Source organism: Erythrolamprus reginae, chromosome 5 (assembly GCF_031021105.1).
Source record: "Erythrolamprus reginae isolate rEryReg1 chromosome 5, rEryReg1.hap1, whole genome shotgun sequence".
Lineage (NCBI taxonomy): Eukaryota > Metazoa > Chordata > Lepidosauria > Squamata > Dipsadidae > Erythrolamprus > Erythrolamprus reginae.
In genome coordinates this window covers 96,182,154-96,254,242 of record NC_091954.1, presented here as the reverse complement: position 1 = coordinate 96,254,242, position 72,089 = coordinate 96,182,154, and positions in this window count along the sequence as shown.

Below are 72,089 nucleotides of genomic sequence, written 5' to 3'. Positions count from 1 at the left end.
TCTCCAGGTTCCTAAGAAGCCAGTAAGGGGCGTACATAAGTGCACTGGTGTGCCTTTCGTCCCCTGTCCAATTGTCTTTCCTTTCTCTCACTTATCATAAGTTCACTTATCATAAGTTCTCCTCTAAGTTCACTTTTACCCTTATACATGTCTATTTTTCTTACTATGTGTTTGTGTATTGGACAAATGAATAAATAAATAAATAAATAAATAAACATTGAATTGTCTTTTTTAAAAAAATAAAACCCCATCCATTGAGTTATTTGGCTTAATATTTCTTACTCTTTTCCTTGCTTTGCATACTACCCAGGGGTGGGCTACTACCTGGAAGGGGGAGAGGGGAACGCAGTGGGTTAGCAAATATGGAGCTCCACCCCAGAGCACCCAATTTGCACTGAAAGATGTTGAAAGAAAATGCAGGGCATCCTGCATAAGCCACGCCCACAGTGTGGTGGTAAAAAATTTGGTAGCCCTTCACTGATACTACCTCACCAGTAAAACATATATTTTAAAGTTAATACAGTCTGATAGGTTTCACTGACTATTCTTCTGACAACAGGTGATTCCAGCTGTGGGATTAGGCTAGTAGGTATTGATCACTTTAGACTGACGTGGGCATGCCACCTTTCATCTGATTTAAAGAGGATCCATTTCTTCAGAGCTAGTCTGGATTGGACAGTGTAAAAATCCAGTACTCTCAAACCAAGCTCTTTCCTTTTACTTATTTATGAAGCATCCAAACTGCGAGATCATCTCACCTACAAAAAGATATTCACAAAATTGAACAGGTCCAAAGACGGGCTACTAGAATGGTGGAAGGTCTTAAGCATAAAACGTATCAGGAAAGACTTAATGAACTCAATCTGTATAGTCTGGAGGACAGAAGGAAAAGGGGGGACATGATCGAAACATTTAAATGTGTGAAAGGGTTAAATAAGGTCCAGGAGGGAAGTGTTTTTAATAGGAAAGTGAACACAAGAACAAGGGGACACAATCTGAAGTTAGTTGGGGGAAAGATCAAAAGCAACGTGAGAAAATATTATTTCACTGAAAGAGTAGTAGATCCTTGGAACAAACTTCCAGCAGACGTGGTTGGTAAATCCACAGTAATTGAATTTAAATATGCCTGGGATAAACATATATCCATTGTAAGATAAAATACAGGAAATAGTATAAGGGCAGACTAGATGGACCATGAGGTCTTTTTCTGCCGTCAGTCTTCTATGTTTCTATGTTTCTATCATACGAATCCCAGACACCTGGCTTTGAAAAATGGGATCAACTTGTCTTTTGTTGGGAATTGTCTGGTTCTTTTGAAAGCTAGAACTATTTCTCAAAAAGCTTCCAAAGATCCTTCATAGCTGTTAAGTGGGATTGGTTGGATAGTTGTTTAAAACAACCCTGCCATTTGGTCAGTTGGATGAGAAGATATACAGGGAAGCATGGGCGTGAAGAGGTTCTCTTGATTTACCATGCACTCCTATCCATCACTATTCCAACAGTAATGCCAGTCAGCTATTAACTAGGCTTGTTTTGAAATATCCTCCCAGAGCCAAAAACATGTTTTGACAGATGGGTAAAATTGCCAGCCAAACTATCTATCAAAACTCACCTCCTCCCCAAGTGCCAATCCCATTTCAAATTTAAAGAGAGAGATTAGAGGATGTTTTCCTACTGGTTAGTCATAAGAAAAGTAAGAAGCAAAACTGGATGATTCTACAGATCCATTTCTTTAATATGCTTCGCACATGGTAAATAAACACATCCCCCTTTGGCATAAATCTAGAACGGTCTCTAAAAAGACAATACATTTTATTCCACTATCGTTTCCTGCTATATCGAGGATTTAATTTGGCAGCTTGAAATAAAGCTTTTTGCAGCTAAACAAAGTCCTTCACTACATCCTTCAAAATAATATGCATACATAACAGAACAATTAGTGAGATAGAGAAGCTTCCTATAAAGAAATATTGCAGCACCTGAGACTTTTTACTGCAAAAAGAAGATGGCTAAAAGAAGGACATGCCTGAGATACCTGCAATAATATATGACATGGAAAATTGTGCAGATAAGCATCAAGATTTATTTCAATAAAACAATTGTCCATAGCATTTAAGTGAAGCAAGATTAAGAATTGATAAAAGGAAAGGGATTTTATACAATTAATACTTAAGAAATGACCTCAACTGCTGTCAGTGAAGATGATAATGATAATTATGATTTCTCCATCTATTTCTTCACAATATGTTCTTCCCTTCCATTTACTGATGTCGATATGTGTGTGGTTTCTCTTACCATATTTGTTTCCATCTCACCATATTTATTTATTTATTTATTTATTTATTTATTTAAATTATTAATTATTAAATGTATGTACCTCTTATTATAAGCAGAGGCAGCTACTTCTGCCACAAAAACTGAGAAAACTTATTGCCTCGAATATAAGTCCAGGGTGAAAAATACAGTGGCTACTGGTAACTTATAAAAAATGGAATATTCTTCTATTGTAGCTTCTTAAAATTGTTTTTGTAGGAGAATTAAAAAAAACATATGAAGAACGGTTGCTCATGACACAATGAAAGGAATTGTAATAATGATGTGAAAACAGAAATGGTATTAGATCTATAAGAATAATGATTTGACTTTTTGTTTTAAATAATAAAAGCTTAAATAAACTTTAAAAAGAAAAAGAAAGTGCCCGAATGTTTGGCGTTTTAAGAGGTAATGTCTCAAAAGTAGTGACTGCTTTTGAAAGGGAAGGGAAAACGTCCTCAGCCAAGCACAGGTCTGGTCGAAAGTCAAAGTTGTTTGAGAGAGACCGTTGGACTCTAAAATAAATTGTTAGAGTGGATCGCAAGTCCACAGCTCCTAAAATCACCGCAGAGCTCAATTGACATGTACAGAACCCAGTTTCCACAAAAACTGTTCGAAGGGAGCTTCACAAATCTGGACTCCACGGAAGAGCTGCAATTAGAAAACCTCTGCTCTCAAAGACAAATGTTTCAAAGCATTTAGAGTGGTGTAGAAACCAGCAGAAATGGTCCCTCGAGCAGTGGCAAAATGTGATTTTCTCTGACAAATCATCGTTTGCCATTCATTTGGAGACAACCAAAAGAATCATTTCATCCAGACTGCCTTCTCCCAACCGTCAAACATGGTGGGGTTCAGTGATGATCTGTGGTGCTATTTCTTGGAAATCCACCGGGCCAATGATTTCCCTTCATGGAAGAATTAACAGAATTAACCAAATTCATCCCATGGTTCAAGAACTGTTTCCAGACTGTGATGCCATCTTTCAAGATGATAATGCACAATCCATAGAGCAAGAATTGTTAAAGAATGGCACAAGGAACATTCTAATGCAGTTCAGCATCTCATCTGGCCACCACAATCACTAGACTTCAACATTATTGAGCATTTATGATCGATTTTAGAGATTCAAATAAGAAGTCGATTTCCACCACCACCGTCTCTAAAAGAACTGGAGGGTGCTTTAACTGAAGAATGGGCTAAAATTCCTTTGGAAACAATTCACAATTTGCATGAATCAATATCTTGGAGAATTGATGCTGTATTTGCTGCAAACGTTGGACCAACACCATATTAAAAGATATTTTGATGATTTTTTCAATGTGTTTCCATTTTTGTGTCCACCCACAGTATCTATCAATGGTTATTCAATGACGATATTCTATCTTTTTAAAAATTTAAAGTTAAAAGGTTACAAGTCATTTGGTGAAAATAAACCTTGGAACTCTGTTTCTGAGCTTCCTAAAGAGAGATTCAGAATATTGAAATATGTTGGATTTAGCCTGTGGCTCACAATCCTCAGCTGTGTGGACCACTCACCTGATCCAGGAGGTTTTTTCTTATCTTCCTGTGAATATCATGAGCAAATTTTAATGCAATACAGTCTGAAGCTTAACACCAAACCTGCCGTATGCATGGCTACTTTAATTTCAGCCCAGTGAAGCACAAGATACCATATCTAATTTTCATCTTCTTTATACTGCAATTTTGATCTGCCAGCCATACCTATTACCGATTTATCCAGTAATACAATAGTTCATTTTTCCCCACTTCCAGGCATCCTGCATACATATCCAGGCATACATATCTTTGCTGTTCATTGCATTCCAACTAAACCAGGTATTGGACAGGTGCATTTTAGATATTTTAAGGCATGTGGTACTAATCAGTTAGGGAAGATGGATTATTAGCGGTGCAACTTAATCGACAGAGGTAGAGGAGTTCAAGATTGCATGTTTTATTTCTTTAACTCTTGATATTTGGATTTGCAGACTGAGAAAATATACTGAGGATTTAACGATCCTTAATAATGTAAAGCAGTGATGGCAAACCTATGGCACTGGTGCCAAAGGTGGCATGCAGAGCCATATTTGCTGACTCATGTGCCATTGCCCTAGCTCAGTTCCAAAGTGCATGTGTGTGCTGGCCAGCTGATTTTTGGCTTGTACAGAGGCTGTGGGAGGGTGTTTTAGGCTTCCAGAGAGCCTCTGGGCGGATGGGGAGGATGGTTTTACCCTCTCCTGGCTCCAGGGAAGTTTTTGGAGCCTGGAGAGGGCAAAACATGAGCTAATTGGGCCCACCAGAAATTGGGAAACAGGCCATTTCTGGCCTCCAGACGGCCTTTGGGGGGCAAGAGAAGCTGCTTTTGCTCTCCCCAGGCATTGAATTATGGGTGTGGGCACTCACGTGTGTGATATCGTGCACGCCCACGATCTTTCAGCACCCAAGGGAAAAAAGGTTCGCCATCACTGGTGTAAAGGATCCTTCATTCTTTTTTTTCTTTAAATTATTTAAGAACAGAGGAATCTGAATCTTCATCTGCACCTCTATTGGTTTGGTCTGGTTTGATTCTGCAACCCAACAAGCAGACAACAAACTCCAGAGGATAATCAGAAATGCAAATTACTATTACTATTAGTTTTTATCATCCATCATCCATATCCTCCCACTCATGACTGTATGACTGTAACTTGTTGCTAGTATCCTTAGGATTTATATTAATATTAATAGTTTCCTAATTGCTTATTTGAACCTATGACAATCATTAAGTGTTATACTTCATGATTCTTGACAAATGTATCATTTCTTTTATGTAGACTGAGAGCATATGCACCAGACAAAGTCCTTGTGTTTCCAATCACACATGGCCAATAAAGAATTCTATTCTATTCTACTACATTACAGCCATCATTCAATCCTGCAGAGTGGAATTAAAGTACTTGCTTTGTAACACCAATACTTGCTATTTATTTACAAGGATGAGGCCCATCACTTTTCAATAGAATAGAATAGAATAGAATAGAATAGAATAGAATAGAATAGAATAGAATTTTATTGGCCAAGTGTGATTGGACAAACAAGGGATTTGTGTAGAAGCTCTCAGTGTACATAAAAGAAAAAGATACATTTGTAAAGAATCATATGGTACAACACTTAATGATTGTCATAGGGGTCAAATAATCAATGAAGAAACAATCAATATTAATAAAAAATCTTAGGATATTAGCAACAAGTTACAGTCATACAGTCCTAAGTGGGAGGAAAAGAATGATAGGAATGATGAAAAAAGTAGTAGAATAGAAGTGCAGATTTAGTAAAAAGTCTGACAGTGTTGAGGGAATTATTTCTTTAGTAGAGTGATGATGTTAGGGAAAAAACTGTTCTTGTGTCTAGTTGTCTTGGTGTGCAGTGCTCTGTAGCGACGTTTTGAGGGTAGGAGTTGAAACAGTTTGTGTCCAGGATGTAATGGGTCAGTAAATATTTTCCTTGCCCTGTTTTTGACTCGTGCAGTATACAGGTCCTCAATGGAAGGCAGGTTGGCTGCAATTGTTTTTTCTGCAATTGTGCAGCAAGATGCAACATATGGCTAATGTGTAATATTTTGCTAGTTCCCTACAAATCTGACTATGAATATATAAATTTGTCTCTTTTCCCACCTAAGCTAGAAGCTACATTGGACTGTAACTCAAAAGAACTATGATTTATTTCAGTTGGCAGCTCAGACAAATTCTAAGCTGTTTGCTTGATGGATGATGCCCCAGTCTGAGTAGATAGGAAAGGTGCAGAGGTGATAACAGCATGCCCTTAACTCATGTTTGTTTGATGAACCAGAAGAGCCTCAACTGTCTAGAGTGAATAAGGCTGAGTGTTGAGTAGCAATCCAGCTTGAATCTCTCCTCACTGCCAGAAATGGTCAAAAATACTGACATTTCTTCCATCTGGAAAAAGGAAATACTGTTGGAGTAAGGCCAAAAAGCATGACAACATTTTATTATACAGAACATAATTCCAAGTTTTCATTAACATTAAATATAATATAAATTTAATAAAATATATTTTAATTTCTGTATTAAGCTGGTGAAGTTTCATTCGAGCAGGAAAGAGGATTTTCACTGAAATAGCATAATTTGAATTAGATATGTTCTTACATATGGTTGCTAACCACTACTTATATCACAACATGTTCTGCAGGAAACACAAGAATAGTTGTGCTGAATGACATTAAAAATATATTCGAGAATTTAGTTCCCAGCAAGGCCTAATAAGGCCATTTTATTCGATGCTACATTTTAGAAAATGCTATATAACCTTGGTCTTTCACAGAGGCATTTGGAAATGACTGAAGTTGCAATCCCCTTGAATGGATGGGTCAGATGTTTATCTCAAGGTTGACTGAGCCTTCCATCCTCCAAGGTCAATAAAATGAGGACCCAGATCGTTGAGGGCAATATGCTAACATTGTAAACCACTTAGAGCAGGCTGTAAATGGGTAGGGCACTATGAACGGATATATGTCTAAGTGCTATTGCTATGCACTATTTTATTTTTATTCTCCAGAGTCTCTAGAAATGAAGCAAAGTTTAAGTAATAAATGAACAATAAATAATGAAGGATCCATGACATACAATAGCTATCTCCTCCCTGCTTCACCTCAGCTACTTATTGAGGAGTTGCCACCATTGGAAGTCATATTATATAGTTTTCTTCATAGCTAGCAGTTAATGGTAGATTATTTTCTCATTTGTCTAATCTTCTATTACTTAATTCTTTTATTACAGCTATCTGAGCTCAGAGCTATCGCTTCCATTTTATGAAGAAAATTCCACATGAAGCTGATTGAAAGGAAATTGAAAGGTTAAAATAGGCAAGTTAACCATTTTTTCAGACACTGAACAGGTAATTATGCAATTTATTATTACTAGATGTGGTGATGGACACTAACTAGGATAGATTTAAAATGAGGTTGGTTGACTTTATGGAAGATAGAACTTCCAAAAACTATTAATATTGAAATTAAATGTTACCTCAGGTCAGCTAAAAGCTCATGTTCCATTCAACCTTTACATTTCCCTGTAGGTACATATTCAGTTTCGACCCAGGCTACATGAAGCTTGCTCCCTTGGTATCCATCCCGTACTTCAAAGCTTCCCTTCTATTTGTTTATTTATAAAATATTTAAGTGGCAGATGTTTCTACTTTGTTTTATGAATCTCAACTATCACTTCTTCATTGTTGCAGATGGGAACTTTGCATGCTGAACTGCAGAGACTGTAGGAATCAATAAATAGTCTGTTTCCCTGTTGGTTCAATTATTGTAACTATGGAGAAGGGGAAAGGATTAAAGAAAAATGTAGGAAAGGGAATAAAGGCATTCATGGTGCATATGTCTGGAAAACGAAGAAAGGAATGGGGCTCAAGATGGAATGAAAAGGCAGGGACTAGTTTATCAGCCCAGACAGAAACCAGAAAAGCAAGATTTGCTTTTCCTACGCAGATAGGAAAGACAAATAGCAGGATGATCAATCAGATCTTATGGTGGTTATAGTCTAAACTGTACCCCAGACCAGCCGTATTACTTATCCACCACAATCTAGACTGTAATTTCTGAATTTGACTTAAGAAACCATTGGGAATAGAATGGGACAGAAGCAATTTAGGCTGCAATACAGCACATCTATTCTGTGGAAGGAAACATTTTAAAAAAAGCCAATATTCTATTCTCCAATGTCATTAGATTGCTTTTATCACATTTGATATATATATATATATAAAAGCCTAATAGTTGTTGGGTTCAAATATGTACTTTAAACCAAATAATTCTTAAGATAAATGTGCAGTTGAAACTTTTTCATAAAACCTTTTTGGGGGTTTAGGAGTTGGAGAGGGTAAAAACCATGGCACTTTATTTTTATACAGTGATACCTCGTCTTACGAATCCCTCTTCATACGAACTTTTAGTGATACGAACCCGGTGTTTAAGATTTTTTTGCCTCTTCTTCCGAACTATTTTTCCTTATGAACCTGAACTGCCACCGCTGGGATGGCCCACCTCTGGACTTCCGTTGCCAGCCGAAGTGCCATTCTTGCATTGCTGGGATTTCCCTGACCCTCCCCTCGCTGGGATTCCCTTCATTTTTGCCAGCGCTGCTCTGAATCCCAGTGAGGGGAGGCTCAGGGAAATCCCAGCAATATAAGAACAGGTGCTTCAGCTGGGGGGTTTCCCAGCAAGGGGAGGCTAAAGGGAATCCCAGCGCTTTGGCTGGCAACGGAAGTCCGGAGATGGGGTTTCCAAATGAGAGGAGGCTCAGGGGAATCCCAGCGCTTCAGCTGGCAACGGAAGTCTGGAGACGGGGATTCCCAGCGGTGCAAGGCAAAAGTTACTTTTGGGATGGGGTTGCATGCATTATTTGCTTTTACATTGATTCCTATGGGGAAAATTGCTTCGTCTTACTAACTTTTCAACTTACGATATTGTTTTTTTTTTAAATGATCTGTTTCATTATTCTTGGGAGATTTAGTAATCAACTATCCTAGTCCAGTATATATTTTAAAAATGATTATTTTCTCTTGAGCTTTGCTGCAATGTCAGTTTTAGGGTGGTATCAAATTTGGGATCATCCATTTTAAATAAATGTGCAAGAGAGCAGATCTTTATTTAGCCCATTGAGGTCTTTGTATCAATCATTTCCCTCTATTTCAATAATTGGAATTTCTTGAAAATAGCAGCAAATGGAGGACATATGCTCACCTCAAGAAATGTATAAGTCATTTCACACCTTCTGCACTCTAATTATTTCTACAGCTTGGTTGTAAATGACATAAGGTAGAGAGTATCCAAAAATAAGACTATCCAAAAGTAAGATTACTTTCACCCATTTTTTAAATGATTTATGGTAATCCTAATTGGGTTTTATCCTATTTCTTAATAATTACACTTTGAATCCCAATCACATGGAGAGTAACTATTTTCCTTGTTATTGTTTGGAAAAATGGTACTCCTAGCCATGTGTGTTCTATATCATTCCTACCTTGTATCTAGTTATTCTTAAATAATTATATATTATTTTGTGTTCCTTATTTCAAATGTTATGACAGGTGAATTAACACGGAACAGAAAAATACTCTTTCAATATTTGTCTTTTAAAAATCCTAAATAATAGCCATAGTTATTTTCAAAAGTGTTGTGAGTTTACTATTTTATCTGATAATCTGAGCAATAATCTGAATCAAAAAGTATTATCTTGCTCTCTGGGTTCTCTGAGACAATATGATTCATTCAATATTTTGCCCCTCTCAGAGAGGGTCCGCAATTTGGAATACCATCTCTCAGCTGTGGTGAGAGTGACGTTTGCCCAGGTGCACTTGGTGCACCAGTTGCGGCCCTACTTTGATTGGGAGTTTCTTCTCACAGTCAATCACACCCTTATCACCTTGAGATTTAACTGCTGCAATGCTCTCCACATGGAGCTACCACTGAAGAGCGTTGCCAAAATATGTCCATGTTTCTCAAACACTCTGCAAGCTGCATTGGTTGCCCATAGGTCTCCGAATGCAATTCAAAGTGTTGGTTATGACCTGCAAAATCCTACATGACATGGGACCAGATTACCTGGGGTGGCGCAGCAGATAGAGTGCTGTACTGCAGGCCACTGAATCTGACTGTAGATCTGTAGGTTAGCGGTTCAAATCTCATCACCAGCTCAAGGTTTATTCAGCCTTCCATCCTTCCAAGGTGGGTAAAATGAGGACCCAGATTGTGGGGACAATATGCTGGCTCTGTTAAAAAGTGCTATTGCTAACATGTTGTAAGCCGCCCTGAGTCTAAGGAGAAGGGCAGCATAAAAATAGAATAAATAAAATAAATAAAATAAATAAAATAAATAAAATAAATAAAATAAATAAAATAAATAAAATAAATAAAATAAATAAAATAAATAAAATAAATAAAATAAATAAAATAAATAAAATAAATAAAATAAATAAAATAAATAAATGTAAATTAATGTAAATTAATGTAAATTAATGTAAATTAATGTAAATTAATGTAAATTAATGTAAATTAATGTAAAATAAAAAATAAAATAAAATAAATAAAATAAAAAATAAAATAAAAAAATAAAATAAAAAATAAAATAAATAAATAAATAAATAAAATAATAATAAAATAAATAAAATAAAATAATAAAATAAAATAAATAAATAAAATAAATAAAATAAATAAAATAAATAAAATAAATAAAATAAATAAAATAAATAAAATAAATAAAATAAATAAAATAAATAAAATAAATAAAATAAATAAAATAAATAAAATAAATAAAATAAATAAAATAAATAAAATAAATAAAATAAATAAAATAAAATAAAATAAAATAAAATAAAATAAAATAAAATAAAATAAAATAAAATAAAATAAAATAAAATAAAATAAAATAAAATAAAAATAAACAAAATAAATAATAAAATAAATAAATAAATAAATAAATAAATAAATACATACATACATACATACATACATACATACATACATACATACATACATAAATACCTACGGGACTGTCTTCTGCCTTATGTATCCCAGCGACTGATTTGGTCCCATAGAGTCAGCCTTCTTCAGGTCCCATCAGCCAGGCAATGCCACCTGGTGGGGCGTAGGGGAAGAGCCTTCTCTATGGCCCCAGTCCTCTGAAATCAACTCATCCTGGAGATTACACCGCCCCTACCCTCCCAGTCTTTTGCAAAACTTTGAAAACATATCTCTGGTGACAAGCTTGGGTACACTAAGAACTTTGATATCCCTGGCCCATGAACGAAGAATAATGAAGATGAATGTGGATGTCTGTTTCTTAAATGTGTGTGGTTTTTTAGAATTAACGTAAATTATTTTTTTATGTTTTTAGTAACGAGTTTTTAGTACTTTTAAATATTTAATATTAGATTTCTTCATGTATTGAATTCTTTGTTGTGAGCCGCCCTGAGTCCCAGGAGAAGGGTGGCATAGAAATCTGATAAACAAACAAACAAAACAAATAAATATTACTCTAAAATTGATCTTAAAAAATAAGAATAGAATAATAGTGATTAAGCTCAAGTTGAAAGTGTTTAGACAAATAGTGTTATTTGTGAGAAGCACACACATTTCTAATTCCTCTGAAATCTGAGAAGAGTTTTCTATTTTGTTATATACTTTTAACTGAAGTTTTAATTGCAACACGTTTGCCAAAGTAGTGTCTGATTCAACTGAGATACTAATGTGAGGGAAGCATGTTTTAAAGATTTGTTCTGTATGATAGCTTCAACACATATGATTCCCCTTTCCCATTCCTCTTTTCAAAAAGGGGCTGCCAAGCACCAGGGAAATCAGGAGATCCAAGCAGTTCAAATGGGTATAAAGATTTATTGCAAACTTAAGCTCTCTGTAAGAATCTGAACTACTAACAGGTAAAGCAATTTGGCAGTAAATTAGGAATTCACAGTGGGATGAACTTAGATCTCTTGTGGGCATGAAGGGTCTTATGACTGATGACATGTTTGATCAGCCCGGTCATTTCCTATAGGGATCTGGTTGCTCATAACAATTTTGTCAGCAGTGAAAAAAGAAATATCAGGAATATAGGTCTAGAGATGCTGTGACATTCTTCCAAGAGATTAAAAACTGCCACATTTTAGATACAGCATGATACATTAAATATTATCCTTCCTTCCTTCCTTCCTTCCTTCCTTCCTTCCGCCATCCCCCCCTTTCTCCTTTTCTCTCTCCCTTCCTCCCCAATTTGACCTAAGTTCTATTATTGAGAATAAGTACCACTGAACTCAACCTTTAATAGACATTTACACACTTATACTGTCCAAAAGTCAAACTTAAAAGAAAAAAGTAGTAAACTATTTCTGTATTATTGCAAGAAAACCACATGAACAAATCTCAAAAGCATTTATTTTCCCAGTAGTTATGTTTGGCTATGAAAGCTGGAACCTGGAAAAAATGCTTTTGAATGTTGGATGTGGAAACAATTGCTATTTCGGGAAGAAGATCTTGCATCAGTGCAAGAAGACTCAAGTAATAAGTACTAAGTGACAGACTGACTATTCTTCTGAATGATCACAGAGCAGAAGTTGATCTATTGAGTATGTAACAGCAATTGACAGTTTATTAGAAACAGCAACTTGATAAGATTGAAGTATTTACAAAAGACAGATAATGGATCAGATGAATGGATGATGAGTGGATCTCCAAGTCCTCGGAGAGAGGCAGCATACAAATCTAAGAAAGAAAGAAAGAAAGAAAGAAAGAAAGAAAGAAAGAAAGAAAGAAAGAAAGAAAGTCCATAAGAATGTCCATAGATGATTGCCAGGATAGAATTGGTGGGCATTTGTCCATATAGTAACCAAGCCCGATTTGCCTAGATACTACCAAAATAACACAGATAATTAAGGCACAGATAATTGAGTTGACAATTAAGTACTTCATTATCTAAGGTACAAGCTTCCAACAAGGAAGGAAGGAAGGAAGGAAGGAAGGAAGGAAGGAAGGAAGGAAGGAAGGAAGGAATCTTAGATAAATATATAAATGAACTGTCAAAAGAACTGTAATAAGTGATTGGGAAAACATTCCCAGAAGAATAATGCCAATTGAAAAACACTCAAAAATGAGTCCAAAATGAAGCAACATGAGTAGTTAAGGTCATCACCTGCTTTGCTGGAGTAATACCACTATTTCAAGAGCTGTCTTGATTGCCAATTGATGTCAGAGTAAGATAGTAATTGTCATCTTTAAAGCTGCCTGTATTTAGGGATCTAGTTACCTTTGGGAATGTCTGCCCATCCAGTAAAATCAAGATATAAGCATCCTTCAATCTTATTGTATTATATTAGCTGACTGTTCACTTGGTCGCAGCAGCTCATCCTACTCCTCAACATTACTTTCCTAACCCTTTACAGTTACCCTTAGTGGATTGCTATCATAAAGAACCAGTAGGAAAATGGCTTTTGTCCTCTCATTTGGAGTGATGTCCACCAATATTTATGGTATTTAGGAAATCCAGAAAAATCTGGCTATTCTGGAAAAGTTTGATGGATACTGTAGATAGTGATTACTTTTTGTTGTTTTTTAATTATATTTTACTTTTTCATTTACTGCAATTTACTGTGAATTTACTGCAATTCACTTTTGAACTGAATATATAAAATTTAGAAATACATAAAATAAATAAAAATATTTTAAAACTAAGAAAAATAATTTAATTTATATTCATATTTATTTTACAAACCTGATGGAGAAACAGTTAGGATGCAGTCTTGCAAAAAAAAATTCTGCCTGCAATTTGAAGTTCAATTCTGACCAGGGCTCAAGGTTGACTCAGCCTCCATCCATCTAAGGTCAATAAAATGAAGACACAAATTGTTGGGAATAATATGCTGACTCTGTAAAGTACTGTGGGGTGTTATATAAGTCTAAATGCTATTGGTATTGCTATTTATTTGTTCAGAACACAGCTGTTCTTCATGGCAAGCTCAGTGGAATATATCAACGTCATATTTGTCCTTCAGATGAAAAAAAAATGTATGCCTGACTCTATCCCAGAAAAGTACAAGTTGACTAGCTTCTGGCAGACACCTTTCCACATGCTTTTTGAGGTAAATGGTCATACTGGTTTCCCCCCCCCCAATCACTGTGAAAAATAAGTAAAGTTTTGTCAGATGGACAGATTTTCCCCTCCTTTATTTCTAGAGGGTCTGAATATGAAAGAACAGATTTAATACTGACTGAAAGATTTCTATGTTTTATGTTTTTGATCAGTCTGTTAGGGCCAGAAGGCACTACTCTATTTTAAAGGCCAAACAATGGCCTTTAAAATATGTATATAACTGAGACTGCCAATCAATGAATACTTTCCTGACAGAAAATGACACTGAACTCTACTTTTTTTTCAGAGTAAATATAATTGTAATCAGGAAGAGTATGGGGAAATTAAACATATATAGGGAAATTAAACATATGATGTATATATGGGGAAATTAAACATATAAATAAATACCGGTAGATAAAGCTACTGCAGAATATTGTATTGGCAGTTCTGTGCTAGCAAAAACCTCTGAAGAGAAGGATTTATGGGTAGTGATTTCTGACAGTCTCAAAATGGGTGAACAGTGCACTCAAGGGGTAGGGAAAGCAAGTACAATGCTTGGCTGCATAGCTAGAGGTATAACAAGGGGGAGATTTTGATCCCGCTGTATAGAGCGCTGGTGAGACCACATTTGGAATACTGTGTTCAGTTCTGGAGACCTCCTCTACAAAAAAATATTGATAAAATTGGGTCCAAAGATGGGCTACAAAAATGGTGAAAGGTCTTAAGCGTAAAACTTATTAGGAAAGACTTAATGAACTCAATCTGTATAGTCTGGAGGACAGAAGGAAAAGTGGGGACATGATCGAAACATTTAAATATGTTAAAGGGTTAAATAAGGTTCAGGAGAGAAGTGTTTTTAATAGAAAAGTGAACACAAGAATAAGGGGACACAATCTGAGGTTAGTTGGGAGAAAGATTAGAAATAACATGAGAAAATATTATTTTACTGAAAGAGTAGTAGATGCTTGGAACAAACTGAATTTAAACATGCCTGGGATAAACATATATCCATCCAAAGATAAAATACAAGAAATGGTATAAGGGTAAATTACATGGACCCTGATGTCTTTTTCTGCCATCAATCTTCTATGTTTCTATGTTTCTAATAAATGAGATAGAAATAGCAGATGGATGCTTTTTACTGTATTTATTAAGCATATTTGAGTATGGACCAAAGTGGTATTTGGTCATATTACTTCTTTTGTTGTTTTCTAAACATTATTTTTATAATGTAGTTTCTACATTCATGCATAAATTTAAATATAATATAGGATGAGGAGGGAGGATGAAGTTTCAAGTTCATGTTTCAAGTTTTATTGAATTTATATGCCGCCCCTCTCCGAAAACTCGGGGCGGCTAACAGCAATCATAAACAATATACAATAATAATCCAATACTAAAAGCAAATTAAAAACCCCTTAATATACAAAACCAAACATACATAGAAACATACCATGCATACAATTGTAACAGCCTAGGGGGAAAAGAAATCTTAATTCCCCCATGCCTGGCGGAAACAATAAAAAGTGCAAAAGAGAGATAGATAGAATACAGTTATTTCTAGAGTAGTGTTTTTCAATGTTAGAATCTTTAAGAACTTCCAGAATTTTCCAATCAGCATGAATAGAGAACACCACAGAGTGAAAAAGGCTGATAAATTCACACTGTGGGGTAGCTTCTTATTTTGCCTTCAAAAGAAATACAGTGAAATCGAGATATCACATTATATGGAAGAGCAATTATTTATTTATTTATTCATTCATTTATTTTGTCCAATACAAATTGAAAGTTAAAGAGAATAAAAACATGTAGTAGTAAATATCAGGGAAAGAAAAGAAGAAAAGATATGAGAATAGAATATGTCAATGAAGAATAGAGGAAAGGATATATGAATGGAAGAAAAGATATATAAAATATAGGAGAGACAATGGGGACGGAAGGCACACTAGTGCACTTATGCTCACCCCTTACTGACCTCTAAGGAACCTGGTGAGGTCAATCATGGATAGTCTAAGGGAGAAATGTTGGGGGTTGAGGGTTGACACCACGGAGTCTGGTAATGAGTTCCACACTTCGACAACTCGATTGCTAAAGTCATATTTTTTACAGTCAAGTGTGGAGCGGTTGGTATTCTTATAAAGAAAAGAAGGGCTCAGAAGGAACCGAAGCAGGAATTATCTAGGAAGTAAAGACGATTCCAGAATAATAGACTAAATATTCTGATCAATGTATATTGCAGCTTTTGTAAATGAGCTTAGTAATGCTGCTAACGGACCATCTCAGGTCACTTTATAAAAAGAGTAAATAGTGTCAATGGATCCACCCCTGGACCCTATCCTAGAGCACAGGATCTTCTATGGTTGAAAGATTATTTCCATTGGCCTTAAAACAATATGGTTTCTGCCGCACGAATCCCAGTGACCGACTGGGTCCCACAGAGTGGGCCTTCTCCGGGTCCCGTCAACTAAACAATGTCGGTTGGCGGGCCCCAGGGGAAGAGCCTTCTCTGTGGCGGCCCTGACTCTCTGGAACCAGCTCCCCCCAGAGATTAGAACTGCCCCTACCCTCCTCGCCTTTCGCAAACTCCTTAAAACCCACCTTTGTCGTCAGGCATGGGGGAACTGAGATATCTCCCCCAGGTCTATACAATTTATGTATGGTATGCTTGTGTGTATGTCTGTTTAATAATGGGTTTTTTTAATATTTTATATTGTAAATTATTAGATTTGTTATAAACTGTTTTTATTGTGTTGTGAGCTGCCCCGAGTCTACGGAAAGGGGCAGCATACAAATCTAATAAATAATAATAATAATAATAATAATAATTATTATTATTATTATTATTATTATTATTATTATTATTGGTCAGTACTCATCTACCTCAAGGCACTTTATGATTTATAGGCCGTCCTTCCCCTCACGGACTCAGAGCGGCCTACAGAAATAAAATATAGGCAGAGATAAAAATAGTACAATATGGTTAAAATTAAGAGAAATAAAAATAAAACCCAGCATAAAAACAATAAATAATCCTTTATTCATACTACTGGCCAGAGCAGAACTATCACGCACAGCCCTAGGCCTTCTGGCATAAATGTGTTTTTAATGCCTTTTGGAAGGCGATGAGAATGGGGGCGGTACAAATCTCTGGGGAGAGTTTGTTTGTTTGTTTGTTTGTTTGTGTTCTGCCGGCATGTCACAACTGCCCGTAATTACAGGGTAATTAGTCCAAAAAGACACACACCACATGATAGAAAGAAAACCAAAAGTCTTTATCAACAGAAAAGCAGAAAAAAATCCCTTTTTAAATGTCAAAGGGATTTTCTGGTACACACAAGGCACAGGTTAAATGCAATCCAATTTCTCACCCAGTAACTGGGAAACTGAGTCCAATTTCCAAAGTCCAGAAAGTCCACACACAGTCTTGAACAGGGAAACAGCAAAACCACGATATTGACGAAACTATGAATCAGATAAACTTCCACGAGGCTAAACCAACACACTGCTCTTTTTATCTGTAGCACTAATTACAGCAGCCCCACCCAACCACAGGTGGCCTCACTTATCTCCTGTAATAATCCTTAAATTGTTCTCTCCTATGCATCACTCTACGCATAAGTTCTTGTTCAGAATCCAGGGATGATAAGGATGATTGATCTCCTTCTGGGCTGTCTGCCGAACTCGCCTCTTCCCTGCCACTCACGCTTCCTTCGTCAGAGAAGACTTCGTTGGGAGATTTATCAGGAGCAAAACAGGCCTGTAGCATGTGGATGTTTCCCCCACATCCACCTCCACATTCCTTGGGGCAGGAGCTGGGCCAGAGCCAACCACAACAGTTTGTTTGTTTGTTTGTTATTTAATTAATTCAATTTTTATGCCGCCCTTCTCCTTAGACTCAAGGTGGCTTACAACATGTTAGCAATAGCACTTAAAAAAAACCAGGATTGAACATTTAAAATAATACATTGTAGAGCTTTTTTTTTGTCTGACTGGTCCGTATACTTCCAGCAGTGTGAATTCTGAGATTGTCTGCCCAGCAAAGAGAAGACTTTGCATTTGTTAACCATGCCTTTTATGTCTTTCCTTCCTCCCTTTGCACTGTAATTTTTCCTTCAGAAGGATATAAGTGATTTCCATAATGAACAAAAGATGTTCTTTGCATCTGTCAGGGTATCTGTTTTTGTCAGTTTTTGAAGCCAAATGTGCACTCCTGACATCTCTAAAAGCTGTCCTAGAAACACTGACACAGGCAAAACTGACAATAGTTACTAAAATTAGTGATTTATCCTGTTTTGTTTAAAAATAAAAGCCATCATTGCCTTGAAAGCTAGTGCTAACAGAGTCCCAGGAATTTAACTAATTGTATTGGCATGCTTATGAAACAGTAATTACAGCAAACAAAAGATGCACACACCAAAGTGTAAAGCCTTCAAAAGCTAATTCGAAGCATGCAACCCCCAGGTGTACTTTTTCCAAATCCTGAAATGTAAATATAAATCCAGATCCTATTTAACAAACAATAGGATTTAGTTGTACAAAGTACTGAAAATATACCAATTTGCTACCTAGCATGTTTGGCTTACTTTAAACTGGGTCACACGTGGTGTTTGCAATCCACAAAATATTAATTCCCCTTTGACAGCCTTGCTTAAAATAGGAGGGGGAGAAATCAATTAGCATAAGCATCTTTCCCAAAACTACATATGCAGAAAAATCATCTGGAAATTATTCTTATTTTAATTTTGCCAGTTCTCTTTCACTTTGCCAAAAGAGATTTTGCTTTGAATTGCACTTTCAATATATTCCTTCCTTCCTTCCCACCTACCTACCTTTATAAATAAATAAATAAATAAATAAATAAATAAATAAATAAATAAATAAATAAATAAATAAATAAATAAATAAATAAATAAATAAATAAATAAATAAATAAATAAATAAATAAATAAATAAATAAATAAATAAATAAATAAATAAATAAATAAATAAAATAGGGAGGAAATATTCTCATGGACAGCATATACAGATTATTTATTTATTTATTTGATTTTTATGCCACCCTTCTCCTTAGACTCAGGGCGGCTTACAACATGTTAGCAATAGCACTTTTTAACAGAGCTAGGCTATTGCCCCCACAATCCAGGTCCTCATTTTACCCACCTTGGAAGGATGGAAGGCTGAGTCAACCTTGAGCCGGTGATGAGATTTGAACCGCTGACCTTCAGATCTATAGTCAGCTTCAGTGGCTTCAGCACTCTACCTGCTGCACCACCCCGGCTCATATTCAGATCTGACCATGACCAGAACCTTTAAAGGAAGTAAAGGTTGAAATTAAAGAGGAAAAGATTCCTAGTACAAGTAATGTTTTGCCTAGAGTAGATACTAGAGAAAGGGGAGAACCTGATAGATTTCAGGACAGCATTATTTGCCAAGTAGAGCCTTCTACCTTTAATGAATAGAAATTATATCCTGAAAAGGATCAAAAGGCTTGGCAGGCAGCAATGGATAAGGAGTTAAAGTCTCTTAAAGATTTGGATGTATATGAAAGTGTAAAGTTGCCACCAAGTGAACGTGCAATAGGTTGCTGATGGATATATGGGTTGAAGTCTGGTGTGGATGGCACTGTTACCCATAGGGCCAGATTAATAGATAAAAATAAATATTGTAAGAGCTATAATCTGACAATGTGAAGAATTATATATTGGCCACCCAAACGGGAGAATGTTAGTACAGTGGTACAGTGATCCCTTGATTTTCGCGGCTTCAAACTTTGCGAAACACTATACCACGGTTTTTAAAAAAATATTAATTAAAAAATACTCCATGGTTTTTTTTCTATACCACGGTTATTTTGACCGCCCTCTTTTGCAATATATAAAGTCCTCAATGGAAGGCAGACTGGCAGCAATTGTTTTTTCTGCAGTTCTGGCTCAGAAAATAATTTTAACCACCGTCGCGACCACTCCTACCTTCGGGCAAGGCGAGAGCAGCCTGGGCTCCGGGACGTCGTGAGGGTGGCGCAGTGACCATTCCCTTTTGGCAAGAAGCGCGAGGGAGGGCGCGCGCGAGGGAGCGAAGGAGAAAGGCAGGCGGCAGGCTGGGCGTGAGGGTCCGGCTGGCTGGAAGGGAGCCTCCCCCTGACCCTCCTCCTTCTTCTTCTCCACTACCACCACAGCAGCAGCAGCCTGGGCCTGGGCCGGGCCAAGAGGCAGAGGCTCTCGGGAGAGCCCCCCCAAAGTTTTGCAGAGCGGCTGTTGCACTGGCGGCAATGTGGCTGCTCCTGGGCTCGGTGGGTGAGTGGGAGCTGGACGAAGGGAAGCAGAGGTGGACGAGGACAGCTGCCCGCTCCAGCGGAGAACAGGCGTGAGCTTGAGGGGCGAGCCAAGGGGAAGATACTGGGGGAAGGGAAGCCTTAGGGCAGCGGGACGCGGGACTGCCTCCCGCCGCCTCTTCTCCTTCCCGCCCCCTCTTCTCCTTCCCGCCCCCTTCTCGCTTTGTGTGCGTGTGTGTGTGCGTGCGGGGAAAAGTTGCTTAGCTGTCCTTAACAGCAGGTTGGACAGAAGGGAGTGGGCAGCGGGCGGACGAGCGGCAAACGGCGGGCGGGCGGGTGCCTACGGGGAACGGGGTGGATCGGGCGGGCGGGTGGTAGCGGCGAGGGCGCCGGAGGCACTGGGTGGGTGGGGGCAGCCAAAAATGGTGTTTTTATTTCCGCGCCGCTATATCGCGGAAAATCGATTTTCGCAGGAGGTCTTGAAACGTAAACCCCGCGAAAATCAAGGGATCTCTACTTAAGAACTTAATTCGTTTTGTGACCAGGTTCTTAAGTAGAAATGTTCTTAAGTAGAAGCAATTTTTCTCATAGGAATCAATGTAAAAGCAAATAATGCATGCAAAACCATTAAGAAAGAAATAAAATCTTGGAATTTGGGTGGGAGGAGGGAGGTGGGAGAGTAAGAAGAGGAGGAGGACAGTCACTGCCAAAGGAAGAGGATGTGGTGAGGGGAATCAAAAAAATCCAAAACTTTAAGACTTTAAAAAAAAGAGGGACTCTGAGGCGGCGAGGAGGAGCATGCACCTCCCTCCGTTTGCTCTGGGCTGCCAAAGCCTCCTTAAGTGCCACCGAAAGGCTCCTCTGGCAGCCTAGAAAAGCCTGAGATGGCCAGGATTAAAGGGGGAATGGCAGGAAACTGGCTGGGCCTTCGTGCTGTTCTCAAATTTCCTGGGAAATTTTTCCGGGCTCGGGTTCTTAAGTAGAAAATGGTTCTTAAGTAGAGGCAAAAAAATCTTGAACACCCGATTCTTATCTAGAAAAGTTCTTAAGTAGAGGCGTTCTTAAGTAAAGGTACCACTGTACTATGTTTTGAGGAGTCCTTAGTGTTCTCTGAGCTTGGTTGCTTTCTTGCAGATATTTCGTTACTCAAAGTAGGTAACCTTCCAATCCTATTTGCAACAATGAAAATGGTTTGTGAAGATGATAGAGCATAGAGGGATTGTTAATTCAAACATCTTTGATTAGAGAAAAAAACAATATCTACATTTATGATGAACCCCCATAAAGACTTTCTGCATAAAACAGAGAAAAAAATGCATGTAGGATTTGTAATTTTTGCCCTAGGGCAAAACTTGCATAAAATATATGCAAGTTTTATATATATAAAATATATGCAAGACTATACTTATTCAGGGCTGCAAATTACAGTTCAGAAGATTGTGTGCGTCATTGCAAGCCATAAAATAGCAACCCGTGGCTTGTGTCCTGTCAGGAAAATTACTTTATTTTAATCTGATAAGTGGACCACAATAATTTCACACAATAATCTCTATGATGGTGATGATACAAAAAGACCATACTCAGAAAGTGCCTTGGATAAATATGCCCAGGCCTTGAGAAATGAGAGATAAGTAGATAGACCCATATTTTATCCTCTCTGGAGCACCATAATTCTAAGAAGGTAGGTCCAATTAGTCTCAGAAGTGATTATTTGTTTCTTGTGACTTTGATTGCAAGTCAAGAGAATCATCAATCATCACTAAAGTGCCTCAGACTACTATTTCCTACCTAGATTTCCTTCGCATACAAGTTGTGATGAGAGATTAAAATGAACTCTCAATTCAGAAAACATTAATAACACTAACAGGTCCAAAATCAAGACAAAAACCTGGGCTACCTGGAATTATATTTCTGCATTTTATGTATCCAAATAGAACACATTTTATTTCATTTCATTTCATTTCATTTCATTTCATTTCATTTCATTTCATTTCATTTCATTTCATTTTATTTTATTTTATTTTATTTTATTTATTTTTTGATTTGATTTGATTTGATTTGATTTGATTTGTATGCCATCCCTCTCCGTAGACTCGGGGCGGCTCACAGCAATAATAAACAATATATAACAAATCTAATAATTAAAAAAAACCCACTAAAAACACCATTATTAAAAGCAAACATACATACAAGCATACCATACATAACTGTATAGGCCCGGGGGAGATGTTTCAGTTCCCCCATGCCTGACAGCAAAGGTGGGTTTTAAGGAGTTTACAAAAGGCGAGGAGGGTGAGGGCAGTTCTAATCTCTGGGGGGAGCTGGTTCCAGAGGGTCGGGGCCGCCACAGAGAAGGCTCTTCCTCTAGGTCCCGCCAAATGGCATTGTTTAGTTGACGGGACCCAGGGAAGGCCAACTCTGTGGGACCTAATTGATCGCTGGGATTCATGCGGCAGAAGGCAAAGTCATCTGGGATTTGTGTGGCAGAAGGCAAAGGCAAAGTCATCTTATTCATGAAACTAGAATTATAGGAATTATCCCTCAATTCAAATGTTCCTACAGCCATATATTAATTGAAAGAACCAAGATAAATGCTATAGTGGAATGAATCACTATTTCTGGATCAGGGCAGTTTTATTCCCCATGCTGTGATATTTGTAATGTGATTTTTTAAAAACCTACCAAAACATAGTACATATTAATAATGGTAATAATAATTTATTAGATTTGTATGCCGCCCCTCTCCGTAGACTCAGAGACATATGTATAACTATAACTTATTGCTTGTATCCTTATGATTTATATTGATTGTTTCTTAGATGGTTTTATTGCTTATTTTACTCTATACATTCTTGACAAATGTATCTTTTCTTTTTATGTACACTGAGAGCATATGCACCAAAGACAAAATCCTTGTGTTTCCATTTTGTCAATAAAGAATTGTAATCTAATCTAGTCTAGTCTAGTCTAGTCTAGTCTAGTCTAGTCTAGTCTAGTCTAGTCTAGTCTAATCTAATCTCTTTATATCATTGATGAACTATTGAGTTGTAAGACTTGGTAGGTAACTTTGTGCCAGTCTATACCTTTATTAAATCCTTGACAAATGTATCTTTTCTTTTTATGTACACTGAGAGCATATGCACCAAAGACAAAATCCTTGCGTTTCCATTTTGCCAATAAAGAATTGTAATCTAATCTAGTCTAGTCTAGTCTAGTCTTGTCTAATCTAATCTCTTTATATCATTGATGAACTATTAAGTGAGTTGCAAGACTTGGTAGGTAACTTTGTGCCAGTCTATATCTTTATTAAGTCCTGACAGCTTTCTTGCAGTTGCTGAACTGAAACAAATTTCTGTATACCTCTACATAGGATACCATATCCTTCCCTTCACCTCTGCCTGAGGGAAATAAGATTAGGAAGTTGAGAGGCAGAACAGATAAGAGACTTGATAACTGCGTCATTTTAGTACTTTGGAACATTTAGATGAGAACATAAATCCCAAGCACAAACAGTTTTTGGTTGGTTTCTTCCCGGAGGCCAAGATGATATAAACAACACTTTCTACTTCAAGTGTTGTTTTATTTTCCCTCAGCCTTCAAAGAACCTGTGAGGTCTGGGCTGAGAAAAAGTACCTGCTACCAAATTAGCCAGAGAGCCGTCATAGCTGAGCATGGATGTCAAACTGAATTTCCAAAGCAATATTCTAATGCCTGAACCACCAATTCATATTAACTTTCTTTAGCAAATACTTCAGAAGAAAAGGATTTAGGGGTAGTGATTTCTGACAGTCTCAAAATGGGTGAACAGTGCAGTCAGGCGGTAGAAAAAGCCCAGTAGGATGCTTGGCTGCATAGCTAGAGGTATAACAAGCAGGAAGAGGGAGATTGTGATCCCCTTATATAGAGCGCTGGTGAGACCACATTTGGAATACTGTGTTCAGTTCTGGAGACCTCACCTACAAAAAGATATTGACAAAATTGAACGGGTCCAAAGACGGGCTACAAGAATGGTGGAAGGTCTTAAGCATAAAACGTATCAGGAAAGACTTAATGAACTCAATCTGTATAGTCTGGAGGACAGAAGGAAAAGGGGGGACATGATCGAAACATTTAAATATATTAAAGGGTTAAATAAGGTCCAGGAGGGAAGTGTTTTTAATAGGAAAGTGAACACAAGAACAAGGGGACACAATCTGAAGTTAGTTGGGGGAAAGATCAAAAGCAACATGAGAAAATATTATTTTACTGAAAGAGTATAGTAGATCCTTGGAACAAACTTCCAGCAGACGTGGTAGATAAATCCACAGTAACTGAATTTAAACATGCCTGGGATAAACATATATCCATCCTAAGATAAAATACAGAAAATAGTATAAGGGCAGACTAGATGGACCAGGAGGTCTTTTTCTGCCGTCAGACTTCTATGTTTCTATGTTTCTATGTTTAATAGACATAGTTGAGGATTTTTAAACTGTAACATATACTACCCACAGCATGCTAACGATATGTAATATATATTATCCATATATGAATAAAAATAATGCAATTGGCTCTAAGAGGCTCCTCCAAAGTTAATAGAAAATAATGGAATATTTTTTTCAGACAGCCCCAACATTACTCCAACAGGGAGGAAAGAAATCAGTAGAGGGCTGTCCTATTTTCAATTGGTAAATGATATTTTAATTTGGGCTTATTCAAATAGAAGAGATAGAATATGCATATTAGTACTAATGCAGGTGTCATGAATATTGAAAAATGACATGGAGAAGCTTTATGCCATAGAAACAGGAGAGCTTGTTTTTGATTAATGTTTGTAAATTTGGGTGTCCATCTTGGAGGTGCCTATCAGAGATAGGAGGCTAATAGTAATGCAGAAATGGAGAAAGGCATATACAGTATGTACCTTTGTGTCAAGGTTTATGATTTGGAAAAAAATGCATTTAGAAGTAAATTTAATCCACAGTGTGAAAACTATCTGTGGGCACAAAGCTGAGAGCAGTTCTTCTTGTTTGTCAGGTATAATTAGCATGGTTTTACAAATGGCTGTTCGCTCTCTCTGGTACCTCAAGTAATTTTAGGTGAATATGTTGCTTCTCCAGTGACCAGAGCAGTAGTTTTGTTATAAATCTTCACTAGAAACTATTACAAAAATGTAATCTGGAACAAGTCCAGATTCTGTGCTGGATATTTTCTTATTTCCAGACTGCTAGAAAAGCAGAGTTCTAAGTCAGTTAAAATATATGAGTTGAAATGAAGTAATTACAAAAAATATTAGTGCTATGGGTAGATAGCAAAGAGCTATTATGAGCACAGCACATCAAATTGTAATACAGCGAGCTGCAAAATTGTATTGCTTGGGTCTTCAACAATTTTGTTCTTGTAAAAAGTTCCCTTCTGATAGAGTTATCCTGCTACCTCTGAGGTCTTGCACGCAGGAAATGGAATATTCTTTCTGCATCATTTTTAGTCTGAAATTAACAGTTTATGTCCCCAATCCAAAATTAATATCCAGAGCAATAAGTATTGATACATAGGTAATTCATGAATTTATCCAATACCTTTTTAAAATTAGTCAAGTTACAGTACTGGCTGTCACCTAATCTTAGAATAATAATTCCAGAGGTAGTTCAGTTAAATTAATTTCATTTAAAAAAAAGCTTCCTATAAGCTTCACTGTATGGTCTCTGATTGCAATATTATGAAAGACGGGGGAAAAAACCCTGATCCCTGTATATTTTTTTCATGCTATGCCTGATTGAATATACTGATCGTATATCCCTCACTCATCCCCCCCCAAAAAACAAATCATCATCATCATCATCATCCAAAAATTCTAGCTTCTTCCCTTACGAAATATATTCAAATTCCTTCATCATTTTGGTTGATGCCTTCCACACTTGTTCACCTCTATTATATCCTTTGAGTCTAGTGATCAGAATTTTACAAAGTATTCCAGAGAGAAACACCCCATAGAGTTTATGAATGCCTTAAAATATTAGCATTTGTTACCGAGAACTTTCCTAATGATCCCTAATGAAATTTCCCCTTTGGATAGCTATCACATGTTGAGTTTCCAGCTTTTCTTAAAAAAATAGTCAAATAGTGATTGTTGGTAATTGTGTTTTTTTAAATCTAAAAGACAATCCCTTGTAGAGAGTATGACGTTCTGGTTTTATCACTCACTATCTAAACTTACCTTGATACTTTGTCTCTGCAGGAGGGTAGTCTTCTATCCATAAGGTGAGCTTTTTAGATAATAATTTAATAGAAAACTAATGAGACCTTACAAACAATGAGACCTACTCTTATAAATGAGGACTATCTAGGGAATAACCTGCTCCAATTATTATAGATAAACCATGAGGCTTAGAGTGATGGAAAACCTTTTGAAACTTGGAGTCCACATATTTTATTTTATTTTTTTCTGACCCTCCTCTTCTACAAGAAACACATCTTCAGAAATTTGCATGCTGATGGAAAGGCAGCAGGGGTACAGGTTGTTTCCATCTGGCATAAATATATAAGTTGGACAAAGTAGGCAAGCAAGATACATTTGTTCTTAAAGCAATCTTTTTCCCCCTAAGCAATAGCTCTTCTAAGACTACTATATAATAACCAGCTATAAAATTGAAATTTGTTTCTCCCATTTGCTAGCTGCAATCAAATTAGGTAGAGAATTTTTCATGCTTTTTCCCCCTTATCTGTTCTCATTCTCATTTGATGAAAGTGATTTTAGAAATTCTTTTACAGGCCAAGAAAAGAGAATTTGGGAATTATCTATATTAGCAGAAACTGTTCCTGCACTTATTTCATTAGGAGGTATTAATATGCTGTCTTTCATTCTGCAGTCATCTCTTCCACGGTCTGCAGTTTCTCTGGCTTCTTCAATTCTATTAACTCCTGTCATTCCTAAAAGGGACCCTGCTCTTTAACAAACATTTGGAGAATTACTCTATGCCTACCTACAAAGTTTTGATAAAATTTGGAAAAGCCTTTTGTGACTCACTTCATTCAAATAATTTCCGACTTGTGGCCCTTTATCGTGACAACAGAAATAAGTTTTCTGCTGTTCATGACAGCAAAAAGTTAAAAAAAAATCCATTTGCAAATGTTATTCATAAACAGGATTCTAGGCAGTGGTGGGCTACTAGCCGGAATGCTAAATTGTGCTTGCCGCTGCAGCTCGTAAGTGCTTACATGGTTTAGTTTAGTTTAGTTTAGTTTATTTAGATTTGTATGCCGCCCCTCTCCGAAGACTCGGGGCGGCTAACAACAATAAAAAACAATGTAACAAATCTAATATTAAAAAGTAATATAAAAAAACCCAATTTAAGAGACCAATCATACCAACACACATACCATGTATAAATTCTATAAGCCTAGGGGGAAGGGAGAAAAAATTTTCAATTCCCCCATGCCTGACAACAGAGGTGGGTTTTAAGGAGCTTGCGAAAGGCAAGGAGGGTGGGGGCAACTCTGATATCTGGGGGGAGCTGGTTCCAGAGGGTTGGGGCCGCCACAGAGAAGGCTCTTCTCCTGGGTCCCGCCAAATGACATTGTTTAGTCGACGGGACCCGGAGAAGGCCAACTCTGTGGGACCTAACCGGTCGCTGGGATTCGTGCGGCAGGAGGCGGTCCCGGAGATATTCTGGCCCGGTGCCATGAAGGGTTTTATAGGTCATAACGAACACTTTGAATTGTGACTGGAAACTGATCGGCAACCAATGCAGACTGCGGAGTGTTGGAGTAACATGGGCATGCCTTGGGAAGCCCATGATTGCTCTCGCAGCTGCATTCTGCACGATCTGAAGTTTCCGAACACTTTTGTAGAGAGCGGGAGTTTGCTTCTGCATCTGTGGAGTCTGGTTCCAGCACCTGTGGCTCCAGCTAGTAGCCCAGTGTTGGTTCTAGGAAGGACATTATGTAGTATATGCCACTATTGATGGGTATAGGGAGCATCAATAGGTGCAAGTTGTTAATATGAACCCATGGAAACCCTACCAAAATTTAAGCAAATGTTAAAAGCAACAAAATAAAAACAAAAGCAGAAAGAGCAAGGCAAAAGCAACATGGCTGTTTCAACGGCTTATAAATGGGAAGCAGTGGAAGTATATGCATACTTGCAGGAAAAATAATCTCATTAAGGAAAACAAATTACTGGCTGCCAACAGAATTTTGTCTGCCTTCAACTTCTGTCAGTGCCATGGGCTTTTCAGATCAGCCCACTTCAAATGCTGAGAGTATTTGGGTTTGCATAATTGGCCCTGAAATAATCCCTTTGTTTCAAGTTTGATAGAATCACTTGTAGTGCATCCAGCAACTGCCAGAAGATTAAGGTGGTAATGAGATTGTACCTTTGCCTATTCTCGTTAGTTTGTCAGGACAAATAATTGATGTGCCATTTTTTGTTCTTGCCGTGAGAACGGATTAACACAGTGACATTTTCTATTCTCAAGAAGCTGTTTTTAAACATCCTTAGCAAGCTAAAACAGATCTGTTGGTCTCTGCAAAATGAAAGAGGAATTGCTGGTTATAATTGTTTTCTTCCGCCTTCCCCTTTCTTGTATAATTCTGAGCTGTAGGGTTTTAAATTGCTTTTAACTGTGACTGTACAATTCAATGCCATGGTGTCTTCCAAGCAAGTCTTGCATTTATTGGGTTTGTTTGGCACTTATATGTGAAGATATGCTAGGGAGAAGATCTGCAATAATATTCAAATTAAAAACAGTGACATCTTACTGATTTACAGATTCTTTAATTATAGTAAAACCAATGAAATATAGCTTCAAATTATAGATTTGGTTAGGCTCATCAATGTTTGATTAAGCAGATTGGCTTCAGCCTGATGGAAAATATTAATAGTTAATATCAAGCCTTTCTTGTGATATGAGATCTTGCAGTCATAGCACCATTGCAGATATAATTGCAAAACACACAGTAGCAAACTGATTCCATTTGTTTTAGGCACTGCATATTTTGACAGAGATCAATAATGGCCGAGCCTATCAAAATATCAATTGGTACATTATAGATTTTAATAGCAATAGTAATAGACTTAGACTTATATACCACTTCACAGGGCTTTACAGCCTTCTCTAAGCTTTTTACAGAGTCAGCATATTATCCCCAACAATTTGGGGCCTTCATTTTACCCACTTTGGAAGGATGAAATGCATGTGTTACTGAAATCTGGCTGGGCCCAGAGGGAGGAGTTCCTCTCTCTGAAATTTGCCCAGCCGGGTTTCAGATATGGCATGAGCCTCGACCCCAGGGAAGGGCGGTAGGAGTGGCTATTATAGCCAGGGAGAGCCTTGGCTTGCGTAGACTCGTTGCTCCAGAGATTGTGGGTTGCGAGTCCCTCCAGGTGAAGTTGGACTTAGGGGTTCAGGTGGGCTTGTTTCTCATGTACCTGCCTCCCAGCTGCATGTCACAAGCCCTGCCTGTGCTACTTGAGGAGGTAGCCGGGTTGGCGGTGGAGTTCCCCAGACTTATTGTCTTGGGGGACTTTAACCTGCCATCGCTCGGTGAAACCTCTGGACTGGCACAGGAGTTCATGGCCACCATGACAGCCATGGACCTGACCCAAGTAGTACAGGGTCCGACTCACTATGGGGGGCATGCACCCGACATGGTATTCATCTCTGAGCAACTGAGTAATGGTCTGAGACTAAGGGGCTTAGAAGTGTTGCCTTTGTCATGGTCGGACCATTTTCCACTGCGGCTTGACTTCCTGGCTCCAATCCTTCTCCGCAGGGAGGCGGAACCGATTAAGCTGTTCCGCCCAGACGCCTGATGGATCCTGAGGGCTTTCAGAAGGCACTTGGGGTTATTCCAGATACACTCGTACACAGTTCAGCAGAGTCTCTGGCTGAGGCCTGGAACAAGGCTGCAGCGGAGGCTCTTGACCGGATTGCGCCGTTGCGACCTCTTCGTGGCACTAGACCCCGCAGAGCTCCATGGTTCAACGAGGAGCTCAGGGAGTTGAAACGCCAGAAGAGACGCCTAGAGAAGCGATGGAGGAAGAGTAAGTCCGAATCTGATCGAACACTTGTAAGAGCCCATGTTAAGACTTACAAAGTGGCGCTCAAGGCAGAAAGATGCGCGTATCATGCCGCCTTGATTGCATCAGTGGAATCCCGCCCGGCCGCTCTGTTTAGGGTGACCCGCTCCCTTCTTAATCAGGGGGGAGTTGGGGAGCCCTTGCAGAGTAGTGCCGAGGATTTTAACACGTTTTTCGCTGATAAAATCGCTCGGATCCGAGCAGACCTCGACTCCAATTGGAATACAGAGTCGACTGATAACGAGTCAGTCGAGGTGACTGGGGCACGTACTTGTCCACCTGTCTGGGAAGAGTTTGATCTGGTGACACCTGATGAAGTGGACAAGGCCATTGGAGCTGTGAGTTCCGCCACCTGTTTACTGGATCCGTGTCCCTCCTGGCTGGTTTTGGCCAGCAGGGAGGTGACATGGAGCTGGGTCCAGGAGATTGTCAACGCTTCTTTGGGGAGGGGGTTTGTGCGCCCCCTCCTCAAGAAGCCTTCCCTGGACCCAGCCATTCTCAACAACTATCGACCAGTCTCCAACCTTCCCTTTATGGGGAAGGTTGTTGAGAAGGTGGTGGCGCTCCAGCTCCAGCGGTCCTTGGAAGAAGCCGATTATCTAGGTCCTCAACAGTCAGGATTCAGGCCCGGCTACAGCACGGAAACTGCTTTGGTCACGCTGATGGATGATCTCTGGCAGGCCCGGGACAGGGGTTTATCCTCTGTCCTGGTGCTTCTTGACCTCTCAGCGGCTTTCGATACCATCGACCATGGTATCCTTCTGCGCCAGCTGGAGGGGTTGGGAGTGGGAGGCACTGTTCTTCAGTGGTTCTCCTCCTACCTGTTAGTGGGGGGGTCAGAGGTCGACCTCTAGGTTACTCCCTTGTGGGGTGCCTCAGGGGTCGGTCCTCTCCCCCCTACTATTTAATATCTACATGAAACCGCTGGGTGAGATCATCCAAGGGCATGGGGTGAGGTATCATCAATATGCAGATGATACCCAGCTTTACATCTCCACCCCTTGTCCAGTCAGAGAAGCAGTGGAAGTGATATGCCGGTGCCTGGAGGCTGTTGGGGTCTGGATGGGTGTCAACAGACTCAAACTCAACCCGGATAAGACGGAGTGGCTGTGGGTTTTGCCTCCCAAGGACAATTCCATCTGTCCATCCATCACCCTTGGGGGGGAATCACTAACCCCCTCAGAGAGGGTTTGCAACTTGGGCGTCCTCCTCGATCCACAGCTCACATTAGAGAGACATCTTTCAGCTTTGGCGACGGGGGCGTTTGCCCAGATTCGCCTGGTGCACCAGTTGCCGCCCTATTTGGACCGGGAATCACTGCTCACAGTCACTCATGCCCTCATCACCTCGAGGCTCGACTACTGTAATGTAGTGCAGAATGCAGCTGCGAGAGCTATCATGGGCTTTCTTAAATATGCCCATGTCACATCAACACTCCACAGTCTGCATTGGTTGCCGATCAGTTTCTGGTCACAATTCAAAGTGTTGGTTATGACCTATAAACCCCTTCAATGCACCGGACCAGAATATCTCCGGGACCGCCTTCTGCCGCACGAATCCCAGCGACCAGTTAGGTCCCACAGAGTTGGCCTTCTCCGGGTCACGTCAACTAAACAATGTTGTTTGGTGGGACCCAGGGGAAGAGCCTTCTCTGTGGTGGCCCCGACCCTTTGGAACCAACTCCCCCCAGATATCAGAGTTGCCCCCACTCTCCTAGCCTTTCGTAAGCTCCTTAAAACCCACCTCTGTCATCAGGCATGGGGGAATTGACATTTTCCCTCTCCCTAGGCTTATAAAATGTATGCATGGTATGCTAGTATGTATGATTGGTTTCTAAATTGGGGGTTTTTAAATTAACTTAAATATTAGATTTGTTTACATTGTATTATTATTGCTGTGAGCCGCCCCGAGTCTGCGGAGAGGGGCAGCATACAAATCTGATAAATAAATAAATAAATAAATAAATAAATAAATAATGAAAGGCTGAGTCAACTTTGAGGTGGGTGAGAGCTGAACTGCCAAACAGTAGTCAGTCAGCAGTCAGCAGAGATAGCCTGCAACACTGCATTCTAATTACTGCCCCACTGCGGCTCCTAAGGGGTCTATGGGCTTAATCAATATTGATTCTTATTAAAGGACATTCTTTTTTATGAATTTCAAAAAGAGTCCATAAATTCTGCTGAGTGTTTAAATGAACAGATGGCAAAGATACAATTCCAGAGGTTCCTAGAACATCTTGACAGCTCAGATCCACCAATGAAGGAGAATATTTATAGCTGAAGAGTGGTCAAAAGATTTCATTCATTCTAGCACTGATTATGTTATCTAATTTGTGTAATGAAACATGTGCAAGGAAACAAGCAAGCTCAGAAAGCAGAAAGGATCCTTCAGCTTAGATTCAGTTAGCCTACATAAGAATTGCATCTTTATACCACGTGGTGCTGTAAAATATGGGCATGAGTTGGTGTCCCAAATATGCTTTCCAGAAGTTCAGTTGCTTCTTTAAAAAGCACCTTTGGGACAAACATGTCCTAGATGACTGAGAATCTCCATAGACACTTAGCTTGAGTTGGACGATATCTCAAAACATGACTCTGAGCAGCTAACAATATTAAAAAATAAGTAAACAAATAATAAAGTAAAGGTTCCCCTCGCACATATGAGCTAGTTATTCCTGACTCTAGCGGGCAGTGCTCATCTCTATTTCAAAGCCAAAGAGCCAGTGCTGTCTGAAAACATCTCCGTGGTCAGGTGGCTGGCATCATTAAATGCCAAAGGTGCACAGAACACTGTTACCTTCCCACCAAAGTGGTCCCTACTTTTCTACTTGCATTTTAAATGCTTTTGAACTGCTAGGCTCACTCCGTTATGCAGTGCTAGGGATTCGGACCACCCCCGAACTGCTGACTTTTCTGATCAATAAGCTGATATATAAAAATAACAAACATACCACAGTAGCCAGGAAATATTATAAACACATCCATTAGTACAAGCAGGAACTGGGCTTCATCACATACTTGGGACTCTAACCTTGAGCACAGAAATGGGTCTTCAAGGCTTCATGAAAGGCCAACAGATTGAAGGGTTAAACTAATACTCCAAATGGATGGAATTCCATTGGACAGGCATACCAACAGAAGAAACTCTCCTTCTAGTCTTCTGGTTTCTGTTTCTTCTACAGCTGTCTTTCGTAAACTACTCAAGACTCATTTATACTGCCAGGCATGGGGGAGTTAAGATATTCCTTCCCCCTAGGTCATTACAAGTTATGCATGGTATGTCTGTGTGTATGTTTGGTTTTATAATAAGGGTTTTTAGTTGTTTTATTATTGGATTGTCACATGCTGTTTTTATCATTGTTGTTAGTCGCCCCGAGTCTACGTAGAGGGGCGGCATACAAATCCAATAAATTATTATTATTATTATTATTATTATTATTATTATTATTATTATTATTATTAATTACCAATTGCTTTGTAGCATAACTTAAAACACATGTACAATCAATCATAAATTGTTGAGATTATGTCATTATTAAATTTAATCAGTAACTCCTATTAGTTTTAGCTACATTCAGATGGAATCAGTAATTTCTTATTCCCATGCCATTCACAAATACAATTTTGATGAATTTCATTTTTACACATTACTAAATTTAGTGTCTCTTTTTTATTTGTAAAAGCTATTTTCTAAGATCTTTCATGTAAATTTGATAGAATATTATTTAAATAATTCCATCCTGTAATTGTATTTGGGGGAACGGGGGAATGTATAGAAAAACACATTGCATTGTGACATTGAATATGTACAGAACATTAATATTTTCCTGACCTTCATCCTTGTGAAAGTTGTCCACTGGATGCACTGTTATTGGCAACTTTTCCCATCTGCCCATTCATTATGGTCTTGATGGATTTAACACATAACATAAAATATTAAGTGAAATGGGGTTCTGGGCAGTTTTTCTTAATTCTACTGTGAAGAGAATGATAAAAAATGTAAAAGAGTTTTTTACACATTGTTTCTATATCTGCTTACACACCCACACTCAGTAGATTTATCTGGCAGCATAGATATTATGAGCCATGATAGAGCAGTGGTTAGAATGCAGTACTGCAGGCTATTTCTGCTGACTGACTGCAATTTGGTAGTTCAAATCTCACTAGGCTCAAGGTTGACTCAGTCGTCCATCCTTCTGAAGTGGGTAAAATGAGGATCCACATTGTTGTAGGAAATAGGCTGACTCTGTAAACTGCTTAGAGAGGACTATAAAAGCACTGTAAAGCAGTATATAAGTCTAAATGCTATTGCTATCTTACAGGACATAGGAAATGTTCCTTTTCTTGATTGTTCTGTTCTCTGGAATTATCATTCTTCCCCATATCACCCCAACTCCAATACAGAGGGGCCACAACTCTGCTTAAAGAAAACTTCTTTTCCTACAGCATTGGGTATCTGTTAAATGGAGTTGCCTTTGGATAGTTTTGTTATAATGCTGGTGGCTATTATGTATTTCACACTTACATATTATGTATAGGTAGTCCTGGTTTAGGATTAGTGACTTAGTGGAAATGTTAAATGATCACTAAGTGAAACCATGGCTGCGCTTATAATTTTACCCCAGCTTTATAGACCTGCTGAGGTTGTAAATATAAGAATTTGTTAACAAGGTTACTTTTTCATCACTATCATAACTATGATTGGCTATGAAGGTAGACATTAGACAAGGTCTATGTACATTTTTTCCTTAATTGTTTAAGCTGTTGTATATCTCCCAGAGTCACTTTTTTTTTAGTTGGGCAGCCTTTCAAATCTAATTAAATAACATATTCAGAACTGGGCTTCAAAATAGATTAGGAGGCTGCCAAATCCTACCTTTTTAAGACTCAAAACAATAGTTCAAAAGGGATGGTGGTTGTTTAGCATAATTATTGCTGTAAAGCGAGTCAAAAGACTTAGTAATACTCGCCATCACCACCACCCCATCCCATCCCAGTTTTAAGTTTTGTTGCTTGTTTACTTCATGCATATATTCATTCCAATGACTGTTGTCTGATTTGCAGTATGGTTTCTGGGGTCACGGGTAAAAAGAGCAAAAGAGACAGATATAGAATGATTTAGAGATACCCTGATTTTCAGTTCCTCTTTAGCACGTTGTATCTGTTCTGGAAGCAGAGACAAGAGGGCTGTTAATGCTACATTACCCTTTTCAATTTTGTCCAAACGATATAGTTGACTGGACAGAATTATTTTAACCCAAGTTGTCAGGGCTTTACAAATGTCAGAAAATCCTAACTTTGTGAAAATTACCTTGGTAAGAGGGCAGGAAAGGAGTGATTGTATATATTCAACCACCTTCAATGGTTGAAAAAAGCATGTATGAGGAAAGGCAACTCAAAAGTCTACGGAGAGGGGCGGCATACAAATCTAATAAATAAGTAAGTAAGTAAGCAAGCAAGCAAGCAAACAAACAAACAAACAAACAAACAAATAATAAACAAACAAACAAACAAATAATAAACAAACAAACAAACAAACAAATAAATAAATAAATAAATAAATAAATAGGATTTATATGCTGCCCCTCTCCAAGGATAATAACATAAACAACAATAACAATAATAACTACAGTAAGATAGAAACTGTGCTTAGGTACGATCAAGACACATTTCCACCCCCATGATGCCATTATGTTAAGAATCTTGTATAGATTCCTGGTGCCAATAATCTAGGCGAGGGATGTCATTGCTGATGTCATTGCTGAGAAAAGAAATAAGCCAAAAGTCACCCAATTGGCTTTCATGCTTAAGGTAGAAGGTAGGATTCAAACTGTGGACTTCAACTTCCAGAATTCCAGAACCAGCATGGCTGGCCCAGGAATTCTGGAAGTTGAAGTCCACAAGTCATAAAGGGGCTGTAGTTCACCACTTTTGATCTAGACCAGTGGTTCTCAACCCTTGGGTTGTGACTCCTTTGGGATTCAAATGATTCTTGCACAGGGGTCATCTAAGACCATTGGAAAATACATATTTCTGATGGTCTTAGGAACCAAGACTCCCTCGTCTATCCATCTCCAGATGGGTCCATCCACATGCAAATAGGCTACTGAAAAAAAATCTGCATTTTGGGAACTTCTGAGAATGTACAGAAGCCAAATTTCTGGCACTGTGCATGCATCGACATCTTGTTTTCACTTTTTTATTTTTCTTTTTGCATTTTTTTTAAAAAAAGACACTGCATGGGTGTGCATGCACAAAGTGAATGCATACCCATGACACTGTCGCTACATAGCACAGGAGGAAGCGAACTGGCTGTGAAGTAAGTTATAGCCCACCCCTGATAATTTTATTATTTTATGGTTGGAGGACACCACAACATGAGGAACTGTATTAAAGGGTCGCGACATTAGGAAGGTTGAAAACCACTGATCTAGACCATATTCGGGTAATACATAATTTTGTTGACTCAAAAGTGGCCAACTGCTGAATAGAATTTCTATCTAATTATTGACCTCAATTTCAAATTGCAGCTGCAGGTCTTTTGTTAATTGCTGAAATATGGTTTCTCTGTGTTTTGCAATACTGAGGCACCTGTCCTACTTTTTTCCATACTGAATATTTTTTTTTTCAATATTTTTATTAATTTTTTTCTTTAAAATGACATACAAACTTACAAACATTTAACATACAATGTAGGGATGTATCATCCCTGCTCTTCTCAAAAGTATAATTGCAGATACAGAAAAAGGAATACACTATTGAATATCTAATTCAATACTACTAATACAAAAATTATCTAGTAAGAAAATTTAATGTCATATAAAAATTTCTAATTAATTTCAAGTCAAGAAAAATCTTTAGGAAAAACAAATTTCTATTCTATCTATATAAACTAGATCTAATATAAATCTTAATAAGGAAAAATCATCTAAGATATCTATACTTATTGCTACTCTTCTTTCTTTATTTTTTTATTCTTATCTATCCATTCATAAACATTGTTCCATGTTGCGTAAAATTTGGTTTCTTCCTGTTCATTCAAGCGTCTTGTCATCATGTCCATTTCCGCGCAGTCTAATATTTTTGCAATAACTCCCTCTTCTTTGGGGATATCTTCCCCTTTCCAATTTTGCGCGTATATAATCCTTGCCGCTGTAAAAATATGTATAATCAAGTACAAAATTTATTTTTTATAATTTTGGTTAGTAATTCCTAGCAAACAAAACTCCGGGGTGAAATCTATTTTCTGCTTTGTAATTTCTTTTGTCATTTTTTCTATCATTTTCCAGTACATTTTAGCTTTATTACATGTCCACCATTGATGGTAGTATGATCCTATTTCTTTCTTACATTTCCAGCACAGAGGTGATGTCTTTGGGAACATTTTTGCTAATCTTTTTCCATACTGAATATTCTGCATTGACCATATCAGGAGATCAGCCGAGCTAAAATGACAAATGTGCCTATCCCAACATGAGCAACTTTTCTTGTTTCAGATGACACTCTGAATGGCATGTGAAAGTCACAGCATCTGCCCACACCCCAAAAATGAAATATTGAATTTCACCTGGATTTTTCTCAGCAAAGAAAATTCAAAAAGTATCAAGACATAGTTCATAATGTGAAGTGTAGATGCTGAAATCAGTATAGTGACCCACTGCTTGTACATTATATGTTTGAAGGTTTCTGGATGCACCATATTTACAAGCTCTGTGAATTCTCATTGTTGGGAGACAAAGGAAGAAAAAAGAGTTGCCTTATCGGGGAAATGAGAGGCATGAAAAGCAATTCTATAAATATAAACAATAAAACAGAATGAGTGTGGATCATTAGAGGTAGCAATAAACATAGTTTTCCAAACTAATAATATGTCTGGTATTTAATAACACATGAAAACTTATTGCTTATAAGGACTTGGATTATCCCAATGGAAGAGTAGTGAATATTGTTTTTGTGGAACTTTTTTGTTGAAAATAGTTAATGTCTGGTAATAGCTTATCCAGTGTATTCATGGTATGATTAGTGATGGGCAAACTGAACCCGCACAATTCAGGTCCATACCGAATTTTGCGGTGTTCAGTATGCCGAACACGAACCCGAAATTTTTCCAAAGTTTGGGCAAAGTTCGGGGGCGTGTTTGGCATTCGGAGCTTTGACGTCACCGGCAGGTTGCTAAGGACGCCAGGGTGATCACTTCCTGGATTCCATAGAAGTCAAAGCTCTGCCCCCAGAATCTCTTTGTGGGAGGGATTCCCCAGCTCCTTCAAAGGGAGGTCTTCACATAAAAATAAACTTTGTTATTTTTACGAAAAAGGACACCTCAGCAGTGCTGCAAGCAAAGGGCAGTCCTTTCAAGTAAAAATAAACATGTTTATTTTTATGTGAAGACTTCCCTTTGAAGGAGCTGGGGAATCCCTTCCATGAAGAGATTCCGGGGGTGGAGCTTTGATGTCACCGGCAGGTTGTTAAGGACGCCAAGGTGATCACTTCCTGGATTCCATTGTGCTTCATGCACCACTGTGCTTATCACCGCTGTCCTACTGTCTGATGGTCCTTTTTATTGTTACTTTTATTTATGTTATGTTTATACAAACTACTACTATCCTATACATGTTTTACAAACAAATAAACAAACAAATGACATGGGATCAATCAACATGAACCAATATACTATTAAAGGGGGAAAAAGGCAGATGTTCATTATTTTGGAACTCTTTTGCCTGCCATTCTTCTTTATTTTTAGAAACTATCAGAAGACATTATGAGATTAATCTATTCCTCACCAACATATTTCAGAATTGGGAAAAAGAAGAATGTTGGCAAAACAGTTGGGATCCATAAACAGACGCTTGTAATGTTGTGATCCAACTTTGAAGCTGAGTAATTACCTAATAAAAGTTTAATCTAGAAATAGTCCAAGGTTAGTCTAAAACCTGTAATTTACACTTTACAAGTGCACTCCTTTTTGCAACCTTTGAAGGAGGAGAGCAACTTTCCTTCTTTCTTTCTTGTCTTTTTATAACCTTACTATCAATAATCAAAGCAAGCTGCTTTGGGCCCTTGATTTATTTGCTAACATATAAAAATATAGTGATTTTGTAGAACACTGGCAGAAGCAATGAAGAAAGCCTTAGATCATAGCAGGAAGCCTAGTTAACATTAAGGGAATGCATAAGATGTTAAATGAGAAAGCAAATAAAAGATTCTTTAGTGTATTCCACGGACTAAAGATTTATTTCCACATCTCCTTGTGAAGTTGTAGAGGTTATGCACTGAAGGAAAACAGAGGAATAACTTCTGAAATTAAGCCAGTTCATATATAAGCATTACATTGTCTTTAGCATCAGATGGTTGACATTTAGTTTGGTTTGCTTATTTACATTAATTAAAAAGCAGTATAAACTCTTTTCAATAATAAGACAGCAATTTAAGAGAAATGCATTAAAGCAGCAATAGCATTAGTGCAATTGATGTACATCATAAGAAATAGTATCTTTCAGGAGTTGTTGTTTTTTTGTTACTTTTCTTAGCTGCTTAGAATCAAATGATAACATAATAAATGTGTGAATGAGCCATCCAAGGTTAATCATCATATACAGCATATTGATTACACTTATTCTCAATTTAAAATTAATGCCCTTGAAAGCTCTGTTGCCACGGGATATTCATACACAAGAGAACTAACAAAGTCGAGGTTCAGTGCATCTCAATGGCAATGGATTTTCACAGAGAATTTGTGAACTGCAAATTGATAAGCAAGAGGATATCATTCTTATTTTATTCTAGGTTGTTTGCATGTTAGAATTACATAAATATATATGTACAGGTATATACAGTATGTCAGCGAACCAAATAGCATCGGAGAAATAAACCATTTCCACACCTGTGCTTCTCGTAGGGTACGATTTATTAACAGCCATGTCTGGATTCGACTTAAATCATTGCAACTTGAACTTTCAATGAAACTACTTTTTATTTCCAATTCCAAGATAAATGAGTTATTTTTTTTTAACTTTCAGCCATAATTTCTTCCCTATCCTGAATGTATCAATACATTATCCATAGCTCCTAGGTGGTGAGAATGTTGGCAAAAGTATATTGTGCCACAACAGACTTTAAATAAGAGTTTCTGCTGCACGAATCCCAGCGACTGATTAGGTCCCACAGAGTGGGCCTTCTCCGGGTCCTGTCAACTAAACAATGTCGGTTGGCGGGCCCCAGGGGAAGAGCCTTCTCTGTGAAGGCCCCGGCCCTCTGGAACCAACTCCCCCCAGAGATTAGAACTGCCCCTACTCTCCTTGCCTTTCATAAGCTCCTTAAAACCCACCTTTGTCGTCAGGCATGGGGGAACTGAGACATCTCCCCTGGGCATATACAATTTATGAATGGTTTGTTTGTATCTATGTTTGTTTAGTAAATGGGGTTTTAAAATATTTTAAACTATAATTTAGATTTGTTATGAATTGTTTCATTTTGTTGTGAGCCGCCCCGAGTCTGCGGAGAGGGGCGGCATACAAATCTAAATAATAAATAATAAATAATAATACATGCATGCTTGTTGGACTAAAATTGAAATTTACTTGTGTTTGTAGCATGCTAATCAAAATCTATTGGAACCTATCCCTATTTATATTTGGTTGGTTTTGTTTAACATTTTAGCCCATCTTTTCACTTTTTTTACATTAGGAAGGAATGATGCATGTAAGTATGTCAAACACAATCCGTACTTAGCTTTTCTTTTCACACTTGCTCTGTTTCCCTTTCTATAGAAGAGGAGTAATAATATTTATTCATCCAGTCTTCATATTCTAATGTAGTTTTTATGCATACCTGAAAAATTTTTCTGAGCCACTATGTAAACAATTTGCATCCAAATATTAAATGTTAGATTTCTCTAATAAAACTATCATCATGTTCAGCCTTATCATTGTCATAACCAGCGGACAGTCCTCTCCCCCCTGTTTAATATCTAGATGAAACTGCTGGGTGAGATCATCCAAGGGCACGGGGTGAGTTACCACCAGTATGCTGATGACACTCAGCTAACCCTGTGTCCACTCATTGAAGCAGTGGAAGTAATGTGCCAGTGTCTGGAGGCTGTCAGGGTCTGGGTGGGTGCCAACAGGCTCAAGCTCAATCCAGACAAGACAAAGTGGCTGTGGGTACTACATCACAAGGACATGCCCATCTCTCCATCCATCAGCTGGGGGGGGGGATCTTGACCCCCTCAGAGAGGGTCCGCAACTTGGGCATCCTCTTTGACCCACAGCTGACATTAGAACATCATCTTTCATCTGTGGTAAGGGGGGCATTTGCCCAGGTTCAACTGGTGCACCAGTTGCGGTCCTACCTAGATAGGGAGTCTCTGCTCATAGTCACTCATGCCCTTATCACCTCAAGGTCCGACTACTGCAATGCTCTCTACATGGGGCTACCTTTGAAAAGTGTTCAGAAACTACAAATTGTGCAAAATGCAGCTGCATGACATTTGCCTAGACATTTGCACATTTTCCCAACACTCCATGGCCTGCATTGGCTGCCAATTGGTTTACGGACCCAATTCAAAGTGTTGGCATGGGACCAGAATACCTCCAAGACTGCCTTCTGCCACATGAATTCCAGTGACTGGTCAGGTCCCACAGAGTCGGCCTCCTCCAGGATCCGTCAACCAGACAATGTCATTTGGCGGGACCCAGGGGGAGAGCCTTCTCTGTGGGGGCGCCTGCCCTGTGGAATCAGCTCTCCCCAGAGATTCTTACAGCCCCCACCCTCCTTGCCTTCCGTAAGAGTCCAAAGACTCACTTATGCTGCCAGGCCTGGGATCATTAGATCTTTGACCCCTGCCCAATGAATGTGTGAGAGAATGTGAAATGAATGGAATGATAGTTTTTTATAAATAGATAGATAGATAGATAGATAGATAGATAGATAGATAGATAGATAGATAGATAGATAGATAATGGTACTTAATGATACATTATTTCATTTTAATTCATTTTTCTTAAACTTAAACTCCTTTCAATAAACAATTGAAAAAAAAGTACTTTGAAATTAGTAAGCTAACAAATTTTAATAAATAAATAAACAAGTATCACTGTCATTTTAATACAACTAAAATTGTATGAACAATTCAATATTGCTTCGATCGTTCAGTTAAATTCTCTTTCCTGGAGATTCCTTATGTAGATTTCAAAATATTTTCCTAAAATGAAATCTTTGACATGAACTTTAAGAGTTTTCAGATTCTCCCATTATCTATGCAAAAACAAAAACAGTGTTTTATACTATTTCATCGGATAGCTTTATAACAAACCATTTATATCAAATCCAGCACTTTATTTTTTATTTTCCCCCCTACCTTCCATGTCTTATGAAAACAGATCTTAAGTCAACATTGGGTTTCTTTGTCCTTCTTATATGATTGCACTATTTTTCCAAAAGTATAACAGCATTTCATCCAAAGTCTTGAAACCATTACTGTCTCAAAGGCTTTTAGCGATGAAATCTGAAAAATGTAATTGATTTCTTTTGGTGACTTCTAAGGTCTCCACTATTTGTTTATGATAAGGTGATCTAACTTCTATTCTCTGGAGGTCCTACTTTTGAAATAACTGCAAAATGGGGTTAAAGAAAGGAGAGTACCAATCCAATATAACATACAACTTTGTAGTATTGTTAGGACATTTAAGAAATATTTCTAACTAGAGTTGTTAGGCATTTAAGAAATATTTTCATAGTGATGGAACTATTTATTATTTGATGTTCCTATAATCATCAGTTACTCATCTTAAGTGCCTACATGATAATAAACTGGAGTATGAATTGTAATGATTAATAGTAAAGGGCTATATATGCATTATTACAAAAAAGAAATTACAAAACGACAACAATATTCTGGAACAGGAACTCAATCCAAGTTATCAGTGACATCACATAATCCAGATATTTAATATTTCATATTGGAATTAATTGCAAAACTGAAAATCAAAGATAATAGGATATTTAATGGGAAGCATTATTCATCTATTTTTATTTATTTGTTTTGTCAAGTACATATTGCTGGTATACAAAGATATAATAATATTGATATACATGATATTAGTGAAAGAGAAACATTAGAGCAGGGGATGGAAGGCACTCTGGTGCACTTATGCATGCCCCTTACTGACCTCTTAGGAATTGGGAGAGGTCAACAGTGGATAGTTTAAGGGTAAAGTTTGGGGGGTTAAGTGATAATAATACGGAGTCTGGTAGTGAGTTCCATGCATAACTACTAAGATTACTAAAGTCGTATTTCCTGCAGTTTTACTTTAAGTTTCCATCTGTTGTGTGCTTTAGTGTTGTTGTGGTTGAAGCTGAAGTAGTTGTTGACAGGAAGGGCATTGTAGCTGATGATTTTATGGGCTATGCTTAGGTTGTGTTTAAGGCAACATAGTTCTAAGATTTCTAAACCTAGGATTGTAAATCTAGTTGCATAGGGTATTCTGTTGCGAGTAGAGGAGTGGAGGGCTCTTTTAGTAAAGTATCTCCGGATACTTTAGATTTCTAGAGTGTTTATTTATTTTATTTATTTATTTATTGGATTTGTATGCCGCCCCTCTCCATAGACTTGGGGCGGCTAACAACAGTAATAAAGACAGCATATAACAATCCAATATTAAAACAGTTAAAAACCCTTATTATAAAACCAAACATACATACAGACATACCATGCATAAAATTGTAAAGGCCTAGGGGAAAGGGTATCTCAGTTCCCACATGCCTAGCGGCAGTAGTGGGTTTTAAGAAGCTTACGAAGCTTACGTTTATGTCTGAAATGCGGTGTGGATTCCAGATAGATGAGCTGTATTCAAAGATTGGTCTGGCAAAGGTTTTGTATGCTCTAGTTAGTAGTGTGAGATTACTGGAGCAGAAGGTACATAGGATTAGATTAACAACTCTTGAAGCCTTTTTGGCGATGTTGTTTTGGTATGAGTATTCCAAGATCTTTTATGGAGTGAGGGTTGTCTATAAGGTCTTGTTTATTCAGCTTGTATTTGGTGTTCTGATTCTTTTTGCCAATGTGTAGGACAGAGCATTTTTGGTTGAGATTTGGAGTTGGCAGATGTTTGACCATTCAGACACAAAGTCAAGGTCTTTTTGGAGAGTAGCTGTGTTTTTGGTGGTGTTGAAAAGTTTGATATTGTCGGCGAAGCGAATGCAGTTGCTTGTAATGTGATTGCAAACGTGTATCATACATTGTAATACTTGAATAATAAACCTAGCAGATCATTTAGTGGTAGGCAACAAATTTTTTTTTAGTTTGCTGAATTTTTAGATTGTCTTCAATTAGCCTGAAAAGGATCTTTAGTAGTGACATGACTTTGTTTTCCCCTTCAAACTGTATTGCCTCTGAACCCTCATATTATACTCAGCTATGAAATTTTTATCTCAAATCCCACAAATGAATTTCAACTTCTAAGAAAGGTGAATTTGAATTTCTCAGTCTTGTGCAACTTGGAAGTAAGTGCATGTGCATATTGCTGAAGAGACGGAATAACGACTCGGACACCAGAGCTGGATTTAAACTTGGGTCATTTTTATTATAATAAATTTGCATAATTTATTAATTAAATTAGCATAAATTAGCATAATTTGCATAATCAACATACTGAACTATGACCCGGAACCAAATGGACCTGCAGGGTCAAACAAACACTTCCGGGGCGGAAATGACGTAAAAGGTCAACATTCCTGGGCAACTATGGGCGTAATCGATGCTGGTCCAGGTGAGGGACCTCTCCCTCACCTGAGACCCTGCCATACACTCGCATGAGGGGGGTCCCGCCGGCTCACCCCTACCCTGGGACTTCAATAGCGGGACCCAAAGACAGGTTCCCCCCAAGTGCGCAGGTAGCACCCACCATGGTCTTGGAGAGAACCTGTCAATCATCCCCAAAGATGCCCAAGGGAGAACGCGCAGTTGCTGAAACCACCCAGATTTCCGCCCCTAACCTGCCTACCCAATGACCAGAGGTAAGCCAATTAACCTAATTAAATGCCAACACCCCCTAACCGCCCATCCATCTCCCCAGTGTGGAATGGGCGAAAAAACAGCCTGGCCTAATGGGCGAGGCTGCAAAAAATTCCCATTCGGCCCCCGCAGGCGACCCCGAAGCACACTGCAAAATAGGGAAGGGCGGGTGGGTGTCTGCTCAGGCACCAGGTCCGGGCGAAAAGGCTCTCTTCCCGGCCTGCTGTCCCTTAAATAGGGCCAGCAGGCCCCGCCCGGACCCGACGTCATGCCCAGCCACGTGGGCAGGGCCTTCTCGGCCGAAATCTCGCATCGCGAGATTTCGGCCGAAACCAAGATGGCGGCCGCCATCGGGAGGGCCCGAGTCTGCCGGCCCTCCAGCAAAAGCGCCGGGAAGCCGGTGAGTCGGCCGGCGATATTGCTGAAGAGACGGAATAACGACTCGGACACCAGAGCTGGATTTAAACTTGGGTCATTTTTATTATAATAAATTTGCATAATTTATTAATTAAATTAGCATAAATTAGCATAATTTGCATAATCAACATACTGAACTATGACCCGGAACCAAATGGACCTGCAGGGTCAAACAAACACTTCCGGGGCGGAAATGACGTAAAAGGTCAACATTCCTGGGCAACTATGGGCGTAATCGATGCTGGTCCAGGTGAGGGACCTCTCCCTCACCTGAGACCCTGCCATACACTCGCATGAGGGGGGTCCCGCCGGCTCACCCCTACCCTGGGACTTCAATAGCGGGACCCAAAGACAGGTTCCCCCCAAGTGCGCAGGTAGCACCCACCATGGTCTTGGAGAGAACCTGTCAATCATCCCCAAAGATGCCCAAGGGAGAACGCGCAGTTGCTGAAACCACCCAGATTTCCGCCCCTAACCTGCCACGGAGCGGGGGTCAGATCTCTATCTTGGCCCCCCGACTCCCCCCTCTATCTGCGCCAGCTCACGCAGAGACCTCTGCAGGTCCTGTAAGAAAATGGCGTTCCCCTGTTCTGACAGGTGAACGCCATCGGCCCGGTAAAGCCACGGCCGATCTACAGTGATGAGGGGATGGGCAACTACAATCCCCCCTAATTCTTTGACAGTCTTTCCCACAGCCTTATTCACCCTACGTCTAACCCGGTGGATGGCCCTAAGGGAAATGGCGTCCCTCCAAACGATCCTTGGAAGGATCTCTGACCACACCACTTGCGTGGTGGGCCACAACGTGCGAAGCCGCCGCAGGTCTTCGCGCGCCTGGACGATCAACGGTAGACCGCCAAGCAGGCATAGGTCATTGCCACCAAGGTGCAAGACCAGCCATCTGGGTGCGGCTATGGGCTGCCGACCACCCAGTCCCATCTGGGCGCGACCCTGGGTAGCCGCCCGCCCAGCAGCGCCGGGTACCGCCCTGAGATGCTGCGTACCCAGCAGCGTCGGTAGGAGGCCCTCCCACCGCATACCCCTCCGGCCCATCCAAACAACATTGACCCACCGTCCCAACGACAGCTGGGTCCCGATGGCACTTCTGGCAGCTGAGCGGCCGGCCCAGAAGACCATGCTGTGGCCACACAGCAGCGCCGTCGGTTTCTGCCTGGACTGGGAACCTGGAAGAGGACACACACAGAGAGGTTACCTAGCCTAAACCCTGCCCCGGATCCTCAGCGGGCCTAACATAACCCAAATATGCCGCTGACCGCCAGCGGCCGATCTCCTGAATCCGTTGGGCCGGGAGACCAGAAAGTGCCGCGCTAGTGGCGGCGCCAATACGGAACGAATGCGTTCCATAACCGGCGGGATCCATGCCTACCTGAGACATAGCCTTAGACACTATCGCCCAGAATTGATACCGGGTCAGGGGGGAACCATCCTGGTGTATAAAAAGGTACCCATGCCCTGACCCACGCAAAACACAAAATTGCTGCAAAGCAGCCACCGGGCAAACAGACTTATCGGTGGCTGCACTAAGTTCAAGTCTAACCCCTCTGTGTAACTGATCTGTCTTGGAGTGTCTCACCAAAAGGGAGACACCCCCCTGTCTAAAGGACAGATCAGCGAGCTGGAAGGCGCGGAGCGACAAGTCAGACTGCGAGGAGGCCATTGCCTCGCTGACCCTGAGGGCCCCGAAAAACATAACGCAAGTCGCTGCCCTGAACAGCCGAGCCTCATAAGGAGAGGCGCACAGACTGCCAAACATCTGATTAATCAGAGACAGCTGCTGAACCGTCAGGGCCCGCCGAGCGTCAGCGGGAAACCCCTGTCGCTCCCTCACCCAACCTTCCAGCATCCTCCGGATGCGAAAATCACCCGTAAAATCACCAAACCCCCCCGCCTTGGACAGAAAGGCGAGGCCGGCTAACCTAGCCCTGATAGTCCTCACTGAAAGGCCACGCCCCTTCAGCAGGACACAGAATTCAGCTAGGTGCTCAACCGGGGCAGGCCAGCAATGAGGGTAACCCTTACCCAGCCTGAAATCCCCAAACTCCTTACCTGCACGCTGATAAGCTCGCAGGGTACTAGGAGCTACCGATAAGGCGATCGCCCTGGAGGCCTCATCTCTCCAGCTCTCGAGAGCCCGCCCAGGCTCCACAGGTGGGCTGGAAACACCTCCGGCGACTCTCGGGCCCACGGGGCCAGGGTCCGAAACCTGGACAACTGACCACGGGACAAGGCGTCAGCCACCCCGTTATCTAAACCAGGGACGTGCCTAGCCAAAAACAAAGCGTTCAAAGACAAGGACCTGTGCACAAAATGGCGGACAAGCCGCATCACCCTGTCACTCTTAGAGGACAGGGCGTTCACAACATGGACAACCGCTAGATTGTCACACCAAAAATGCACAGTCTTATCCCTGAACTGCTCCCCCCAGAGCTCTAAGGCCACTATTAAGGGGAAAAGCTCCAAAAAGGTTAAGTCCTTAACCAATGAACAGGCACTCCATTCCGGAGGCCATGCCGACCAGCACCACTGGTCACCTAACACTACCCCAAAACCGCAAGTCCCTGCGGCGTCGGAACACAGCTGCAGCTCCGCTTCCAAAAGAAGCTCCTGCCGCCAAAACGACAACCCGTTAAAACGTTCCAAAAACTCCCGCCACACGCAGAGGTCAGCCCTGACCCCTGCACATAAGCGGGTACGATGGTGGGGCAAACTCAGCCCCTTCATCGCATCATACAACCGGCGAGAAAAAGCCCTACCGGGCACCACTACCCGACAGGCAAAATTAAGAATCCCAGCCAACTCCTGGAGCTGCCGAAGAGTAACCTTCCTGCAGCCCAGGACCGCATCAAGTTTGGACCTGATCTTAATCAGCTTATCCAGGGGCAATCTGGAAGATTGCTCCACTGAATCCAATTCAATACCCAGGAAGGTAATCCTGGTGGCAGGGCCTTCGGTCTTCTCGGAGGCTAAAGGCACCCCCAATTGAGCACAAAGGGCTTCGAAGTCCCGCATCAAAGCAAAGCATTGCTCAGATTGCGCAGGCCCGGCCACCAAGAAATCATCAAGGTAATGAACGACAGACCCCAGGCCACTCCGCCTCCTGAGCACCCACTCGAGGAAGGTACTAAAGCTCTCAAAGAGGGAGCAGGAAATAGAGCAGCCCATCGGCAATGCCCTATCCACATAAAACCCACCTTCGAAATGGAAGCCCAGCAGCTCGAAGTCGCCTGGGTGAATGGGGAGGAGCCGAAATGCCGACTTAATGTCGCATTTACCCATAAGGGCTCCCACCCCACACTCCCTAACCATAGCCACGGCCGCATCAAAGGATGCGTACCGGACGGAAACAAAGCTCGTCAGGAATGAAGTCATTCACTGACTCCCCTTTTGGAAAAGACAAATGGTGAATCAATCTAAATTCACCACTCGCCTTTTTGGGGACCACACCTAAGGGGGACACACGAAGATTCGGAAAGGGCGGCTCCGGGAAGGGCCCAAGGACCCTGCCCTCGGCCACCTCCTTTCGAATCTTAGCCCGTACAATGTCTTCATGCCCGACAACCGACCTGAGGTTGTCGGACATGAAGGCCCTCCTAATACCCACATAAGGGATCCTAAATCCCTCAGAGAAGCCCCTCAAGAGCAACTCGGCTCTCGGGCGAGGGTGGTAGTCGATCAACCAACCCTCTAGCACAGAAACATTAATTGGGCTGGGCCCCTTTTCCCCCAGCTGGAGGGGGAGGTTTTCCTGGACCCCCGCCCTTCTTCTCCGCCCCCTTCTTGGGGCGGGGACAGACTGAAGCTGCATGGGACCCCCCACAATTCCCGCAGGCATGCTTGTATTTACAAAAGGGACGAAAACACGCCCCTTTTGCAGCAAACTCATGACAAGCGGGCGAGGCCCCCTTGCCAGCCACACCAGGAGTCGCCTTGGCCGGCGAAGCCGCGCCGGGCTCCTCCTCCATAAAGTGCCCACTATCCGTGCGCTCACACCCTTCCTTCCCGGACATATGCGTGGCCCGGAACCACAGGTCCGGGACCACCATATCCCACGGCAAGTTGGGCTCCACAGACATCCTCATGCGGAAACCCTTATCATAATGGCGCCAGATGGTGCCCTTATATTCAAAATGGGCCCTGGCGATTAAGTCTATATACTTAAACATGGCAGAGGCCATAGCCGGCTGCCGTTGTATCACTACCGACCCATAGGTAAGAAAGGCATACAGCCATGAGCTGAAGCATTTCGTTACCTTGGTCTTCTTCGTTTTCTCCCCCGGGACGATCTCCTTCTCCTGTTTGGGAACCTCGCGGTTCAACAGCGAAAAGAGATCCACATACTCGCCCCGCCAAATAGCCTCCTTGACCGACGGGTGAAGGTGGCAACCTAGAGGGGTGGATGGAAGCCCGCACGGTATGGCCCCCGCTTTAATACAAGCGAAGGGGTCCCACACCGAGTTGGCCGCCACACCAAACACACCCGCCCCATGGGGATAGGGGAAAACCGGGAGCGGGGGCATGACAGGAGGGGCCGGAGGAACCCACCCCCCTGCCCCGGACACCGCTGGTGTCCCCACAGGACCCGTCCCAGACACCGTAGCAGCGCTGGCCGCCGGCGGCCCCGGAGGAGGTACCGGCGGAGCCCACACCTGCCCACAGGTGCCCGCGGGGGACCCCAAAAAGCTGGCCCCACTCCCGACCCCCGCCGGGGGAAAACCCGGGGCGGGGGGAGGAAGAAAAGACAGGGATGTGTTGTGTGGTGCAGCCTCACCTGCCCCGTACGGGGTTGAAGACATCCACGGGGGGCCCAATGGTGCGGGGCCCGGGAAAGCCGCCATCGGCCCTGCCGGGGCCTGCCGTCCGAACGGAGCCGGCTGCCCAGCCTGGGCCGCCGCCGGCTCCCTCCCCAACGCTGCGGGAACTTGGTTGCTGGCCGCTCCGGGGACTGCACCACTCCTCCACTGCTCGAGCTCATCGAGCCTCTCCAACACCCTGGCCCAAGACAAAGCAGGAGAAATATCAGTTTGAGGGGCAGGAGGCAACGCAACCACCCCCCCCTGGTCAGGGACCACCCCCGCAGTCCCCTCCCTGCTGGCCCGGGCCCGGGCAGAAGGCCTAAGGGCCCTTCTGGGTCGCACCGCTGGCGGAGCCATCGGAGTAGAGGCAGGCCTCTTCTTAGGAGCCATCACCCTGCTCCTTGTATGCAATGAGCAATAAAACTAGGCCACAACCCACCGCCCGGGTGGCAGGCCCAACTCCCCCAACGCAGGGGCCAACCTAGAGCCTAAGCCCCAGCAACCCTTCACCCCCTTTATTGGGAATAATACTAATGAGAGATTGACACAGTGTTAACTGATTGATATCCCCCAAATGGCAAGCCTCCCTGCGCAGGCAGGCCTCCAAGGCCTGTGATTCAACCTCCCCAGACCGGGGGCCCAGACAAAACACCCCCCAGCACGCCCTCCTCCCGGCCGGGAGGAGGTTACCAGTCCCCCTCGGGCCCGAGGGGGATCCTGAAGACTGCAGCCACACGAAGGGAGGATAAGGCCACACGTCGTCCTGTAGAAGAAGAGCCAGATAACCTCGTTGCGCAACGAGCACAGCACTTTTCGCCCCCTCGGCAGGCCACAAAATGGCGGCCGCGACACGAGGGAGACCCAAAATGGCGGCCGAGCAGCACCCAAGAAGTGTCTGCTCAGGCACCAGGTCCGTGCGAAAAGGCTCTCTTCCCGGCCTGCTGTCCCTTAAATAGGGCCAGCAGGCCCCGCCCGGACCCGACGTCATGCCCAGCCACGTGGGCAGGGCCTTCTCGGCCGAAATCTCGCATCGCGAGATTTCGGCCGAAACCAAGATGGCGGCCGCCATCGGGAGGGCCCGAGTCTGCCGGCCCTCCAGCAAAAGCGCCGGGAAGCCGGTGAGTCGGCCGGCGATAATATCATTATTAGTGATTATCTGTATTTAACTGTTCATAGTATGCAGTATCGCAATACTGTATTACTTTGTAAACATAACAGATTTGCTTGGTTTTCTTTTTAATGTATACTTGTTAGCATCCTTGTTTTCAGCTGAAAAAATGCAAGAATTAACAAATTACCACATTCTGAATCATATATTTCCCCATATCAGCTTTCCATTTTATACTATGTGTCTACCTGATTTATTTATTTTCAACCAAACTAGCTATATTCAAACAAAATAAGAAACAGAAAAATACATGTGCCAGAGGGGATTTTTAAAAATAAAATTGTTTGTATATCAGGAAAGCACATCCCACTTTGCCAAATGTCTTAGTCTTGTGAAAATCACAAGTCAACACAGCCCTCTTTTCATTCATTATAATTCATTTTGCAACACTTTACACTTCTATAGACCATATCTTTATCATTCTATTCAGGCAGAACTCTCCAAGCTCTTTTAATTACAAACAGAACATACTTGATGAATTTAATGGTTCGTAGCATAACTGATCATGGATAAGCTTTAAAGAGATTCCTGCAATAAGTCAATGAAAAATGTATTTATGTAGGGATTTGTTACTCAGTCCAATCATTACAGAAAGGGAAAGAGTGAAAGAGATCAAATATTTGTCTTAGAAGTTTCATTTAGTGAAACTTAATGGAGACATAAAGACTTTTAAAAATGTCGCAAGAAAAAAATAGTAAGGGTACGGTTCATACATAATACACAAAATGTGGCGTGCTTGTTTATAGTTTATTATGTTTCATAAACCAAATCATTAAAGTTTTCAAACTATGTTTATATCTTAAGATGTTGTGTGAACTTATTCAATTGTGACAATCAAATGGACCATGGCTACTCAAACAGGAATTCAAGATAGTGAATTAACATATCAATTAAATTATAAAATAAGGATGCTAGGGCTTTTACTTTGCAGATATGGGAAATGAGAACAGTGAGTAACATAAAGGAACTAAGTGACTGTCAAATTTTTCTTTCAATCAATGATTTACCAGAGATTGCCCACTGAGTGTACAAAGGCAGCAATGTTGAAATTTATAAAAGGTTTTGTCCTTTTTCTCCATCTTATCTGGGCAGAAATGTTTGATGTGCTTTCATAGAATTGATAAAAGAGAATACTGGTGTAAGGGTGTTTATTTTGTTAATATATCTATATACAAAAATCAGATTATAAACAATAAAATGTCAAAAGATGTTTCTCTTCAGTCTTTTCTAAAATGAGGAAATTATCTGTCATTGCATTTGTATTTTTCTTAGTATTTTTATTTCTGTGTGCAATTTCCAATTTCTGTGCAAATCTAAATTCAGTATACATTTGTCCAAAGAAAGCATGAAAAGAAAATATATATGAAAATATCTATTTAAACATTGGATTTAGTCATTCCGTTCACCCTATTTATATAGTATTTCTCAATATCTATTTGGCTATTTCGTTAGAAATTGTAAGTTATAAGCTTATTTGTTGTTGTGACTGCCATGTATCTATAAAATAACAGTCTTCTAAATTTTGTATTTTTCTAAGTTACCTATTTCAGGGCAGGCTTAATCTACAGAGTGTCTTAGAATTTGTACAACTAGTGTGCCATCTACTGACAAACCAGCACAAAAAATATATATTGATGAAAATATATTTTACTAAAATATTTCTGTTCAATTTCACACCTACACCTACATACATATCTGTCTATCTTTCTTTCAGCCTGCTAAACAATTAAATGCATTAGATAAACCTAATGCACAATAATCACATGTTTTCTGTATTTCATTGTCTTAAAAGACCAGCACAAGTATTGCTGATAAATTCCAGGTTTCATCTGTATAAATACTAACAATGAAACAGTGGAAACATTAAAATTCATCCATAATTTTAGGATTCTTTAAGAAGGGTCAAACTAGTGCCTATTTCAAATATTCTGTAAAGAGGCATGTATCAACCACCACGAAGGCCCATTTTTCAAAGTTTCCTACTTAGCTTTAATTTACATCAGTGAGAAGTACTCAAGTTAGATCCCATGACATCCAAAATATTTCTTCTTCTACAGTTGAGACATTCTGGGTAATTTTGATCCCATGGTATCTGTCTGTGGAAGACTGTAATATTCCAGAAAGCAGGTGGGAATTATCTAGCTTTCATGTTGTTCTAAACACTTTAATTAAGTATTTAGTAGCCATGGATGTTTCATTAAAATAGGGACTTGGTTCCATAGTTCTGAAAAGAAGGTTCAAATGATCAAGACAATTGCCTTTCCCAATATGCCATTCAACCAAGGGACATGTTGAAAATATAAATCAGGAAATCTTCCAAGGTATTCTGAAATTCATTAAATTCCATGTGTCTCTGGAATTGAATCAAAAATAATACCTGGTAGTCTTCTAGTTTGGCTAGTAACCAGGGGTCCCCAAACTTGGCAACTTTAAGACTTGTGGACTTCAAGTCCCAGAATTCTCCAGCCAGAGCTCTGGCTGAAGAATACTGGGAGTTGAAGTCCACAAGTTTTAAAGTTGCCAAGCTTGAAGACCTCTGGGCTAGTCTGATTAATCTTGTGTAAGGATTATTTAATTGTGATGACAATTTATAAAAGCCAAAGACTTAAAGTATGATTTGCATCTAAAAGCCTTTCAAACAAGGCATCTATAACATCTATCAAGCCTGGTTTGTATACTGAAAGCTTGATGGCACAAAAACCTAGCTTCAGTATTGAACTCTTCCAGCATCACTATCATCCAATATCAAAATATCACAACTGCCTTTCTAATTGGAGAATGTTGTACAGGATAAAGGGATATCAGCAAGATTCTTGTTCTGAAGACCTAGATACCATTTTAGAAACGAACCTTCAATTCTGATCCACTGATAGGTTTCCATAAGATTCTATTTATTTATTTGTATTTATTATTTTGTTCAATACACAATGGAGATTACAAAGGATATACTCGTAATAAAATATATCAAAGAAAGTAAATAAGAGTATATATAGGAATAAAATATATCAGTGAAAGAATAGAAGAAAATATATAGAAATAGAAGAAAAGATGTAGGAGAGACAATAGGACAGGGGACGGAAAGGAACACTAGTGCACTTATGCACGCCCCTTACTGACCTCTTAGATTCTGACTGATCAATTCTATCCTTTTGTAACATGATCTTCCAAAAGCTCTATTGCATTGCATCAAATATACTGGTGAGCAAAGCAGTAAGAACGCATACTGTACATAAAGATTTACTCATGCTCCGGAATTGAAACAGTGCATATTTGGTTTCCCTATTCATTCACGATCAAATAATCTCTCATGTTTTATCAAGAACTGAGTTGTAATTTAGGAATAACAAAAATATCTAATTCTCAGATGAGACGCGGTTGTGGGTATACCTAGGTACACCCACATTAGACAAACACTTTGTGTGCTGCACTGACTTCCAATTGGTCTCCGGTCACAATTCAAGGTGTTGGTTATTGCCTATAAAGCCCTACATGGCTTAGAATCAGACTATATATGGGACTGTCTCCTACCAGTGATCAATTAGAGCCCACAGGGTCAGCCTTCTCCAGGTTTAATCGACTAAGCAGTGTTGCTTGGCTGGCCCACAGGGGAGGGCCTTCTCTGTGGTTGTCCTGGCTCTTTGGAACCAACTACCCCTTAAGGTCCGTATTGCCCCCACCCTACTGGCTTTCCGGAAAGCCTTGAAAACCTGGCTTTGCCAGAAGGACTGGGGCTGTGAGATTTGAAATCTTATAATCCCAGCTGAAACAAATTTTAAATAGTACCTGTATGTGTGACATAGCATTATTATTAGTAAATGAATAGTAAAACTGTTTTATAGTTTTATTGTTGTGAGCTGCCCTGAATCCTTTGGGATTGGGTGGCATACAAGACTAAACAACAAATAAACAAACAAACAAACAAACAAACAAACACTTTCCCATTTAATGGCTGAAGTAGCAGTAAAAATTCTTAGTTAAAGTCTATTTATGGCTGGGGGGAAAATAGGAAAGATCCTTGTAGTGCATTCAAAGCACTCCACTATCTTTCCCTTTTTATAAATATATTAATGAATTTTCTAACTATTTTCACCTGAAACTTTTCCTAAACCAAAACCTCTAAGAACACTATACAGTACGGAATCAAAATGATGGAGTATTCTTAGAACAAGCAGCTACATGTTCCAAAATCACCTTTTCTGCTCTTATCATTCAATTGGCCACAATAGCTGTTGCTGTTGGGCTGGATGCCAAATTCTTAAGAAACAAAACAAATTAGTTAAATCCACCTTTTCATGGAAAATGGTTTTGAGCTTCTTTTAAATGAATCATTTACATTACATTACACTGGATAAAGTCACATAGAATTACTTCTCATCTTTCTTGGGAGAATTTATGAGCCAGCTTCAACATTGTGATTAATAATAAAGATGCTATGAGAGACTTCTTATGGTTTGGTGAGTTGAGCCACCTTATAACTACTACTTTTGCAGCATTGTTTTGTGTGGGATGTGTTTAGAATAATAACACGAGCTTGACAAATTAATTATCACAGCACACTTCATTAACTGGAGTAGCTTGCACATAGCTCTTCGCTGTTTGAATAGATTTGTTCTGAGGTGATGCACTGACTAACAATTCTAATTTCTTTTTTCTTTACTTAAAAGAAAAAGTCAATGCATTGCAAAGATTAACAAGTTTTAACAATTTCTTTAGTTCTGGAATATGAGATGGAAAAAACAAGTAGTATTATATGTGCAAAAGAAACAAGAAGTAGTGAAATACCCTCTTCTTTGGGTGTGTTTTCCTCTCCCTTCCTTGGAGAGCTGGTCAGACTCTGAAGCCTCTCAGTTATCCCAAAGAAGGTTTGAAATTTCTACAGCCAATTAGAAGGCTCTAGTAGGCAGAATGTCATGGAGAAATAACATGGTTGATGACTCACAGTAATGTGTCCCTGTCCAGTTGTGTCTGACTCTAAGGTGTGGCACTCATGTCAATTTCTTGGCCAAAAGATCCAACGTTGCCCAAAGACATTTTCCATGGTCATGTGGCCAGTATGGCTGTATCCCAAAGGTGCAGGGAATACTGTGACTATCCTACCAAAGTGGTGCCTATTAATCTACTTCCATTTGCATGCTTTTGAACCGCTACGTGATCAGGAACTGAAGCAAAGAATTAGAGATCTTGTATGGTGGTTGGGGCTATCAGCTTTCCAGCTGACAAGTTCAACATCTTTACTAGTTAAGCCATTGCATCCCCAAGCATTACATAACAGGAGAGACAAAAGCTGTAGTGGGTAAAGGGCTGATTCAAAGTAAGTGAGGTTTTGACACACTTGTGACTAAAGCAAGAATTTTGGGGCGTTCCTTGCTAGATTTCTTTCTGTCTTTCTTTCTTTCTTTCTTTCTTCCTTTCTTCCTTTCTTCCTTTCTTCCTTTCTTCCTTTCTTCCTTTCTTCCTTTCTTCCTTTCTTCCTTTCTTCCTTTCTTCCTTTCTTCCTTTCTTCCTTTCTTCCTTTCTTCCTTTCTTCCTTTCTTCCTTTCTTCCTTTCTTCCTTTCTTCCTTTCTTCCTTCCTTTCTTTCTTTTTATTTATTTTGAAAATGATTATTTGAGTTGTTTCTTAAGTTAGCTCTCTTTTACACTGTTTCTATGTTTATATCTAAAGGTGTCTACTTACCAACTGTCATAAATTTCCTAGCACTGCCACATTTTTCAAAGTGCCAGTCTCAGAGCAAAGCCCTGCCCCAGAAAAATCAGCTGAAATCAATAAACTTACTGACTTGATTAGTTTCTATTTCTCTTTCCCCCCACTCTCCCTCGGGGCTTTATCTGGGCATTCTCATTTGAAGTTATTTTATAAATGGAAGATTTATCTTCTTCTGCTCCTGGAAGTATGATTTTCTGCAGCCAGTTGGGGGTAAAGGGAAACTGAAAACAACAATAAGAAGAAAAGAAAGATAAATTAACAAGCTGAGCCAATTTCCCCTGATCCCCAGTTAAGGACTATGTATTTCTTTTGTATTCAAAGACCAAAATAAATAAATAAATCATAATTTGCTTGTACATTGATTAGAAGAGAGTTTGGTGGGCAACTTATCATTGATAAAATTCTGAACCATGAGATATAATTATTTATGTGTCTTGGGGTTATGTTTACACCAGTCGCAAAGGGCAAAGAATTATCTTTTCTGAATAAAATCAGTGTTGTCTGATTCTGCTTATATTTTCTCATTCTGTTTATTAAGAAGATTGTGCTTCTACTATGTTCTCCTTATCTGAAGTAAGCCTCAGTTGGATCCACAGCTGAATAGGGATATAAAGGTGGCACTGAGCAAAAAGCAATTGATCCAACCTTCCATATAGAAAAGAAACCACTTATGTGTTGGTATGAGAGATTTATTGTGTAATTTTCTGTCATGAGGCTACAGTTTTCTGCATGTTTACCTGAAAATAAGCTAGACTGAAGATGGGAGTCTTATTTCTGAAGAAGTAAAGAATGCCTTTATGAAAAAGTATTGCCAAGGGAATTATATGAGACTGAGTCGTGATAAATGGAACTGATACTGTGATTTTGAAAACAACCAGCCAAATCGGGGGAGAAATCTACAGCCTGATGAAAAGATAATGATTTAAAACAGTCTTCTAAAACTTGTTCCTTCGTTATCCAAAACCATTTATCAGAGAGCCTTTTTCACCCAATGTAGATAAAACATTTTAAGTCATTTTAAATGTCCCTGTTGTGATTCAGTAAGGTTTATATGTTACTATCCAAAGAAAAACCACTTTTACTCAATTTTGAGTAATTTTCTCAGTGTAGTGTACTTAGGGTAATGAAACATTTACCCAGGTTTGGGAAACAATGGTTTAAGTGAACATATAGCATGATTTTCATCATTTGGTGGGATCAAAATGGAAGCTGTCCCATATATTTGAGAATTTGAATTAAGATGGAGACTAAGTTGTTTGCCGATCAGTTTCTGGTCACAATTCAAAGTGTTGGTTATGACCTATAAAGCCCTTCATGGCACCGGGCCAGAATATCTCAGGGACTGCCTTCTGCCGCATGAATCCCAGCAACCAGTTAGGTCCCACAGAGTGGGTCTTCTCCAGGTCCCGTCAACCAAACAATGTCGCTTGGCGGGACCCAGAGGAAGAGCCTTCTCTGTGGTGGCCCCGACCCTCTGGAACCAACTTCCCCCAGAGATTAGAATTGCCCCCACCCTCCTTGCCTTTCGTAAGCTGCTTAAAACCCACCTCTGCTGCCAGGCATGGTGGAACTAAGATACACTTTCCCCCTAGGCCTTCACAATTTTATGTATGGTATGTTTGTATGTATGATTGGTTTTTATATAATGGGTTTTTAACTGTTTTTTTTAGTATTGGATTTTGTTGTACTGTTTTACTGCTGTTGTTAGCCGCCCCGAGTCTGCGGAGAGGGGCGGCATACAAATCCAATAAATAATAATAATAAAATAATAAGTTCTGTTTCGGCCTCAGATTGTTCTGTTACTGTCAAGCAAGATGCCTGTGCTTCCAGAGTTACAATAAATATTTCTAGAAAACATCTGCCTAGTTTGTGTTAACCTGAGTCATTCTGCCTCCATTTATATATTTATTCTAGGACAGAATGGGAAACATATTTCCTTTCTTGTTGTTCTTTTGTAGTTTATTTTTTGGTTGCAATCTCTCAGGGGTCTCTTAAGGGGCGATGGTGGCTCAATGGCTAAGATGCTGAGCTTGTCAGTCAAAAAGGTGAATGCCTGGTGGTTTGTACAAGTCCCTTATCAGTTCTGTGATACTTAGATTGCAGTTGTGAGGCAATTCACGGTCCTTCTTCTTTCACAAAGTGACACACACTTTGCTCTGGTTTAATTTCAAAGTGGGGAAAAATAAGCACACAAAAAGTCAAAGTCAGTAAAGCAGTCATGAAACACAACGATCAGATAATCCTCCACAATGGCCAAACCCACAGGCTGCTATTTATAGCAGCCTCACTAATTACCACAGCCCCACCCAACCACAAGTGGCCTCATTTTCTTTGATAATAATATCTCAGTTGTTGTTGCCTATGCATCGCTCTCCTCATGCGTGGCTGTATCATTAACTCTTGTTCTGAATCCAAGGAGGAGCTAGATAATTGATCTCCTTCTGAGCTGCCTGCCCCACTCTCCTCCTCCCTGTCACTCATGTCTTCTTGGTCAGAAGAGCCTTCATCAGCAGATTCCACCGGGGGCAAAACAGGCCTGCAGCATGTGGATGTCTCCCCCACATCCACAGTCCTTGGGGCAGGAGCTGGGCCAGAGCTAACCACAACATATATGGTCCCAATGAAAATTGGAGTAGAGTCATGTTTATTCCATTCTTTAAAACCTTTGTATAATAATGCAGTTGTAGCAAACTTTGCTGCTAATTGATCATATCTTTAATATCATGCAAACCCAGATTTGCTATTTTTTAAGCAACACTATGCTATTAAGCTGACCTACTTACGTTTGCCCCACACCACTGCATTTTGGCTAAATTCCTTCTGAAGAGCTATAGGAGGTCAATATGCCTGAGAAGTTATTATGCATCAAAGTGGCAGAATAATTGCCAAAATGCCGGAGTTATGTACATTAAGCTTCAAAAAGTGGTACTTGAAGATGACAGCTCTTTAATATATTTTGATTCCTGTAACAAACCTAGTGGACTATATGAATATTTTCTGGACTAATTCAGCAGCAAAGATATATCAGTTTGAATTCAAAGGAGAGCTATAGTTGGCTTATGAGCATTTATACCTATCTTTATCCTATTCAGAGTAGTATCTAGACGTAGTTGTTGAGTGGAGCATCAACTTCAGGAATGGAACCAGAAGAATTGTTAATAATAATAATAATAATAATAATAATAATAATAATAATAATAATAATAATTTATTAGACTTGTATGCCACCCCTCTCTGAAGACTCTATGCTGTCTAAAGGAAGAAGAAGGAAGCATGAAAAATATAAAACTATGATTTGATGTCCTCCACTGTCTTCCAGAGATTTCCCATATTCATGCCTAGTTCATTGATGACACTATCTAATCATCTCATCCTCTGCTGTCTCCATCAATCAGGGTCTTTTCCTATGAGTCCACTCTTCTTATTTGGTGGACAAAGTATTTAAAATTCAGCTTCACTATTCGTCCTTCAGATAGTGAAGGACTGTCAGTGAAATCTCTTACAGATAGGTACTGATAAGTCAAGGTTAATTTCCAAATCGGTTCAAGGGACTCTCAAATGTGTTCTACAGAACTATACCATTACACATTCAAAAGCATTTATAATAATAGTAGCAATAATTTATTAACCATTCTGGGCCATTCACAACCACCAAACAAAGAAATTACAATGAAACTGTTCTGTCTGGGTCACTCCGGAGGCTATGACCAACCCAAAAGATAAGCCAGACACACCAGTTGAATCCAAACACAGTTTTATAATGGTAAAGAGAAAAGAAGCCAACAGAAAATGTCCTTACAGATCAGGAAAACACTGGAACTCCAAATAGATACACGAAGGCAATTGTTCATACAGAAACACAGGATCCTTAATGCCAGATGAGGCTGTTGAGCAGACACACACCTCCCACCAGTCTTCAAGGCTGCTGGGCCACGAGCCAGGAACAAAAACGCTGAGAGAAAATGCAGATAACACCAACTTCCCTTTGATAACACTCCATGCTGCCGGAATGGTTCTCATGCCTTATAAACCCTTCCCTGCTAATGAGGACCACACCCAACCCCCTGGTGTTCCTCATTCAACGCTGATAATATCTACGCAGTTGATTTCTCCTTTGAGCTATGCTATTCTCTGCCGCATACTAATGATAGCTTGTGCGTCATCATCCAGGGACTCCAGGGAATCACAGCTACTTGCTTGAGATAGCCCTTCCCCAGGGCTCCCAGGCCTTACATCACCTTCACTTTTGTGACTGCTGTCTGCACTGTCTGACTGCAAAGAACTCTCCTCTCCGCTCTCAGCCTCCCCCGGGCATGGAGCCAGCAGAGACACAGCTGGTCTTTGATCTGGCTTAGGCTGAACCACAACAGAAACTAATAAAGTTGACAGCACAGATGGAATGAAGCAAGGTGTCTCATTCACTTTCATTAAAGTCTTGGGAAAAGAGACCGATTTTTTCATAGTTTTTCTTAACAAAAGAAGAGAGTGGGCCATCTAGCTCTCTGCTGGGGAAGCCTCATCTTAGCAGTTCCAGGAAGTGCCTCTGATTTTAAAACTTATTCTGTTGTGAAGTTGCCCTTGACATTTTTATGTAAAAGATATTCTTGGTTACCTCTTACCTAGAGAAGCACAAGCTCTCCTTTTAAATTACTGAAAATTTCTAAATAAATGCATATAGGGGACTAACTGCATATGCAAATGTAGCTGCATCTAATATTTGCAGATTTTTGGGGGGTTTTCAAAAGCTCATTAAATTGGCTATGCCTAAATGCCTACTATGTAATTCAACGAGCACAAAGAAAATCCAAAATCGGGCTAAAAAATGAACTTATGTATTGTCCAAGTCACCAGCATAAATGAGTTTTACTGTACTTTGCTCCACTAATATAACACTTTCTCATTGGTCTCAGATACCTAAATTGATTCTCTCCAGTGCATTAATCAAATCATGTCAGAGTATGAGTTATTCACTGGAATGCCTGGAATGCCCAAATTCCCAAGAGACATTTAGTTTATTACTACTCTCTGGTTAGGGAAAGAATGAAAAAGAAACATGAATAGACATCAATATGATGATTTATTTCTTTTCACCCCTTTATCATGTTGCTACCATTTGCTAAGATTCCAATGTGAATCTAAAACCTAATACAGTGATCCCTCGTTTTTCGCGGGGGAAGCATTCCAAGACCCCCCATGAAAACGAATTTCCGTGAAGTAGAGGAAAGTCATTTTTTAATGCATTTAATGACGTATCAGGAAAGACTTAATGAACTTAATCTGTATAGTCTGCAGTACAGAAGGAAAAGGGGGGATATGATCGAAACATTTAAATATGTTAAAGAGTTAAATAAGGTCCGGGAGGGAAGTGTTTTTAATAGGAAAGTGAACACAAGAACAAGGGGACACAATCTGAAGTTAGTTGGGGGAAAGATCAAAAGCAACATGATAAAATATTATTTTACTGAAAGAGTAGTAGATCCTTGGAACAAACTTCCAGCAGACGTGGTAGATAAATCCGCAGTAACTGAATTTAAACATGCCTGGGATAAACATATATCCATCCTAAGATAAAATACAGAAAATGGTATAAGGGCAGACTAAATGGACCATGAGGTCTTTTTCTACCATCAGTCTTCTATGTTTCTATGAATATTTGGACATTTAAAACCCACCATTTGCATTAAACAGTCATTTTATAATGTTTCTCAGCTGTAATTATATGTGATATCCTACCATTTTCTTTAATAGAGTACAGTAGTACTGTAGAAAAAATTTATGAATTTTCAATGGATTTAATAGATTTAAGCCCCCTTTGAAAACCCGTGAAGTACCGAATCCATGAAAGATGAACCTCGAAGTAGCGAGGGATTACTGTACATAGCAAATCATATTGACAAGGTAAATCTTTGAAGATTCTGAAGAAAATGTCTGGCAGACACAAACAAACAGACTGTGATCAATTATTTTTCAAAATGTACATTTCATCTAAGAATGTATCAGATCACTGAAATCAGTGATACTTCGTTCTCAAAATTGGGGGAAAAAACCCTATTCCAACAAAAGTGATCCCTATATGAAAACCTTATCTGCTTTATCCTCTTTCTTTAAAACTTGATGTGATCTTAAAGGTATTATCATGATAATAAGGATAAATCCACATTCAATCTCTGAAGGCATATAAAGCTGGAATCTCTCAACCTGACAGTTCCTGAAGAGCTTCCGTAAGTTATTTAATTCTAATTGATTCCCTCTGAGGCTTACATGGAAATTGACAGATGTCTGATATGTATCCAATACATCACTCAACTTTTGTATATGATAAGATGCTATTATGTAGAATTTTGATTGTTTCCTTATTTTGTATAATAGCTCCAAGAAAATTTAAATTCTTCACATCAATAAATCTTATTTTTATGAAACATAGAAACATAGAAGTCTGACGGCAGAAAAAGACCTCATGGTCCATCTAGTCTGCCCTTATACTATTTTCTGTATTTTATCTTAGGATGGATATATGTTTATCCCAGGCATGTTTAAATTCAGTTACTGTGGATTTATCTACCATGTCTGCTGGAAGTTTGTTCCAAGGATCTATTACTCTTTCAGTAAAATAATATTTTCTCATGTTGCTTTTGATCTTTCCCCCAACTAACTTCAGATTGTATCCCCTTGTTCTTGTGTTCACTTTCCTATTAAAAACACTTCCCTCCTGGACCTTACATATAATGAATTTACATATAATTGGCACATATCTAAACAAAGGCACAAAACCATGTTTCTCTGCTCAGAAATTTTCTATAAACCATCTAACTTTTCTGAAAAACCATAATGCTTATCTCTCTCAAGGGGGAGATACATATACCGTATTTTTCGCTCCATAAGACGCAGTTTTTTTCCTCCCAAAGTAGGAAGAAAAATCAGCCTCGTCTTATGGAGCGAAGATGCAGGCAGGGTGAGGGGGGGAGGCTGCGAACTCCGAAGCGCCATCCCGCCGGCTGGCTGGCTAGCTGCTGCCTGGCCCCCTCCCTCCCGGAGGAGGGTCTCCCTCCTCACCACCAGCGGCGCTCCCCACGCCAGCCAGCCAGCCAAGCCCCGCGCCCGCCGGAACCGGCTCCTCGCTCTCCCCCCGCCACCCGCCGCGTTTGCAGGAGGTGGGGAGGGTCGGGCGGCCCGCCAAGGCCAGGAGAGACGCCGCTGCCCCCCCTTCCTTCTCTCCGCCCGCCGCTGCGCCGAGAGGAAATGCCGGCAAAGGCTTTTGTCAGCGGAGGCCGGCGAAGGCGATATTCAATGTCGGGGGCGCATGGGCGGTTGGCGCGTTCCCTATCTCCCTGCTAGCCCACTCGGAATATTCAAAATAAGAAAAGCCTTTGCCGGCGAAGGTTTTTCTTATTTTGAATATTCCGAGTGGGCTAGCAGGGAGATAGGGAACGCCTGCAACCGCCCGTGTGCCCCCGACATTGAATATCACCTTTGCCGCCGGCCCCGCCTCTCCTACAACCCCCTTGCTGAGAGCTCTCGGCAAAGGTGAGGCGGGCAGGGCGTGCGCGCGTCACCGCTAAGAAGAACGGAGAACGAGAGTGAGTGAGAGCAACAGACAGCAAGATAGTGAGAAAGAGAGAGGGAGAGAAAGGGGGGGAGAGAGAGAAAGAGAGAGGGGGAGAGAGAGGGAGAGGGAGAAAGAGAGTGGGAGAGGGGGGAGAGCTAGCAAGAGAGGGAGAGAGAGAAAGAGAGAGGGAAAGGGGGGAGAGAAAGAGAGAGGGAGAGGGGGAGAGATAGCAAGAGAGGGAGAGAGAGAAAGAGAGAGGGAAAGGGGGAGAGAGGGGGGAGAGAAAGAGAGGGAGGGAGAGAGAGGAGATAAAGGAAGAGGAGAGAGAGAAAGGAAGAGAAAGAAAGAAAGAGGGATAGAAAGAGAGAGAGTGAGAGATGCTCAGTGAGCCTTTCTTTGAAGTTGCCTTTCTTTCTTTCTTTCTTTCTTTCTTTCTTTCTTTTTCTCTCTTGCTCTCTTGCTCTTTCATTCTTTTTTCTTTCTCTTTCTTTCTTTCTTTCTCTTGCTTTCTCTCCTTCCTTCCCTCCTTCCATTTCTTTCATTCCCCCTCTCTATTTTTATTTCTCTTTCATTTTCTTTCTCTCTTTCTTGCTTTCTTTCTTGCTCTTTTTCTTTCTCTCTTTTACCTTCCCTTCCTCTATTTCTTCTTTTCTTTCTCCTTCCTACCTTCTTCCCTCCCTCCCTCCCTTCAGTCCTTCCTCTCTTACTCTCCCCTTTCATAAGTTTCCTTGCTTCCTTCCTCTGTTCCTGTTCCTTCCCTTTCTTTCTTTCTTTCTTTCCTTCCTTCCTTCCTTCCTTTCCTCCCTCCATTTCTTGCTTTCCTTTTCCTTCCTCCCTTCTTTCCTCCCTCACTCCCTTCTTTCACTCCTTCCTCTCTTCCTCTCCCCTTTTTGGCTCAAAATATTTTTTTTCTATTTTCCTCCTCTAAAATCTAGGTGCGTCTTATCAGCAGGTGCGTCTTATAGAGCGAAAAATACGGTAAATATTATATTGCTTTAACATATTATAATTAGGATACACTAAACTTTCAATCTTGGTACAACTTATTAAATATGGGAAAGGTGGCATCATAAGAATGATTGCATAAAAAGGAGAAATTCTTGTTTGCAGCACTCAGTATAGAAAGATACATTACTCATAAAATGCATAGAATCAGGAGTAGTAATATCTACAATCAACTAATAACTAAAATATAATTAATAAACAATATACAAACAAACAATTAATAAACAATATACAAATAAACAAACAAATAAATAAATAAATAAATAAAAAATAATAAATAAATAATTGTTAGGAAAAAAGAATGGATGAGTTTTTATTTCTGTGCAATTACCTTATGCTTTCTTTTATTAACTTTTTAAAGTTGAGTTTGTGTGTATTACACTATCTTACAAAAGCAGAATATAATATGGATGATACATAAAATGTTAATAGGCCATTGTTAACTAGACATTAATGACTTGGTGTTTCAAAAGGTTAAATATAAATATGGATAATTGCACCTTTTTCATTGCAAGAACTCATTAGCTTCTTTCTTATTCATTATGGCTTAGCTCCAAAACACCAATATAAAATAGAATTATATATTTTATTCTACAATCAAAATAGGATCTAGTTGGTTACAATTATAGTTGACAATTTTTTTTGAATACATATTGCTCATAGTTCTCTCAGCTGGGACTATGTTTCCCCTATAATTAAGGCATGTGGTGTGCAGTTTATATAACTAATCATTAAACTAGGATGTTAATGGTATCAAAAGGCCATTTCATTTATTTTTAATATCAAAATTGCACTGTGTGTGTGCAATTCTAAAATATAGAACAGACAAAAAATACCTAATATAGAGGATATAAAGATTCAAACAGTAGTCCCTCTTTCTTGATCCTGATTTAATAGGCCATAATGATGTAATTGTCAAACACAGTATACTTTTTCTCAACTCCTAAGACCTGTTACCAGGGGTGTGCTGCTGCCTGGACAGGGGAACGCAATGGGGTAGCAAAAATGGAACTCCACCCCAGAGCACCCAATTTGCACTGGAAGATGTTGAAAGAAAATGCAGGGCATCCTGTATAAGCCACACCCACAGTGTGGTAGTAAAAAAAATTGGTAGCCCTTCACTGCCTGTTACCCACTTGTTGTCAGGTGCCAAGGAACTCGAACATTTGACATGGCCCTTGTTGACCCAAGCAATGACTGATCCAATATAGGATTATTTTCCTGTTTGCTCGCCCTAGTTAATGGATTGATAAATATACTTAATCTGGCTCTTCTGCTGAGAGCTATCTGGTATGGGTGATCCTTTTGACAGAATACATTACCAATAACTTTGTAAGTCCAGTGTATTCTTTATCTGACTTCTTCCTCATTCACAATGGGGTCTTCCTGAAGCAATGCATTTCTAATTTCAGAAAAAGATGGATTAAGGAAACTATCAGGAAACTAGAAGGTAGAATCCATCGCTGCCTTCCATTGGAATGATGTTTTCCATCCTTTATTCTATTGTTATAAGGGGCAAGAAAAAGAAAATAAGGGATTCCCTCAAGATTCTATTATATCTCGCTTTTGAGTTATTTATTTAATTTATTTATTAGATTTGTATGCCGCCCCACTCCGTAGACTCGGGGTGGCTCACAAAAACAATAGAACAATTCATTAACAAATCTAATAATTTAAAAACATTTTAAAAACCCCATTATTAATCAGACATACCATATACTGTATACCATACCAAACATACCATACATAAATTGTATAGGCCCAGGGGAAATATATCTCAATTCCCCCATGCCTGGCGGCAAAGGTGGGTTTTAAGGAGTTTACGGAAGGCAAGGAGGGTGGGGGCAGTTCTAATCTCTGGAGGGGAGTTGGTTCCAGAGAGTCGGGGCCACCACAGAGAAGGCTCTTCCCCTGGGACCCGCCAAACGACATTGTTTAGTCGACGGGACCCAGAGAAGGCCAACTCTGTGGGACCAAATCGGTCGCTGGGATTCGTGCAGCAGAAGGCGGTCCCGGAGATATTCTGGTCCGATGCCATGAAGGGCTTTAAAGGTCATAACCAACACTTTGAATTGTGACCGGAAATTGATCGGCAACCAATGCAGACTGCTGAGTGTTGGTGTGACATGGGCATACCTGGGGAAGCCCATGATTGCTCTCGCAGCTGCATTCTGCATGATCTGAAGTTTCCGAACACTTTTCAAAGGTAGCCCCATGTAGAGAGTGTTACAGTAGTCGAATATTGAGGTGATGACGGCATGAGTGACTGTGAGCAGCGAGTCCCGGTCCAGATACTTCACCCTTCTGCTTCAGGCTGATTCTCACAGAAATAATTTGACATTTCCTTATGTTTTCTCTACCACAAGGATAAGAAAGATTAAATGGAAAATGGAAATTCAATCTTCAAGTAGAAGATTTTACACCAACACTCCGTAGTCTGCATTGGTTGCCGATCAGTTTCCGGTCACAATTCAAAGTGTTGGTTATGACCTATAAAGCCCTTCATGGCACCGGACCAGATTATCTCAGGGACCGCCTTCTGCTGCACGAATCCCAGCGACCAGTTAGGTCCCACAGAGTGGGTCTTCCCCGGGTCCTGTCAACTAAACAATGTTGTTTGGCGGGCCCCAGGGGAAGAGCCTTCTCTGTGGCAGGCCCGGCCCTCTGGAACCAACTCCCCCCAGAGATTAGAATTGCCCCCACCCTCCTTGCCTTTCGTAAGCTACTTAAAACCCACCTCTGCCGTCAGGCATGGGGAACTGAGATATTCTTTCCCCCTAGGCCTTTACAATTGTATGCATGGTATGTCTGTATGTATGTTTGGTTTTTTATATTAATGGGTTTTTAATCGTTTTTAGTATTGGATTATTTTGTATACTGTTTTATTATTGTTGTTAGCCGCCCCGAGTCTCCGGAGAGGGGCGGCATACAAATCCAATATAATAATAATAATAATAATAATAATAATAATAATAATAATAATAATAATAATAATTCAATATTGTAGGTCAGCGATCTGTTAGCAGAAATAGAGATGTGCACGTATCTCTGTGCCTCTGACATGTGTGCATGTGTGCCCGCATAAGATTTGGATTCGATGCTTGCACTGGAAGCAAAATCTCATGCAAGGATGCTCTCGTGAGATTTTGCCCATTTTTGGTGGTTTTTTTTGCTTCTGTGCTTGCACAGAAGCAAAATTATCAGTGAAAATCGCCAAAATCTCACTCGCACATGCGTTCTCACACAAGATTTGGCTTCCATTGCATGTGCAGAAGCTGAATCTCGCACAAGGACATGTGCACCCACACTGGTCTCCAGGAGAATTCTGGTAGCAGCGAAAGGTAGGAACCCCCGCCTGATCTAAATGTATATTCATGCGGAACCAAATCTACTTTCCTTCAACTTTGGGCAAGAGACACATTAGGTAGATATTATTTTTCCTGGTAAGACATGGAGATTAAAACCTAAGAAGAGAACTAATGATCTTGGTAATTATTAAATATGTTTCCAAAAATAAATTAAATTACTATTTACTTTTTTAAAAAAAACTGCAGAAAAAAATTAAGAAGATCAAAAGGTAATACAGTAGTACCTCTAGATATGAGTTTAATTCGTTCCAGAACCGAGCTCATATGTCGATCAACTTGTATCTCGAACAAATGCCTTTAGCCTTTGTTTTTCCCTGCTGAGATAACCAGAAGCAAGGATTCTTGCGCCACCTAGTGGAAGCTCAGCTCATATCCCAAATTTGAGCTTGGGTGTTAAACAGAAATTTAGCTCCAGTCATGGCTCGTAACTTGGAATACTCGCATGTGGAGCAGCTTGTATCTAGAGGTACTACTGTGCTCTATTTGCCCCCGAATAAGACATCCCCTGCTAATAAGCCCAATCAGACTTTTGAGTACATGGCAATAAGGCCAAGCGCTTATTTCAAAATATAAGGGTTCAAAAAATATAAGTCAGGGTCTTATTTTTTGGGGAAACCCAGTAATTAATTGAGAAGGAAACCCTCCTATTTTATGCTTGTATCACAGAGTGTTAATGTACCACATATGAAATACTGATTTCCATGTTCTTCCCAGACTATCCCTTCAAATAATGCGGAAATCAAACTAAATGATATGGAGTGTTTCTTTAGAAAAAAAATTTGCACTTTATAAATAAAAATGAAGGGATTCAATTTGATTTAATTTTTAAATCTTCAATACAAATAGGTGTTTTTTTTAAATTAAATCTTCATTTTAAAAGATTTAATTTTTAAATCTTCAATTATAATTAGTTCCTACAAAAATCAATGCCAGTTTGGTATTGTTAGAGTGATCTGAAACTTAAACTGAAAGTCTTGGTTCAAATTGTCTTTCATTATAAATTCTACTGATCCAACTTGTATTACTGATTGTCACTTGGTAAAATTTAACCAAGAATGGATTTGGATCGTTAGCACCCCCTTTTTAAAAAAGAAATAGGAGTGAAATCCTCTGAAATCTGCTATTCCTTCACTTCACTTCATGCAGTGCTGAAAAAGGAGCATTTTGAAACCATCAGAGTCTGCAGATTAGAACAGAAAGGGAGAGATCAGCTGTGTTGCGCTAGAAAATCCTGCTTTCTAGCTAATCTAGATCACGCAGCACAGCTGATCATCACACAGCTGATTGACAGATATATGCCAGAAACGGTAGCATTTTTTACTATGGGTTTAGGCAACCGGTCTGTTAACAGTTTACCTCTGGTTTTTGGAGACTTCATGACAATATCTTAAATTAAAAGTTGGGATGGATTCTAAACTACTGTGAAAATAAGATATAAGAGTAAAAATGTTTTTTTTTCAGAGTAACACTTGAGTTTTGAGAAGACAGATTTTGGCATCCTGCTTTTTCATTGTAGTTCTATTATTGCTGGGATAATGTAATAATTTATAATTCCCATTTTATTATATTAACAGAAATACTTAGCTGGATTATATGATGTCAGACTGCAAGAATGGTGGAAGGTCTTAAGCATGGTGGAAGGTCTTAAAGTACAAGAATAGTGGAAGGTCTTAAGCATAAAACATATCAGGAAAGACTTCATGAACTCAATCTGTATAGCCTGGAGGACAGAAGGAAAAGGGGGGACATGATCAAAACATTTAAATATGTTAAAGAGTTAAATAAGGTTCAGGAGGGAAGTGTTTTTAATAGGAAAGTGAACACAAGAACAAGGGGACACAATCTGAAGTTAGTTGGGGGAAAGATCAAAAGCAACATGAGAAAATATTATTTTACTGAAAGTGTAGTAGATCCTTGGAACAAACTTTCAGCAGATGTGGTTGGCAACTTCCACAGTAACTGAATTTAAACATGCCTGGGACAAACATATATCCATTGTAAGATAAAATACAGGAAATAGTATAAGGGCAGACTACATGGACCATGAGGTCTTTTTCTGCCGTCAGTCTTCTATGTTTCTATGTTTCTATTTCTCAAAAGCTTACTGAGAAAGCATAGGGCTTGATTACTTAGACTATAGTAACTTTGTTGAAGGCAGAAGTTTTAAAAAGCATATTCCAGTAAATCAAGCTTTGTGGGTGCTATAATAAGCCTGTTGATGCACACTGCCAAGCATTATAACTACCAGCTTCTGTTGCTTTTCACATATCGTTACCCCTCGGTAACTCTCCAGTGCATTTATGGCATTAGAAATGATCCAGGAACATCAAAACTGAGTGCTACAGCACACTGATTCTAAGATGAATAGATGGCTCCTGGCTGGTTATTAACTGTGGCAGATAGAATTATTTCCCATGCCTTCCTGGTAGGAGCTTGCTAAAGGGCATGACAGTTTAGATCTATAATAGAGATGTATATTTTAGGTCTGGTGAGCTAGCTATTATCTACCTTGTGGATGTTCTGATAATTCCACATCATTTCACTTCAAAAACCACCGATTATTTTAGTAGGTTAATTTGTACCCTAACGTGCCTGTAAACTAAATATTAAATGACAGCAGGGGGAAATTATATCTTTCAGCATCTGAAATTCTAACATAACCAGTGTTGTTTCTGTCTCTCTATGTGTTTTTATTTTCTTCCTATTGAAGTTGGTTTCTCTAGAATAAACTGCTGGAAACTAAGGTATCTAAGTATTGCACAGAATACACAGAATTCCCCAACAAT